This window comes from Chiloscyllium punctatum, chromosome 17 (genome assembly GCF_047496795.1).
Source record: "Chiloscyllium punctatum isolate Juve2018m chromosome 17, sChiPun1.3, whole genome shotgun sequence".
Lineage (NCBI taxonomy): Eukaryota > Metazoa > Chordata > Chondrichthyes > Orectolobiformes > Hemiscylliidae > Chiloscyllium > Chiloscyllium punctatum.
Genome location: NC_092755.1, coordinates 14,252,991 through 14,325,079, shown reverse-complemented (window position 1 = coordinate 14,325,079; position 72,089 = coordinate 14,252,991). Strand labels below are relative to the sequence as shown.

General features: G+C 43.2%; 2 long non-coding RNA genes across 4 annotated transcripts in view; one reads left to right on the top strand and one right to left on the bottom strand.

Moving 5' to 3' along the window:
* Window positions 1-672, bottom strand: part of LOC140487666 (uncharacterized) — an 8,481-nt gene extending 7,809 nt beyond the window's left edge. The window contains exon 1 of the long non-coding RNA XR_011962850.1: window positions 568-672. This is a non-coding gene — a long non-coding RNA (uncharacterized lncRNA). The remainder of the gene's footprint in view (window positions 1-567) is intronic.
* A 16,886-nt stretch (window positions 673-17,558) lies between these two features.
* Window positions 17,559-70,066, top strand: LOC140487743 (uncharacterized). Of its 3 annotated transcripts, XR_011962919.1 has the most exons (9): window positions 17,559-17,644; window positions 21,377-21,459; window positions 24,571-24,657; window positions 39,664-39,769; window positions 58,974-59,131; window positions 66,634-66,703; window positions 67,801-67,886; window positions 68,585-68,645; window positions 68,919-70,066. It is a non-coding gene; the product is annotated as an uncharacterized lncRNA (long non-coding RNA). The 3 variants fall into 3 exon arrangements; XR_011962920.1 differs by lacking the exon at window positions 58,974-59,131; XR_011962921.1 differs by lacking the exon at window positions 58,974-59,131 and having other exon boundaries at window positions 39,664-39,819.
* Window positions 70,067-72,089: the final 2,023 nt, after the last annotated feature.

Genomic DNA, 72,089 nt, shown 5'->3' with positions numbered 1-72,089 from the left:
GATCCCACCATTGCAATGATTGAACGTGGAGTAAATGCTTCAAAAACGATGTAATGAAAAACCTGTAAATGAGTATTAAACAATTGCTGATGTTAAGAAAAAGTCATTGGGTACATTCGTGTCTTTAGTGAAGTAATCTAAGATGGGACTGGGATATCACAGGTATTACAGAAACAACAGCTGAGGGAGGGACAGGACAGGCAGCTCAATGTTCCAGGGGACAGATGCTGCAGGAAGGACAGAAGGGGAGCTGAGAGAGGAGGAGAGCTGCTGGTTCTGATGGGGTGAAACATCCCAGCAGGACTGAGAGAGGATATTCCTGCAGGACCGCCCAGTGAAGCTGTGTTCGTGGAATTAATCAATAACAATGGGTCTTCCCTTTCCTCTGATTGTTCTACAGACCCCGAGAGCCCCGCCCACCTGCACCTTGACCTCCTCAAGATGGCGGCCCTGAGCGCTCCATCTTCCCTCAAACAAATGGCGGCCGTGACCCTATGCCACTTCCCTGATGAGAGACCGCCGCCTCCTTACCCGGGCCTAGAGGGTCTTTTTAGAGTTATTGTTAACCTGTATCCAGGACTTGTGAAATCTCTCCGCTCCTTTCTCCCAGCGAGGCTCCCGCACACCGGCATGAAGCCGATCGCAGCCGCTGCCGCAGAAAGCAGCTCTATGTCTCTCTCTCTCTCTGCAATGATCATTGTGACACTGCGCATGCTCCACATAGAAACCAAACTGCGCGTGCGTCTGCGATTACCGGTGAGTTTATAGAGAATATTCATATCTGCACAGGATCATGGATGAAGTATTAGTCATTAACAATTGCTCTGTCGAGTTACAGTCATTGAGATTATTAGTATGCAAATAGAGTGTTCGGTTCAACTTAACCACACTAGCCAGGTATGTAAATTACCAATCGTTCCGGGAGTTTGAAAATAAATTTCTTACTCGAGTTGTGTAAACCAACCTGTGAATTATTCACGCCGACCAGTGTATTATTCTCAGCTCGTCTCCCTACACCCATGTGTTTATCTAAGGATTGTTTAAATCTCCCTAATGTACGTTATCAGATTTACATCTCAACTATTTCTTAAAAATCTCACATTGATTCGTGGGAGAGGCTTAATGCTCCACTATGTAGTGAGAATGATCAATCCTGAAGCGTTCACTCTCCGAGAATGCTTTGGCCCCGCTCCTCACTCACTCTGGTTAGACGACCGGCCGCTGCTCGGTCCTGCTGTTCAGCCCCTTCCTCCGAATTGCGGAGTTGATACAGGCGCGACTCCAGCAGGCTAAGGGACAAGGGAAGTTACTTTCGATGCCTTGTGATGTGGTGAAAATATCCCGAATCTTGGATCGAGAGGCCTGAGTTCATTTCACAGCTTGTACAGGTGTGTGTAACAACAACTTTATTAAGAAAAAAACAAGGGAAGGCAGGAACAGAGTAAAAACAATAGAACATGTAAACAATGTGGTGGGGCTGCCAATGCTCTGGTGATTTTAGTCTTTACCATGTGTTTCAGGGCCCCAGGGCATCCCAGTACAGACTGTGCCACTCCTCCTTGTGCACAGCCAGATACCACGATTGCGGGGCAAAGTGATGTGGTGGGGTACAGATAGTGGTGCTGGAAGGGCACAGCAGTTCAGGCAGTATCCGAGGAGCAGTAAAATCGACGTTTCGGGCAAAAGGCTTTAATCAGGAATAAAAGCAGAGAGCCTGAAGTGTGGAGAGAAAAGCTGGAGGAGGGTGGGGGTGGGGAGAAAGTAGCATAGAGTACAATAGGTGAGTTTGGGAGAGGGGATGAAGGTGATAGGTCGGGGGCGGTAGGAGGATGGAGTGGATAGGTGAAAAAGAAGATAGGCAGGTAGGACAAGTCACGGGGACAGTGCTGAGCTGGAAGTTTGGAACTGGGATGAGGTGGGGGAAGGGGTAATGAGGAAACTGTTGAAGTCCACATTGATGCCCTGGGGTAGAGGTGTTGCGAGGCAGAAGATGAGGCGTTCGTCCTCCAGGTGTCTGGTGGTGAGGGAGCGGTGGTGAAGGATTCCCAGGACCTCTATGTCCTCGGCAGAGCGGGAGGGAAAGTTAAAACGTTGGGCCACAGGGCGGTGGAGTTGATTGGTGCGGATGTCCCGGAGACGTACCCTAAAGCACTCTGCTAGGAGATATCAGTCTCCCCAATGTAGAGGAGACCGCATCGGGAGCAACGGATACAATAAATGATATTAGTGGATGTGCAGGTAAAACTTTGATGGATGTGGAAGGTTCCTTTAGGGCCTTGGATAGAGGTGAGGGAGGAGGTGTGAGCGCAGGTTTTACAGTTCCTACAGTGGCAGGGGAAAGTGCCAGGATGGGAGGGTGGGTTGTTGGGGGCGTGGACCTGACCAGGTAGTCACGGAAGGAACGGTCTTTGCGGAAGGCAGAAAGGGGTGGGGAGGGAAATATATCCATGGTGGTGGGGTCTGTTTGGAGGTGGCAGAAATGTCGGCGGATGATTTGGTTTATGCGAAGGTTAGTGGGGTGGAAGGTGAGCACCAGGGGTGTTCTGTCCTTGTTACTGTTGGAGTGGTGGGGTCTGAGTGCAGAGGTACGGGATGTGGACGAGATGCATTGGAGGGCATCTTTTAACCACGTGAGAAGGGAAATTGCGGTCCCTAAAGAAGGTGTTCTGTGGTGAAACTGATCCTCCTGGGAGCAGATACGGCGGAGGCGGAGGAATTGGGAATACGGGATGGCATTTTTGCAAGAGGTAGGGTAGGAAGAGGTGTAATCCAGGCAGCTGTGGGAGACGGTGGGTTTGTAAAAAATGTCAATGTCAAGTCAGTCGTCATTAATGGAGATGGAGAGGTCCAGGAAGGGGAGGGTGGTGTCAGAGATGGTCCAGGTAAATTTAAGGTCAGGGTGGAATGTGTTGGTGAAGTTGATGAATTGCTCAACCTCCTCGCGGGAGCACGACGTTGCGCCAATGCAGTCATCAATGTAGCGGAGGAAGAGGTGGGGAGTGGTGCCAGTGTAATTACGGAAGATCAACTGTTCTACATAGCCAACAAAGAGACAGGCATAGCTCGAGCCCATACGTGTGCCCATGGCTACCCTTTGGTCTGGAGGAAGTGGGAGGATTCGAAGGAGAAATTGTTAAGGGTGAGGACCAGTTCGGCCAAACGAATGAGAGTGTCAGTGGAAGGGTACTGTTGGGTATGTCTGGAGAGGAAAAAACCGAGGGCTTGGAGGCCCTGGTCATGGCAGATGGAGGTGTAGAGGGATTCGATATCCATGGTGAAGATGAGGTGTTGGGGGCCGGGGAAACGGAAGTCTTGGAGGAGGTGGCGGGCGTGGGTGGTGTCTCTAACGTATGTGGGGAGTTCCTGGACTGGGGGGATAGGACAGTGTCGTGGTAGGTAGAGATGAGTTCAGTGGGGCAGGAGCATGCTGATACAATGGGTCGGCTAGGGTGGTCAGGCTTGTGGATCTTGGGAAGGAGGTAGAACCGGGCAGTGCGGGGTTCCTGGACTATGAGGTTGGAAGCTGTGGGTGGGAGATCTCCTGAGGTGATGAGGTTCTCTAATGTCTGGGAGATGGTTTGGTGATGGGGGTGGGGTCATGGTCGAGGGGGCAGTAGGAAGAAGTGTCTTCGAGTTGGCGTTTGGCTCCAGTAGTGTAGAGGTCAGTGTGCCAGACTACCACTGCGCCCCCTTTATCTGCTGGCGAAATGGTGAGGTTGGGATTGAAGCAGAGGGATTGGAGGGCTGCGCATTGTGAGGGGGAGGGGTGTAGACAGGTTGAGGTGGTTAATGTCCCGGCGGCAGTTGGAAATGAAGAGGTCGAGGGTAGGTAATAAGCCAGCGCGGGGTGTCCAGGTGGATGCAGTGTGTTGGAGGTGGGCGAAGGGGTCCTCGGAAGGTGGGCGGGAGTCCTGATTGTGAAAGTAAGCTTGGAGACGGAGGCAACGGAAGAATTGTTCGACGTCATGGCGTGTATTAAATTCATTGATGCGTGGACGGAGGGGGATGAAGGTGAGGTCTTTGCTGAGAACTGATCGTTCATCCTCAGTGAGGGGAAGGTCTGGAGGGATGGTGAAAACTCGGCAGGGCTGGGAGCTGGTGTGGGTGTGGAGCTGGGAGTGGGGGCGGAGCCTGTAACTGGAGTGGGGAGAATGGAGGTGGAGTCATGAGCAGGGTTCCACCCCCATTCCGCCCACGCTGGCATCATCATCCTAGGAAAAATACCTCCATTGTCTACCTTTCTAATCCTCTGATCATCTTGTATGTCTCTATCAAATCCCCTCTAGCCTTATTCTTGCCAATGAGAAGAGTTTAAAGTCTCTCAGCCTTTCCTCACAAGACCTTCTCTCCAGACCAGGCAATGTTCTGGTAAATCTCCTCTGCACCTTTTCCAATGTTTCCAGATCCTTCCGGAAATATGGGCACCAGAACTGAACACAATATTCCAAGTATGACTGCACCAGTGTTTTGTATAGTTGCAGTATGGTATTTCAACTTTGGAACTCAATCCCTCCACGAATGAAACATAACACACCGTTTGCCTTCTTAACAGCACTATCAACCTGGGTGGCAACTTTCAGGGATCTATGTACATGGACTTAAAGATCCCTCTGCACGCCACACTACCAAGAGTTTTTTCCATTGACCCAGTATTCAGCCTTCCTGTTATTCTTCTCAAAGTGCATCACCTCACATTTAGTTGCATCGAACTCTATTTGCCACCTCTCAGCCCAATTCTGCAGTTTATCCAAGTCCCCTTGCAACCTGTAACATTCTTCCACACTGTCCACTACTACACTGACTTTAGTGTCGTCTGCAAATTTCCGAATCCATTCACCTATACATGCAGTGGTCCCAAAACAGATCCTGGTGTCTCATGACTAGTAACTGGACTCATCACATTCGCCTCATACGCGAAAGGTCCCCAGTTTGAAACTGGGCAGAAACTGCTTTGTTCTTCAACTGCAGCCTTTTACATGGACAAGAACGGAGTTTTCTTGCTTGCTTTCCCATCTGCAAATCTGCCTTCGAATTTGCTTGAACAAATCTGCTCTCGTCGTGAGGCTTGTTTCTATGCATCTGCATTTTCTCCAACAGCGTACCATGTGGAACCTTGTCAAAGGCTTTACTTTTGTCCATGTATACCACGTCAAATGCCCTACCCTCATCTACAAGCTTGGTGACCTTCTCAAAAAACTTAATGAGGTTTGTGAGACGTGACCTGCCCTTGACAAAACCAAGTTGACTATCTGAAATCAAATTGATGTTTGCCAGATGATTTTAAATCTTATCTCTTATTATCCTTTCCTAAACCTTTCCTACAACAGAAGTAAGGCTCACTGGTCTATAATTAACTGGATCATCTCTACTGCCCTTCTTGAACAAGGACACAACATTTGCAATCTTCCAGTGCTCTGGTACCAAATCTGCAGACAATGACAACTCAAATATCCAAGCCAAAGGCTATGCTACCTTCTCCGTAGCTTCGCAGAGAATCCTCGGACTTGGCTATTTTCACACCTTCCAGCATTGATAATATCTGTTCATAACTAACCTTGGTAATTTCTAGTCTAATATCTCATACCTCATTCTCCTCCTCTACAATATTCTCCTTTTCCTGAGTGAAAACCAATGAGAAATGTTCATTTAGCATCTTTCTGATCTCCACAGGGTCAACACTCATCTTCCCATTCTGTCTGTGATTGGCCCTATTCCTACCCTCATCATCTTTTTATTCCTCACATACCTATAGAAAGCTTTAAGGTTCTCCTTTATTCTATTTGTTAAATATCGCTTGTGTTGTCTCTTTGCTCTTCTTAACTCTCTCTTTAAATCCTCCTTGGCTGATCTGTAATTCTCCATCGCCTCATCTGAACCATCTTGCCTCATCAACACCTAAGCCTCCTTCTTCTTCGTAACAAAAGATGCAGTTTCCGCAGTAAACCAAGGTTCCCTTACCTTATCACGTCCTCCTGCCTGATAGGGACATACCTATCAAGGACACGCAATATCTGTTCCTTAAACCAGCTCCACATTTCCATTGTCTGAATCCCCTGCATTTTGCTACCCCATTCTGTGCATCTAATTCTTGCCTAATAGCATTATAATTGCCCTTGCCCCATCAATAACTCTTGAACATGGCATGTACTTGTTCCTTTCCATCGCTAAACTAAACTTCACTGAATTATGGTCACTCTTTCCAAAGTGCTCACCTACAACTAAATCAAACACCTAGTCTGGTTCATTACCAAGGACCAGATCCAATGTGGCCTCCCCTCTTGTCAGCCCTTCAACATACTGTGTCAGGAAACCCTCCTGTACACATTGGATAAAAACCGATTCATCCAACGTATTAGAGTTATAGCATTTCCAGTCAATTTTGGGGAAGTTAAAGTCCCCCGTAATGACCACCCTGTTACTTTCACTCCTATCCAGAATAATTTTGCTAATCCTCTCTTTCACCTCCCTGGAACTCTGCGGAGGCCTATAAAAAAAAACTCCAAGCAGTGTGACCTCTCCTCTTCTGTTTCTAACCTCAGCCCACACTACCTCAGGAGACTAGTCCTCATCAAAAGTTCTCTCAGCCACCGTTATACTCTCCTTGACTAACGTGACATACATGGACCCATTGCAGAGCTTCAAACTCCATGAGGCAGCCATACTCTCTGACAGACAGAGTCAGTCTGGAACCTTCTCTGTCCTTAAGACCTTATGCACTGCCTGCGCTCCTCCATTTCCCCTTTGCACGTTCCCTTTCCAACCCACCCCACCTGCACCACTCCACGAATGGTGCTATCGAGGGCAGAGGTCTGTGGAATACCCTCCCTAACCTTCTCTATCCTCCTTTAAGATGTATTTTAACATTATTCTCTTTAATTAACATTTTGATCATCCATGAAGCACCTTAGGAGATTTGCTATTGTAAAAGATTCCATACAATGCAAGTAGTTGTTGTTATTGCTGTACATTAGGAGAAACAGGAATGATGCATTCAAAATTCTAACAAGAACATCACTGACAGATGTGGTGTGTAGGCCACCAAATAATAACATCACATTGGGATGGGCAATTAACAAAGAAATAACTATTGCCTGTAAAAATGGAATGGCTATTATCATGGGTAATTTTAATCTACATGTAGTTTGGTCGAACCAGCTCAGTCAGGGGAGCCTTGAGTTTATTAAGTGTATCCATGATAGTTTTCTTGAACAGTATGAAATGGAACTGACAAGGGAGCAATCTATCCAGCATCTGGTTCTGTGCAATGAGACAGGAATAATTAATGACCTCAGAGTTAGGGATCCTCTTGAAAGAAGTGATCACTGTATGGTTGAATTTAGAATACATATGGAGAGTGTGAAGATAAAATCTAATACCTGGGTCCCGTGCTTCAACACAGGGAACTACAATAGAATAAGGGAGAACCTGGATAAAGTAGACTGGAAACAAAGATGTTATGGTAGGACAGTTGATGAGCAGTGGAAGATTTTCAAAGGCACTTTACAAAGTGCTCAACAATGGCATATTCCAGTGAAAAGGAAGGACTTTAAGAAAAGACATACTCTGCGATGGGTATCTAAGGAAAGCGATCAAATTGAAAGAGAAGGCATGCAAAGTGGCCAAAAACAGCCTGAAACTACAACTGGGAAAACTTTAAAGGTCAACAGAAAGCTACAAAAGAGCGATAAAGAAACGTAAGATAGAACATGAGAAAAATAAAGTAGCACAGACCAGAAAGACAGATAGCAAATTTTTATATGAATAAAAGAGTGGCTAAAGTAAATGTTGGTCCTTTGGAAAATGAGAAGGAACATTTAATTATGGGATATCACAGTGAAGGAAACTAATATCTTGCCAATAATTAGCAAAGAGACAAAGATAGGTGAGGATTTGGAAACCATCATTATTACGGAACAGCTAGTGTTGGACTGTTGGAGTTAATTGAGCTAATGACAGAAAAGTCTTCTGACCCTGATGGAATGCATCCCAGGATACTAAAGGAGATGCCAGCAGAAATAACAAATACACTGGCAGTAATTTTCTAAAATTCACTGGAATCTGTGGCAGTCCCAGCAGATTGGAAAGCAGCAAAAGTGATGCCACATTTTTGAAAAGGAGGTGGACAAAAGGTTGGGAATTATACACAAGGTAGCTTATTTTGTGTAGTGGGAAAGATGCTTGGGTCTATTATCAAGGAAGAAATAGCAGGGAATCTCGATAGAAATTGTCCCATTGGACAGACAGAGCATGGGTTCATGTAGGGCAGGTCTTGCTTCACAAATCTTTTAGAATTCTATGAAGCCATCTCGAGCAAGTTGGACAATGGGGACCCAGTGGATGCGGTGTACCCGGATTTCCAAAAGGCCTTCAACAAGGTGCAGTGCAAGAGGTTGTTGTATAATATAAAGGTGTATGGCGTTAGAAGTAGAGTATTAGCATGGATAGAAAATTGGTTGACTAACAGGAAGCAAAGTGTGGGGATAAATTAGTACTATTCTGGCTGGCAATCAGTGACTAATAGTGTGCCTCAGGGATCAGTGTTGGAACTGCGATTATTTAGAATTGATACAGATGATTTGGAGTTGGTGACCACGTGTAGGGTGTCAAAGTTTGCATATGACACTAAGATGAGTCACAGAACAAAGTGTGTGGAGGACTGGGAAACTTTGCAGAGGAACATAGATACATTGAGTGAGTGGGCAATGGTCTGGCATTTGGAATAGAATGTTCATAAATGTAAAGTCCTACTGTTTGGTTGGAGTAACATTAAAAAGAGATTATTACTTGAATTTTAAAAAGTTGCATCATTTGCTATGCAGGGGCACCTGAGTATCCTTGTGCATGAAGGTTGGTTACCTGGTACAACAATCAATTCAGAAAGCAAATGGAATTTTGGCCTTCAGTGCTGAAGGGATTGTGTTTAAAAGCAGAGGTTATGTTCCAGCTGTATTGGGTGCTGGTGAGGCCACACCTGGAGTACTGCATGCAGTTTCTGTCTCCTTACTTGCTCAAGGATATACCGGCACTAGAGGGGGTGCAGAAGAGGTTAAGTAGGTTTATTCCAGAGTTGAGGGGTTGGCTTAACAGAGACTGAGTAGGTTGGGATTATATTCATTGGAAATCAGAAGAATGGGAAACATATAAAATAATGAATGGAATGGATAAAACAGAAGTAGAGAGAATGTTTCCACTGGCAGATGAAGCCAGGACAAGAGGGCATCACCTCAAGATTACAGGCAGCAAATTTAGGACTGAATTGGGAAGGAACTTCTTGACCTTGATGGAATTCATTGCCCAGGGAAGTAGTTGATGCTTGTTCAATAAACGGCTTTAAAGCTAAGGTAACTTTTTTAAAAAAGAAATAACTAATTAATTAAGGAATATGGTGAGAACGTTGGTAAATGGTTCTGTGCCCACGAAATGATCAGCCATGATCTTAATGAATGGCAGAGCAAGCTCAAAGGGCAGGACGGCCTTCTCCTGTTCCGAGTTCTTTTGTTGTTATATATTAAATTCCGCCCGCACTCTTGACTTTCAGGTGCTGGTGTTGGATTAGGATGGACAAAATTAAAATTCACAGAACACCAGGTTATAGTCCATCAGGTTTATTTGGAAGCACTCGCTTTGCAGCTTCTTCATCAGGTGGTTGTGTGATTTTTAACTTTGTGTCTCACTCTTGTAACTGATAAACAGCAACAAAAGCCACGAAGCAGTGGGCATGCTCCAGGCACCAATGGGGCCTGAGTAGTTGATGTCAGCGGAAGACCAATAGAAAGGCAGGGGCACAGCTGGACCTGGTGGGGCATTTGGTCCTCTGGCCAATCAGAGTAAATGAGGGACGGGACTAGACTAGACAACGTGATCATCCTCACGGTGGGCGTGGGTGGGTGGAGTGCTGTTGGTAAGGAAAGAAATAAACAGTAGGAAGTTGGACAGAAATGGTGTTGGTATGGGCTGAGAGGTTTTACAAACATTTGGTGCACATCGGAAAATATAAATTTGAAACTTACAGTCCTGTTTTTGCAGTAAACTGGAAAATAACCTCATCATGTGATCGCCGCCATCTTTATTCGGGTCAAAGATTCACTGGACACGTGTGCGGCCGCCAGCTTTGTCGGGGGCAAAGTTCAGAGGTGTGTATGTGCAGCCCTCCCTGGTAGAGAGTCAAAGGGCAGGATTTACACAGAGCACATTCAAACCCAGAGAAATTGATTTTTTTTTTTCTGGATTTGTTTCTTCATCCATTTAAATGATTTGGATGTGAATAGAGCCGGTACAGTTTGTAAGTTTGCAGATGACACCAAAATTGGAGGTATTGTGGACAGTGATAAATGTTGTCTCAGAATACAATGGGATATTGATCAGATGGGCCAATGGGCTACGGAGTGGCAGATAGGGTTTAATTTAGATAAATGTGAGGTGCTTCACTTTAGAAAAGCAAATCAGAGCAGGACTCACACTGAATTGTAAGGTCTTGGAGAGTCTTATTGAACAAAGAGACCTTGGAGTGCATGTTCATAATTCCTTGAAAATAGAGTCACAGGTATATAGGATAGTGAAGACATTGTTTGGGATTCTTCCCTTCGTTGGTCAGAGCATTGAGTGAAGGAGCTATCCAGGACATTGGTTAGGCCACTTTTGGAACATTGTGTGCAATTCTGGTCTCCATCTTATCAGAAAGATGCACCGAAACATGGAAGGTTTGAGAATTGATTTTTTTAAGGATGTTGCCAGGGTTGGAGGATTTGAGTTGCAGGGAGAGGCATGATAGTCTGGGGCCATTTTTTCTGGAGTGTCAGAGGCTGAGGTGTGATGTTGAAGAGATTTATAAAATCGTGAGGGGCATGGATAGCGTAAATAGACAAGGGTTGGTGGAGCCCAGAACAAGAGGATTTAGGTTTAGGGTGAGAAGGGAAAATTCAAAAGGAGCCTAAAGGGCAACCAGAATTGTAACTTTTAAAAGGCATTTGAATAGGAAGGATTCAGAGGGATATCGGTCAAGTGCTGGCAAATGGGAATAGTTTAGGTCAGAATATCTGGTTTGCATAGATGGGTTGGACTGAAGAGTCTGTTTTTGTGCTAGACATCTCTGACTGTGGGATCATAAAAGTGAACACTGCTCTGATTCACCTCTGGGCTCCTTGATGTCCACTTGTTCGTTATCTAGCTTCCTCAGTCTCACATGAGTGTATTTTTGCCATGTTTAGTATTTTACTACTACATTCACAGACCTTTTTGTAAATGGATTGTCCACTGCTGCCCGACTCCTGACCTTATGCTGCTCCATTGTCAGGTTATTTTTTCCACAATATCTTTGACAGTCAAGAATTCTTTTTTCCAATAGTGAGTGGATTTTCCTTCCATTTCTGACGGTCAAATTCTGCACCATTTTCATTCCCTATAATTCATATTGCACTCCCTGAAACATTATGTGTATTTCTCCTTCCACAGATACCAGTGATCATTGCCAAAGCCCTGTTGCCTGTGGAGAGGGTGATGTTTGACTTCCTTGCACAGCTGCAGTTTGAATGGTGAAAGCGCTCCCACAACGTGGTTGGGTAAGAGATATTACAGATTATTCACTCAGCGATAGTGAAAAGTAAAAGATATCTGGACAAGTCAACATGTTTTTAATTTCACAGAAAAATATTGAGAACTTTTGACATAAGGCCACAGCTGGAGAATATTTTGTCCAGTGACCAAAACCATTGCCAAATAAGCAATTTTTCAGGAATGCCTTAAAAGAAGAAAACAGATCTTAGAGGGTGGGAATTCCAGACCGTGTTGCCTTGGAATCTATAGAAACAGTCACACAGCTGAACTCAAAAATAAACACATCATTGGGAGTCTACACTAAAATGAGTTATTGAGATATGAAAAGGTGTGTGGTGCAGGAAGATAGGAATTAAGTCAAGTGTGTGAAAGTAAATTGTTGTTGCTTATAAATGGGAGCCTTTTGATGGATCAGCAAGTTCTGGTACAAGTGAGCAATTGGGCGGTAGAGTTTTCAATATTCTGAAGATTATAGGGAGGGTGATTGTGGGATCCTGGCCAGGAGTGGGTTTAGATAATGAAATCTAGAGTTAATAAAATGAATGAATCAGAGTTTCAGTAAATGAGCTGAGACTGTGGTGAGGTCAGGTGATATCACTGAAGTCGAAATAGTGGTCTTGGAGTGGGACTGGGCAGTCACCCTCACCTCACCTCTGGAATTCAGCTGTTTGTCAGTTTGTGAATCAAGTCTGCAACAAGATCAGGAACTGAGTGGCCCTGGCAAAACCCAAACTGGGTGTCACAGAAGGTTATTGCTGAGCAGCTGCTTGACAGCACTGTTGATGACACCTTCCATCACTTCACTGCTGAGCGAGTGTCGACTGATAGAGGGAAATTGGCTGAGTTGGCTCTGTCCTGCGTTTTTGTGTTGAACATCCTTGAGAAATGTTCCACAATGTCAGTAGGTGCCAGTGCTGGACTTGTCTTGGTGGGCAGCAATTTCTGGAGCACAGCCATCAGTATTATTGCCACAATGTTGGTAGGGCCGACAGCCTTTACACTACTTCTCCATTTCTTGATCTGATTTGAAATAAGTTTTCAACCAAGTTGATTCACGTCTGTGATGTCCAGGACCAATGTAGAAGGCTCATCCACTTGGCACTGCTGGCTGAAGATTGCTGCAAATGCTGTAGTCTTGTCTGTTGCATGGATGTGTGAGACCCCTCCATCAGTAAAGTTGGGGATATCTGTGATGCTTCCTGCATTAAGTTGTTTAATTGCCCATCACCATTCCTGTCTAGGTGTGGCAGAACTGCAGAGCTCAGATCTGATCTATTGGTTGTTGGATCACATAGTTCTATTTGGTATTGCTTGTGCTGTTTGGCATGCAGGTTGGGTAGCTTCACCAGGTTGGCACCACATTTTTAGGTATGCCTGGTATTGCTCCTGGCATGCCCTACGGGACTCTCCATTGAACTAGGGTTGATTCCCCTGATTTGATGTTAATGGTTGAGTGGGGGATATACCAGGCCATGAGATTTCAGATTGGGCTGGAATACAGTTCTGCTGCTGCTGTTCGCCCACAGTGAGACAGAAGTTGCAGGGTCAAGAGGGCTGATTGTGTTGTTGTATTTTCCAGTGCATTGGTAGATGTAATGTGGTCCATCCAGGTTCATTCCTTTGTTGAGACTGTGCAGTGATTAATACAATGAGTGATTTGATGGGCCACTGTCAGGAATGCAACTTTTAAAAAAAGGTTCTGTGATTTATACATGAAAGAAGTGAAACTATCATGGTATTCGAACAGATGAAAGACTCAACAGACAATCAAGGTATTTTTCAATGGATAATTTCAGTTACATCACACTAAATTTTTGCTATAAATTCTGTGCCTTAGAATTGTGCCCTCCACAATCACCTGACGAAGGAGCGGTGCTCCGAAAGCTAGTGTGCTTCCAATTAAACCTGTTGGACTATAACCTGGTGTTGTGTGATTATTAACTGAGAATATTACAGCACTACGAACAGGGCTGCATGTAAACAGGCTCAGTCCAGTTAATCAATACATTCAGAAGGATTTCCTCCAAGTTTGATGACAAAATATTCGTCAAAACCGTCAACGTCAACCTACAATGTTGTTATTAAAAGTTCAGGCTGACACAAAGCTCCCCACCCCACTGCAATGTGGTAACTGGGCCCGGCCCAGGAATTGGAACTGGGACATTTGTGGACTGTGATCTCAAAGGAAGCGAGCAAACACAATTCTGACAGATTAGTCCTCAAAGATGGGTAGCAAGTTTGAGACAAGGCAGGTGGTATGCGCCTTGCACTTAGCTTAATTGCATTTCTTATTTACAGTTGTGTTTTGCAAAGTATAAAGAACTATGTGTTTTTTTTCATGGTTGGGGAGTTTTATTCTAGTTGATCACAGTTGCTGCCTCTCGCTACCCAAGTCAAATCATAGGATCAATAACAAAACAATAAACTGCAGGTGCTGGAGATCTGAACCCCAGAAAAAAGTGCTGGAGAAACTCAGCAGTTCTGAGGGCATCGGTGAAGAGAAAAATAATGTTACATTTCAATTTCAGTGACTCTTTGTCAGAATAGACAAATGGTCATGAGACTTCGAGCTTACAATGTTTAATTCCCCTCCAGAGATGCTGCTGGACCTGCAGTTCTCCAGCACTGTGCTTTCTATAGTGAACTTTATTTACAAAACAGATCGGAAAAATACTAATCTCCAAAAGTGAAAGGTTCATTGCAAACATGAGCATAGTTTCCACACTTGAGTTACACAAGCATGCCTCAGTTTAAAAACAAGATTTAACTCAAAGTAACATTCCATCTCAAAATTATCCAAGTTACACCAGTAATAAAGCTCATCCACCCAATGAGGCACTTCAGCCCAACATCCTACAGTGTTGTACACAGCCACCTTTACCAGAGAATGATCACATGTCACAAAATTGAAGGCCAAGAGCATGTCTCTTTAAAGGAGCTAAAGTCAAACTCAATTTTTTGAAGGATTTTTATTAAACCTGATTGAACATTTAAATCTCAGAGCATATCTTTGCTTTTTTAAACAAAGTGTGTGGGAAACATCCCACATCTTACTAAAGGTTCAGTTCGGTCTGATACATAGAGCCAAAGGTCAAACAAACATCACACTTTCCATTCACTTCTACAAAGGGCTGACATCACATTTCTTCAGGATTTAAAGTATTTTACAAATTGTATGTAAAATCATTTGTCACATTATAGAACTGGACAATAAATGTCATTGTATACAATAAGAGTGAAGCCTGTGACAGTAGATTTATCTTTGGGGGGGCAGTGTGTGTGCTTTCTCAATTCTGGGAGCACTTTGGGAGACTGCTCCCAGATGGTGATAGTGAGCATATCTGGAATGCACTGTTTAGATTTGGGAATCCTTGGCAAACAATCTGTGGTTTCACTAATAATTGGCTTACGTTGTTGGTGTACAGTAAGCAATTCATAAAGTTACTTATGTATTGTTGTTGACTACCCGAATGGAATTCAAATCTGTCAGGTTGCCTTCAATAGTGTAAATGCATCTATTGTAAATATTTGGAATATTCCAGAACTGCCCAGTGCTTGGCAAATTCAGGGGGGACAAAAAATCACATTTCGTAATTTGAAATTAAGAATCCAAGAGGACGTAACCACTAAAGTATTCAATTCAAATAGTTAAATGGAGTGCTCACATTTAAAATACCTGTTATCCATAGGAATGGATGGACTGACAGAATTGAGATCAGATTCCTAGCTGGGGCATGTGAAATGTGCTTTGATAAAGTCACCTGCATTTACCAACAATAATTTGGCAAGCTCGGAAATTTAAAAAACAATACGAGCTTCATTGCTGATCCAGTCGGGTCCCAAGCTCTGTGAAAAAAAACAATGATCAGGTTTATTGCATACACTCTGAAACACGTGTTCCTTCTACAGATCCTGCAAGTTTCCCCAATGAGCAAAGCAAGTCAGGCAGCATCCGAGAAGCAGGAGAGTTGATGTTTCGGGCATAAGTCCTTCATCAGGAATCACCGGTTTCAGAAAGATTACTGGCAGAGACTTATGCCATTACCTATGTAGAAGGGTCAGAGCATGTCACTATTAGATTAGAGACTAATTTCAGATTTGGTACCATTCAGTGCAACATTTCAGTATGATATTTACATATGTACCTTAAAGAGAAGTTGTCTAAAATTACAATCTCTAGAATAATTATAGAATTAAACCTGGAAATAAAGCTGGTGAACAAGAAGGGCAAAGTGAAGTCCCATCAGTATCACCTTGGGCAGTGTCAAGTAAGAATTTGACAACAGAGTTGCCACTTTGGTGTAACCTGCAGTCTGGCCAAATTGCAGCAAAAATCTGTTCAATTTTATCTGCAAACTATTGAATGCAAAATCCTCCTTGCACAATAATGAGGCAGAATTTTGGGATGTCATTTTTAAAATATATTATTTTCATAGTTACTCACAATTAAGAGTGATCACTTCGTGCTCTCTGCATAACACAGTACGAAAAGGAATTTACAAAAAAAAAACATTATAACCCAAATTCAGTCATTAATTCATTGATATTGCATTGGTCCAGCATTTATAAATAATCAATTGTTAAAATTAAATACAGATACATTTACTAACTATATTGGAGTACAGTCAAGTTTCTTACGGAACAGTGACAGGATTGGACAGAGTCCGCATGGATTTAAGAGAGGGGAATCATTCTTAGCAAATGTACTGAAAGAATCTACAGAGTCGAATATTAAAGGAAGAAATTGCAGGACATATAGAAAAGCTTATCATTAAACATGGTAGACTGGGTTTTGTGAAAGAGAAACTATATTTGACAAATTTACGACAGTTCCTTGAGGAGATAACAAGCAGGGCTGATAAAGGGCAATCCAATGATGTTCTGTATTTGGATTTTAAAAATGTAAATGATAAGGTGCTACCTAAAAGTTAATTGTACAATTTAGGAGCTCATGCTATCGGGGTAATGTATTAGCATGGACTGAGGATTGGTTCACCACACTGGCTGTTGCTGAGTCCTCACTTGGAGTACTGTATACAATGTATGCTCCCATGTTTAATAAAGGATAAACTAACATCGGAGACCATTCCAAAAAGATTCACTTAGCTGCTTTGAGGACAAAAGGGTTGACCTATCAAGAATAGATAAGCAGGGGTGATCTTATGAAAACAAGATTCTGAGGAGCTTGACAGAGTAGATGTTGACGAGATCTTCTAGCACCAGTGAAGTCTCAAACCAGGGGACATTACATAAGGGAACATTCATTTTAGAAAAAGTAAAGATTTTTTTCTCTGAGAATGGCTAGAATTTTCTCGCCCAAACAATTGTGAAAGTTAAATGTGGGAGGGGAATGGTTGGGTTCCTCTTCGGAGGGTTGTTCTGGCTTGTTGGGCTGAAGGGCCTGTTTCCACATAGAATCACAGATTCCCTACTATCTCAAATTATTTTAAAAGAGGGCAGATAGATTTTTGAAATATTGAGCAGTTGAGGGCTATGCGGATCAAGCATAAAAAAGGTGTTGAGGTCTGGGTTGGCCAAGCCATGATCTGATAGAACAAGCTGAAGGCGATGAATGCCCTACTCCTGCTCCGATTCCTTGAGGCTCCTTTTCATGTTGTTTTGTTTCCAAAGACGAGCGTGATACAATGTGCTAAAGATCTCAGATGTTGTGAAAAGCAGTGAAAATGTGGTGTTTATGTACTGATTCAGATGGCATTGATTCATCAATCACAGCTTTCCAGTCATGAGTAGGAAGGCAATTCCCTCCATGAATAAAGGAAATCTACTGCAGAGCTCACACAAAGGGAATTCTTACCCTCAGTAAACTCTCCCATCACATTACCCAACATTTCATCTAAAGCAGGATGCACTGCGCATGCTCTAGCCAACAAAGTGACCCGCGGGTGATTGATGTCAGCACCGGACCAATGATAGGTCGGTGGGCGGATCTGGAGGACCGAGCGGGATGTTGGTCCTCCAACCAATCAAAATAAATCAAGGGCCGAGCTAAACTAAACCATGTGATCACTCTTGCGCGCGGCGCAGAGTTGATGTAATGAATGTTCGGGAAGTGATGGAGAGAAAGAGTACGGTAAGGAAAGAAATAAACAGGGAAACGGGAGAAAACCTGTGTTGCTATGAGCGGAGAGGTTTTACAAACAAATTGTGCTCGTCGTAAAACACATTTGAACGTCCCAGTCCCGTGTTTGCAGTAAATGGGGAATTGCCTCAGCGGCTGCAGGCCTGAGTGAGCGCCGCCATCTTTATTCGGGACAAAGATTCACTGGACACGTGCGGAGCCGCCATCTTTGTAGGGGGCAAGGTGCAGCCAGGCGCATGTGCAGGATTTCTCTCGTATAGAGTCATTGGGATCATAGCAGCCAATACTGCTCTGATTCATCTCTGGGCTCCCTCATGACCACTTTGTCAATATACAGCTTCCTCAGTCTCGAAAGTAATTTATAGACAAAGGGCGGCCCAGCCCCTGACCATGTACTGCTCTATTATCAGATGACATTTTTCTTGAATATTTTTGACAGTCAAGAATTCTTTTTTCCAACAAGCAAGTGTATTTTCCTTCCATTTCTGACTATCAAATTCTGTACCCCCCTGTAATCCATTTTGCACTCCCTGAAACATCAACTGTGTTTCTCCTTCCACAGATACCAGTGATTAATGCCAAAGCCCTGTTGCCTGTGGAGAGGGTGATGCTTGACTTTCTTGTACAGCTGCAGTTTGTGTGCTGAAGGTGCTCCTACAATGTGGTTGGATAAGAGACATGACAGAGTATTCATTCAGCAACAGTGATGGTTTGAAAATAATGTCCAAATCAACAACAGTTTGTATTTCTATTATCATGCTTATAATTTCACAAAAATACTATTGAGAACTTTAGACATAAGGCCAGAGATGGAGATATTAGGTCAGGTGACCAAAAGCACTGCCAAAAAGCAGGTTTTGAGGGATGTCTTAAAGGTGGAAAGCAGGTCTGTGAGGTTTTGACTGTGAATTTCAGACCATGCTGCTTCAGCATGTGTAGAAACAGCCGCGCCACACAGGTGAACTAATGAATTAACAAATGGTTGGGAGTCTCTTAAGAAAATGGGTTGTCGAAGTCTCAAAGTGTGTGTGGTGCAGGGAGCTAGGGATTATCACAGCCAGGAATTAAATCAAGTGTGAGAATTTTAAATTGAGGGATATTGGCCAGGTGCTGGCAGGTGAGACTAGATTGGGTTGGGGTATCTGGTCGGCATGGACGGGTTGGACCGAAGGGTCTGTTTCCTTGCTGTACATCTCTATGGCTGTATGTTAATTATAATTAGGAGTCTTTTGATGAATCAACAAGCAGAGATTTCGACTTTCTTGAGATTACAGGGAGGTTGAATGTGGGAAGCTGGCCCTGAGTGTGTTTGGAAAATGAAGTCGGGAGATAACACACAATGGATGAGAGTTTCAGTATATGAGTTGAGATGAGGGTGGAATCAGCTAGAATTAGTGATCTTGGAGTGGGACTGAGTTGTCACACTCACCTCACCTCTGGGATTCAGCTGGTTATCAGGTTGTGAATCCGAGCGGTGTAACAATCGGGAGCTGAGTGGCCCTGGTGGTGCCTAAAATGAGTGTCACTCAGCTGGCTGTTACTCAGCAGCTGCTGCTTGGTAGCCCTATTGATGACATCTTCCATCACTTTACTGCTGATCGAGTGTGGACTGATAGAGGGAAATTGGCTGGGTTGGATTGCCCTGTGTTTTTGTGTTGAACATCCCTGGGCAATGTTTCACATTGTCGGTAGATGCCAGCGCTGGAGCGGTACTTGGGTTGGTGGGGGGCAAGTTCTGGCGCACAAGATATCAGTATTATTGCCAGAATATTTGCAGGGCACGTAGCCTTTGCACGACTTAACCATTTCTTGATGTTATTCAAACTGAATCGAACTGGCTTAAAACTCACATCTGTGATGTTAGAAACCACTGGAGAAGGCTAAGATGGATCATCCCACTTTACACTTCTGGCTGCAAATGCTGTTGTCTTATCTGGTGCATGGATGTGTGAGGCCCCTTCATCAGTAAGGGTGGGGATATCTGTGATGCTTCCTCCAGTGAGTTGTTTAATTGTCCATCACCGTTCACAACTGGGTGTAGCAGAACTGCAGAGCTCCGATCTGTTCCATTGGATGTCGGATCACTTAGCTCTGTTGATTGCTGCTGATGCTGTTTGATATGCAGGTAGTTCTGTTTGATAGCTTCACCAAGTTGGCACTTCATTTTTAAGTCTGCCTGGTGCTGCACATGGCATGCCCTCCTTTACAGCCCATTGTGATGGGTGAAAGCAGGATTTACAAACCCATGAGACTACAGATTGTTCTGGAGTACAGTTCTGCTGCTGTTGATGTCCCACAGTGCCTCAGAGATACCCAGTTTGAGATCCTACATCTCTTCGAAGTCTATCCCATTTAGAACGGTGATAGTGTCACTCAACACAATGGAGGTGTTTCTCAATTTTAAGGCAAGACTTTGTCTCCAAAAGGAATGTGTGATGGTCACTCTTACCGATACTGTCATGGCCAGATGTATCTGCAGCTGGTCAATTCATAACAATGAGATCAAGTATGGTTTTCCCTCTTGTTGGTTCCCTCACCACCTGCTGCAGATTCAGTTGAGCAGCTATATCCTTTAGAACCTGACCAGCTCAGTCAGTAATTGTGTTGCAGAGTAAGTCTCGATAGTGGACATTGAAATCCTGTACCCAGAGTACGTTTGACATCATTTTAGTTCCTCAGTGCTTCCTCCAAGTGTTGTTCAACATGAAGGAGAACTGATCCATCAGCCAAGGGAGGACTGTACGTGGTAATCAGCAGGAGCCATGAGACCTACTGGTCTCCGGAGCCAACGCTGAGTACTCCCAGGGCAAATCCTCCCTGTCTGTGCCACCACCTCTGCCTGGTCTGCCCTGCCAGTGGGACAGGACATATCCAGAGATTTCAGGAGAAAGTGAAGACTGCAGATGCTTGCGATCAGAGTCAAGGGTCTGGTGCTGGAAAAGCACAGCAGGTCAGGCTGATGAAGGGCTTAGTCTTGAAACGTCGATTCTCCTGCTCCTCGGATGCTGCCTGACTGTTGTGCTTTTCCAGCACCACACTCTCTAGGGCGGCACGGTGGCACAGTGGTTAGCACTGCTGCCTCACAGCGCCAGAGACCCGGGTTCAATTCCCACCTCAGGTGACTGTCTGTGTGGAGTTTGCACGTTCTCCCCGTGTCTGCGTGGGTTTCCTCCGGGTGCTCCGGTTTCCTCCCACAGTCCAAAGATGTGCAGGTCAGGTGAATTGGCCATGCTAAATTGCCCGTAGTGTTAGGTAAGGGGTAGATGTAGGCGTATGGGTGGGTTATGCTTCGGTGGGGCAGTGTGGACTTGTTGGGCCGAAGGGCCTGTTTCCACACTGTAAGTAATCTAATCTAATCTAGGGATGGTGATGGTGGTGTCTGGTCATTGTTTGTAAGGGATGATTCCGTGAGTATGACTATGTCAGGCTGTTCCTTGACTAGTCTGTGAGACAGCTCTGCACATTTTGGCACCAAAAACCATATGTTAGTGAGGAGGACGTTGCACCATCGAGAGGGCTGATTCTGTGGTTGTAATTTCTGGTGCCTTGTTAGTTGCCAACTGGTCCATCCAGTTTCATTCCTGTGTTGAGACTTCGCAGTGATTAATACAGTGAGTAGCTGGCTGGGCCACTGTCAGGTTGGCAGGATTTTTTTTTGCCATTGACAATGGTTTCATGGAGATCAGGAGATTCCTAATACGTTGTTTTTTTTCTTGAATTCAGATTCCACCATCTGCCAAGATGGGATTCGAACCAGGACTTCAGCCGTTTGTTTTAATATTCTGGAATAAAGCTAAATACATCAGGTTTGTTCACTCATTTTAAATATCACTAATCCTGGTTTTGTTTCTTTGTAAAACACTGTCCATCGTCCTGTCTCCTCCATCCTCCCCTCCAACAACGAGTGAGGAGCACATGGAGTTTCTGTCACTAAGACTGAGATAATCCGATCTGCTGCTTCCCTCCCTCCCACTAGCCCACTGAGCCAAACTGCCTCACGTAGTGTTCCTGGTTTTCGTCCTAAACCTACATCTTTCTCCAGTGTCTTCTCAAGCCTTATCAGAGCTCCCCTTGACCCTTTACCCTAATCTCTCTAAACTCACTTTCCAACTCTCTTTCCTCCGCTGCCGCCTCATCACTCCCCCTCGCCAATTCATAGATATTGTTCCTTGTTCTGTCTGTTGGTCTTTTTTTGGTTATGTCCTTCTCTCCCATTCTGTGAAAAACTAATATTTGACCTCACCATTGTTGGAAAATCCTGCTCCATATCCACTCTCCTTTTCCTTTCTGAATTCCTTGCATTTGGTGTCCCTCAACGATCTATCCTTTGTCTCTCCTGTATCTCACGTACATAGTGCCAGGAGGTGATATCATCCAAAAACACTGTGTTCGGTTTCACATGTACACTGACGATGCCCAGCTCTCCCTCCCCATCATCCCTCTCCATTACTCCACTGTTACTCAGTTATCAAACTGTTTGTCACATTCCCACTACTCGATTAGCTGCAGTTTCCTCCAATGAAACATTGTCATGGTTAAACCCATTGCCTTACCTTTATCTTTGTGCTGAGCCCCTCCCTCTCACTGGGAACTCTGAGGCAGAACGACACTCTTCACAATATTGCTGTTATATCTGACCCCAAGGTGACCTTCTGATCAGACATCCACACAATCACAACACCAGGAATTCCAATCTCTTAAACGTTGCTTTTCTCCACCTCACCCCAGTTCCATTGCTACTGAAACCCCTTACCTGCGTCTGTGTCACCTTAAACTTGAATCCAAAACAGAATCCTTGATTCCGTGACTTAGAATCTGGTTTCAGACTCCCCTCTCAGTATTTACCCTCAGAAACATCCTCTCAGTATTTATCCTGTCAAACCCCTTAAGAATCCCATCTGTCTCACTGAGATCACCTCTCTTTCTCCAAAATCCAGTGAGTAGAGTCCCAATCTTTTCAGCCTTTATTTAAAAGATAATCACTCCAAACCAGGGATCATCTCATTGAATCTTCCCTGAAATGCCTCCAATGAAGTGACACATTTCCTTCTCTAAAGGGACCAAAACTGCTCTCATTACTGCAGATATGGTGGTCTCACCAGCACTTCACACGTTACTCTCCGGTAAAGACCCCAAACTCTAATACTGAAAACCTTTGAAACAAAACATTCGATTCCCCTTCCTGATTCCCTGTTGTAACTGTGTGGCAGCTTTCTGTGTTTCCTGAACAATTACCCCCGGTCCCTTTGTGGTGCAGTTTTCTACAGTTTCCACCATTTAAATAGTACTTTGTTCTTTTATTATCTCCTCCAAAATGAGCAACTTCCCATTTTCCCAAGTTACACCCCATCTGGCAACTTGTTGCCCCCTTCTCCTGTGCATCTCTCTCTTTTCATAATCCTCTTAGACCTTTACAGTTATGCCTTTTCTAGGAGATATCCCCCCTTCCCATTCTTTCAAACATTTACTGGGAGCACTGGGCAGTGGGAAGCAGACAGAGTTGCTATCTTTTTAGGGATACGCTTTGGAGTGATTGAGAGGATCTTCCTACCCATTGGTCAGGATGGAGACAACTTGCCCATCGTTAGGCATTAGCCTTTCACACCCGTGTCTTATTGATGAGGCAGAGCGGCAGCACGGAATGAAAGAAAAGAAAGTAATTCTTGTTCCCCATATCTCACTGACGCTTGGATCATTTTCTCCAATGTGTCAAAGAACTGCTGTGTTCAGTCACATAAGATCTCAAGTTGGAATCTCCTAGAAACCCACAGATTTCCCTTGGAGTTGACTGTTGATGTCCTCAAGGGTAATATGTACAGTAATCCTGGGCCACGAGGAGGGGATGGTGTGAGTTTCTAACTTGAACTGATAGTGACAGATTTTATAAACTTGTATTAGTAATCTCAGTAAATATTCTGCTAAACTCTGATTGAATTACTCAGTGTATCAGGATCTGGATATTCGCATTGTGTGTGTGAGTATTGTGTTCCAGATCAATCCCATTTGCTGCTTAAAAATTCTCCTTTGAATCATCGCATTCTCTCAAAAGGTCTCCCCAAACCTTCAATGTGTCATGTAATCCTTTTATGATGACCTGATGAGTGTAAGGTTTATTATTCGAATGTGTAATTTTTGTATAAGGATGTCTCAGAGAGGGAGCAGAATATTCTTAAAGGGGAGAATAACCATTTTGAGGGGAGGCTGTTGTTTATTGGTATCAATGACATGGGAATAGAAGAGTTCACATTATTGGATCATTGGAATCTCTTGTGGGGTAGAATCGACCTCCATCAGAAGGATGGATTGTACTGGCACTGGAAGGGAACAGTTGCTAGTGCTATTCAGGAGGCATTAAACCAGTGAAGGAATGTGGGTAAACCCAGAGAGAGAGTGAGGGAAGAGCTCAGTCTGACGTCGGTACAGTTCAGATGTCAAACAGTCAAGGCAGACAAGGGCAAGGCACAGAATGAGCAGTTACCCTGCATTTGTTTCAATGCAGGAGGCCCGATAGGTCGGGCAGAGGAGCTCAGGGTATGGTTTTGAACATCGCACTGGGATATTATAGCAATTACAGAGGCATGACTTAATGATGGATAGGACCAGCAGCTTAATGTATAGATGCAATAGCAAAGATAGAAAGGGGGCAACAGAGCAGGGGGAGAGGTATATTTGATTAGGGCTAACATCACAGCTGGGCTTCAAGAGGGTATTCCTGGGAGTACATCCAGGCAGGTTATACAGGTGGAACTGAGAAATAAGAAAGGGATGATCTCCTTATTGGGATGGTATTATTGACCACCCCCCACTTCCCCAATAGTCAGCAGGGAGTTGAGAAGCAAATTTACTAAGAGATCACTTATCTGTAAAAATAGTATGGTTGTGTACAAGACTTGATCTTCTTTGTTATTCATTCACAGGATGAGGGTATCACTGGCTGGGCCCAAAGGGCAGTAAAGAGTCAACCACATTGCTGTGGGTCTGGAGTCACATGTAGGCCAGACCAGGTAAGGATGGCAGATTCCTTCCCTGAAGGATATTAGCGAATCTGGTGAGGTTTTATTTCGCAATAATCAACAATGGATTCATGGTCTTTAATAGATTCTTAATTCCAAATTTTTATTGAATTCACATTCCACTGTCTGCCGTGATGGGATCCAAACCCTGGGCCCCAGAACGTTATCTGGGTGTCTGGATTATCCATCTAGTGATAATCTCACTAGGCCATTTGGTAGGGTGAGTGACTGAGGTATCCGTGGGGCAGCACATCAGCACCAAAGATCCCACGGTCTCTGCGGAAGATAGAAAGGGCTGGGAGGGAGATATATCCCTAGTGGTGGGGTCTGACTGTAGGTAGCGGACATAGCAGAGGTTAATGGAGATTAGTGGGTGGTGGGTGGCAGGTGAGGAGCGGGGGATTCTATTCTTATTGTGGTTGGAGGGGTGGGGGGAAGGCGGAGGTACAGGAAGTGGAAGATATGCGTTGGAGTGCATTGTTGATCAAGTAAGAGGGAAATGCAGTCCTTGAAAGAGGAAACCTTTCTGGGATGACCTGGAGTGGAATTGCTTCTTCTGGGAGCAGATATGGCAGAGGCGGAGGAATTGGGAGTACAGGATCACGTTTTTACAGGAATATACTCGAGGGTAATCAGGAGAGCAAAAAGGGGACTTGAAATATCTCTAGGAAATAGTTTAAGGAGAATCCAAAGAGATTCTACAAATACATTAAGGATAAAATAATAACCAGACAGAGAGTAGGACCCTTAAAGATCAACAAGGCCATCTATGGAACAACAGGAGGTGGGAGAAATACTATGCTATTCTATTCTAGAGAGTTTGGAGAAATAAATAGTGATAACTTGAAAAGTGTCTATATTACAGAGGAGGAAGTACTGGATGTCTTAAACAGTAGCAAGGTGGATAAATCCCTGGGACCTGATCAGGTGTATCCCAGAAATTTGTGGAAAGCTAGGAAGGTGATGGCAGTGCCCCTCCCTGAGGTATTTATATAATTTTTTGTGACAGGTGAGGTGTTGGAAGATTAGTGCCATTATTTTAAAAAAGTGGTACGGAAAGGCCAGGGAACAAGAGAACAGTCAACCTAACGTCAGTGGTAGGTAAGTTGTTGGAAGGGATTCTGAGGGACAGGATTTACATGTATTTGGAAAGACAAGGATTGATTAGGGATAGTTAACATGGCTTTGTGTGTGGGAAATTCTCTCTCTCTAATTTGATTGAGTTTTTTTGAAGATGTGACAAAGATGATTGATGAAGGCAGACTGGACGTTGTCTATATGGACACTGAACGATGTTCCACAACGCAGACTGGTTAGCAAGGTTAGATAACATGAAATGTTGGGAGAACTAGCCATTTGGATACAAAACTGGCTTGAAGATAGGAGGCAGAGGTTGGTGATGGAGGGTTGCTTTGCAGACTGGAGGCCTGTGAGCAGCATTGTCCTGCTGGAATGGATATTGGATCCTTAAATACATGACTTGGATATGAATATATGAGATATGGTCAGTGGGTTTACAGAAGACACCAAAATTGGAGGTGTAGTGGACAATGAAGAAGGTTAGTTCAGAATGCAACAGTATCTTGACCAGATGGGCCATTGGAGTGAGGAATGGCAGACTGGGTTCAATTTAGACAAATGTAAGCTGTTGGATTTTGGAAAGGCAAATCAGAGCAGGACTTATACACTTAATGGTAAAGTCCTTGGGAATGTTGCTGAACATAGAGACCATGGAGTGCAGGTTCATTGTTCCTTGAAAGTAGAGTCGCAGGTAGGCAGACTAGTGAAGGTGGTCTTTGGTATGCTTATATTTATTGGTCAATGCACTGAGTACAGAAGCTGGGACGTCAAATTGTGGTTGGACAGGACATTGATTGAGCCATTTCAGGAATTCTGTTTTAAGTTTGAAATTCCCTGTTCTGGAAAGGATATTGTGAATCTTGAAAGAGTTCAGACAAGATTTACAAAGACTTTGCTAGGGTTGGAGGATTTGGGCTACAGGGAGAGGCTGAATAGGTCAGGGTTAATTTCCCTGGAGAGTCAAAGACTGAGAGGTGACTTCATGGAGATTTATAAAATCATGAGTGGCATGGATAAGGTGAGCAGCCAGGGTCTTTTCATCCCAGTTTGGTGGGTTCAAAACAAGATCACATGGGCTTAAGTTGAGAGGGCAAAGATTAAAAACGGATCTAAGGGGCAAAGTTTTCAAGCTGTGTGTGGTGTATGTGTGGAATGAGCTGCCAGATGAAGTAGTAGAGGCTGATACAATTACAACATTTGAAAGGCATCCGATTGGGTACGTGAATAGGAAGAGTTTCCAATGATACGGACCAATAGCTGGCAAATGGGGCTCTGTTTGTTGAGGATTCCTAGTTGGCATGGACAAATTGGACCAAAGGTCTGTTTCTGTGCTGTACATCTCTATGACACTAATAAATGAAAATAAGATGTGTTCCTCTTTTGTGGAGAGCTAGCAGAAGCACAGATAATTGTCCTTGGAGCTGAGAAGGTGAAGCAGTGATCTTGACCAGGTGCAAATTTGTTTCTAGGATATCTAATCTGCAGAGCGAGGGGAATTGTTAACAATGTCACAATTTTAGTAACTATTTTCAAGTAATTGGCAAATAATATGTGAATATGTGAACTTTTTTTATTCAGTAAGTTCTGAGTATCTGGAACAGTCTGAATGACAGCTGGACACAGACTCAGCAGTTATTCATAAACAGATTTGGAATTTTACTTTTTAAGGGAAGATTTGGTGGGCTATGGGCAAATGGGAAGGGAATTGGGACAGATTTGCAGCATCTCCAGAGGGAGAGGGTACATCCCAAATGGGCTGAATTGCCCCAGGCTCTGTGCTCTATCATACTGCCCCATTAACTGTGAATGCTGAAGCTCATCCCAGGGCAGAGAGAGGGAGGATCCCACCACTCACCTCACAATGGGCCTCGATGATTGATGTCAGCGCAGGCCAATAGGGGGCAGAGGGCAGTACTGGAGGACCAGGTCGTACCAGTTTGTCCTCCAACCAATCTGAGTGAATGAGGGCATCCTCAAGGCTGGAACTAAAGAAAGGCACATATCACAGAGATCTGAGAAACTGGAGGACATGAGATAGGGAGCGTTCTGTGGCTGGTGAGGAATTATATAAATCAGGAAGAGTTGTGAGGCTGGATGAGGTGACAGTGATTGGGAGAGTTGTGAGGATGGAGGATTTAAAGTGAGTGAGGATTAGAGTCATAATGTTATACAGCAAGGAAACAGGCCCTGTGTCCAACCAGTCCATGCCAACCATAATTCCAAACTGAACTAATTGTACCTGCCTCCGCTTGGTCCACATCCATCCAAATATTTCCTATTTATGTACTTATCTGAAAGTCTTTTAAATATTGTAATGGTATTCACAGCTACCACTTTCTCTGGAAGTTCATTCCACGTGTGTAATTTTTTTTTAAAACCCTAATGTCTTTCCTCAAATCTTTCTAATTTCTTCTCAAAATGAATGCACCCGAGTTTTGAATCCCCCTCTCTCCCGGCTATTCACCTTATCTACACACTTTCTGATTTTATAAACCTCTAATAAGATCACCCCTCAACCTCGTGCACGTCAGTGCAAAAAATTCCCAGCCTATCCAGCCTCTCCTTAGAACACATTCCCTCCATTCATGGCAACATGCTGGTAAATCTCTTCTGAACCTGCTCCAATTTAATGATATCCTTCCTATAACAGCACAACCCGAACTGGACAGAGTATTCCAGAAGAGGCCTCCCCAACGTCCTGTACATCCTCAACATAACGTCCCAACTCCTGTATTCAGAGGTCTGAGCAATGATTGTAAGTTTGCTAAGCACCTTCTTAACCACCCTGTCTACATGTAACATACACTTCAAAGACCTGAAGCCCTCGATCTCTTTGTTCCCATATCTCTACTCAAGGCCCTACTTTTATTGAGTGTAAGTCCTGCCCTCGTTTGTTTTGTCAGGATGTTATATTTTGCATTTATTCCAATCCAAAAAATTTTTGAGTATAAAGGCAGTAGGAGTATAATTAATAGGGAAATCAGGAGGCAAAAAAGGGACGTGAGATTGCTTTGGCGAATAGGGTTAAGGATAATCCAAAGGGCTTTTGGAAATACATGAGGAGCAAAAGGCTAACTAGGGAGAAAATAGAGACCCTCAAAGATCAGCAAGGCAGCCATTGTGTGGAGATGCAGGCGATGGGCGGTATAGGGAAACAAGTATTTTTCATCAGTGTTTACTGTGAAGAAGTACATGGGAGATATAGAATGTGGGGAAATAAATGGTGACATCTTGAAAAATGTCCATATTACAGAGGAGGAGAAGGTGCTCAATGAGTGGCTAAGGAGCTGGTGCAGGGGAAAAGGATTCACGTTTTTTGGGTCGTTGTGATCTCCTCTGGAGTAGAGTTGACCTGCATAAGAAGGATGGATTGTACCTGAATTGGAAGGTGTCTAATATCTAGGCAGGGAGACTGGCTGGTGATACTCGGGAGGCATTAAACCAGTAAGGGAGTGGGTATAAACCCAAGAAGATAGAGAGGAAAGAGATATGTCTGAGGCTGGTACAGTTCAGAAGTCAAATAGTCAAGGCAGGAAAGGGCAAGGCACAGAATGAAGTCGGACTGAGCAGTTGCACTGCATTTACTTCAATAGAAGAGGCCTGACAGGGAAGGCAGATGAGCTCAGGGTATGGTTTTGAACATGGCACTGGGATATTATAGCAATTACAGAGGCATCACTCAGGGATGGATAGGACTGGCAGCTTAATGTTCCAGGGTATAGATGCTTTCGGGAGAATAGAGAGGGGGACAAGAGAGGAGGGGGAGTGGCATTTTTGATTCAGGATAGCGTTATGTTTTTGCTAAGGGAGGATATTCCTGGGAGTACGCCCAGTCAAGTTATTTAGGTGGAACTGGGAAATAAGAAAGGGATGATCACCTTATTGGGGTTTTCTGCATGGATTTTGTCTGGGTCCTTTGGTTTCCTTCCACAGTCCAAAGATTAGATTAGATTACTTACAGTGTGGAAACAGGCCCTTCGGCCCAACAAGTCCACACCGACCCGCCGAAGCGCAACCCGCCCATACTCCTAACCTAACACTACGGACAATTTAGCATGGCCAATTCACCTGACCTGAATATCTTTGGACTGTGGGAGGAAACCGGAGCACCCGGAGGAAACCCACGCAGACATGGGGAGAGTGACTCCACACAGTCAGTCACCTGAGTCGGGAATTGAATCCGCGTCTCTGGCGCTGTGAGGCAGCAGTGCTAACCACTGTGCTACTGTGCCGCCCAAATAATTTACTAGATCTAAAAGTTAAGGTTCTGAATTGGACAAAGGCCAATTTTAATGGCCCAAGGCAAGAACTTTCATCTGGCCCCTCAAGCCTGCTCTGCCATTCAATAAGATCAGGGCTGATCTTTTCATGGCCTCAGCTCCACATTCCTGATCTCTCACCATAACCCTTAATTGCTTTCCTGTTCACAAATCTACATTTTGCCTGCTTCTATCTTATCTACTCCCTTCATAATTTTATTTTTTCCTCTCCAACCTCTCATTCTAAATTACAATGACTATAGAACCAATTTTCTCAATCTCTCCACACAGGCCAACCCTCTCAACTCCCAACTCAAACTAGTGAACCTCCTCTGTACTCCCTCCAGTGCCAGTACATCCTTGCTAATGTAAGGACATCAAACCTGTACACAGTACTCCAGGTGTGGCCTCACCCCACCCTGTACAGCTGCTGCATAACCATCCCTCTAGCAATGAAGGACAATATTCCCTTCACTGCCATAATTACCTGCTGCACCTGCAAACCGACTTCCTGTGATTCATGTACAAGGACACCCAGCTCCCTCTGCACTGCAGCCTGCTGCATGTTTTCACCATTTCATCATCCAGTTTGCTGTTCGTACGACCAGAATGGATGACCTCACATATCCCAACATTGAACTCCATCTGCCAGACCCTTACCCACTCACATAACCTATCTGTGTCCCTGTGCAGACTGACAGTGGCCTCTGCAGACATTGCTCTACCTCATCTTTGTATCAAATGTGAACTCTGTCGCCATACACTTGGTCCTCAACTCCAAAACATTTGTGTAAATTGCAAACAGTTGTAGTGCCAACACTAATCCCAACACCCATTTATCCCCACTCTTTATTTTTTGTTGGTTAACCGATTCTGTATCAATGATAATATATTACCCATAATGCTGTGCATCTTTACCTTATTCAGCAATCTTTTGTGTGGCAACTTATCAAATACCTTCTGGAAATCCAGGTACACCACATCTACTCAGTCCACCTTGTCCAACGCACTCGTTGTATCCTCAAATAATTCCAGGAAATCAATTAAAGTGACCTGCCTTTCATGAATCCATGCTGTGTTTGCTAAATGAGACAATTTCTACCCAGATATCTCACCACTACTTTTTTGAAAGGTTCAAGCATTTTCTCCAGTACAGAAGTTAAGCTAATGGGTCCTTTTTGAAAAATAGTGGCTCCACATTTGCAGCTTCCAGTCTGTCAAAACCATCCCAGAATCCAACAAAGTTTAGTGAATTTTCATGAGTCTATTTGTTATCCCACCCCCCCAACCACCACCCCACCATCTCCTTTAGTCCCTGGGATGCAATCCATCAGGGCCAGGAGACCCATCGACCTTTAGGATGTTTTCTTTCCCAACATTACCTCTTTACTGGGAATGATTGCTTCTCTGTCCTCATCTGCCATTGCCTCCATAGGCCTGCAACAACGAGAGTACACAGACAGTATGTTCCTGTTAAGGCCAAGGATGGTAGGTGTAGAGAATGCTGTCTGTCGAAAGAAATTGAGGGCCTGGTCAAGAAAATGAAGGAGGAATATGGCAGGTACAGAGAGCTGTGTTTGTGTGAATCCCTAGAGGAGTATAGGGGCAGTAGGAGTATACTCGAGGTAAACCATGAGGGCAAAAAGGGGACATGAGATAGCTTTAGGATATAGGTTTAAGGAGAATCCAAAGTGATTGTACAAATACACTAAGGACAAACGAGTAACCAGACAGAGATTAGGTACCCGCGAAAATCAAGGCTGTCTGTGGAACCGCAGGAGGTGAGAGAGATTCTGTATGAGTGGAGAGGTTTTACAAACAAAATGTGCACATCGGAAAACACAAATTTGAACATCACACTCTCGTGTTTTCAGTAAACGGGGAATTTCCTCAGTGTGGCTGCAGGCATGAGTGCGCGCCGCCATCTTTATTTGGGGCAAGAATTCACTGGACACGTGCGGAGCCGCCAGCTTTGTAGGGGGCAAGGTGCAGCCAGGCGCATGTGCAGCCTTTCTCTGGGACAGAGTCATTGGGCAGGATTTACACAGAGCACATTCAAACTCAGAGAAATGGATGTTTATTTCTGGATTTGTTTCGTCATTCATTTAAATTATTTGGTATCGTAAACGAGTTTGCAGGTCATACAAAATTGGAGATATTGTGGATAATGAAGAAGGTTACCTCAGATTACAATGAGGTATTGGTCAGATGGGGTATAATTTAGTTAAAAAATGTGAGGTGCTGCATTCTGGAAAAGCAAATCAGAGCAGGACTTATACAGTGAATGACAAGGCCCTGGAAATGTTTGTGGACCAAAGAGACCTTGGACTGCAGGTTCATAGTCCTTGCAAGTCAAGGATAGGATGATGAAGAAGGTATTTAGTATATATTTTCCTTTATTGGTTCGAGCATTGAGTATAGGATGTGGGAGGTCATGTTGCTGTACAGGACCTTCATTAGGCCACGTTTGGAATAATATGTGCAGTTCTGGCCTGCCTCCGATCAGAAGGGTGCTGTGAAACTTGAAAGGTTTCAAAAAAGACTCTCAAGGATGTTGTTAGGGTTGGAGGATTTGAGCTACAGGGTGCGGCGTAAAAGGCTGGGGCTGGTTTTCCCTGGAGTGCCATAGGCTGAGTGGTGATGTTATGGAGGGGCATGGATAGAGTAAATGAACAATGTGTTTTCCCTGGAGTGGTGGTGTCCAGAAGTAGAGGACGTTGCTTTAGGGAGAACAGATAAAATTTCAAAGGGGCCTAAAGGACAACTCTTTTATGCAGTGGATGGAATGAGCTGCCAGAGGAAGTGGTGGAGGCTAGTCCAATTAAAACATGTTAAAGGCATCTAAATAGACACATGATATGATTAGGAAGCATTTACAGGGATATGGGCCAAGTGCTGGCAAATGGGAATAGATTAGGTTTGGATCCCTGGTTGGCATGGATGAGTAAGACCGAAGGGTCTGTGTCGGTGCTGTACATCTCGATGACTGTGGGATCATAACAGCTTATTCTGCTCTGCTTCATCTCTGGGCTCCCTCATGACCACTTTGTCAATATCTAGCTTCCTCAGTCTCGAACAATGGGTGTATTTTGGTCTGTTTAGTATTTTAGTATAACTTCTACAGACATTTTTGTAAGTTAGTTTTTCACTGCTGCCCAGCCCCTGACCATGTACTGCTTATTAATTTTGTTTCTGGAAAATCTTTGACAGTCAAGAATTCTTTTTCCAACAAGCAAGTGTATTTTCCCTTCCATTTCTAACTATCAAATTCTGCACCATTTTCATTCCTTGTAATCCATTTTGCACTCCCTGAAACATCAACTGTGTTTCTCCTTCCACAGATACCAGTGATTAATGCCAAAGCCCTGTTGCTTGTGGAGAGGGTGATGTTTGACTTTCTTGTCCAGCTGCAGTTTGTGTAGTGAAGGTGCTCCTACAATGTGGTTGGATAAGAGACATTACAGAGTATTCATTCAGCGACAGAGATGATTTGAAGATAATGTCCAAATCAAGAACAGCTTGTAGGTTAATAATCCTGCTTATAATTTTTTAAAATATTATTGGGAACCTTAGACATAAGGCCAGAGAAGGATGATATTAGGTCATTATTAAGTAATGAATTAACAGGTCATTGGGAGTCTTGAACAGAATGGGTTGTTGAGGTCTCAAAGGGTGTGAGATGCAGCGACCTAGGGATGATCACAACCAGGAATTAAATCAAGAGTGAGAATTTTAAATTGAGGGATGTGGGCCGGATGCTGGCAGGTGAGACTAGATTGGGTTGGGATATCTGGTCGGCATGGACGGGTTGGATTGAAGGTTCTGTTTCCATGCTGTACGTCTCTGTAGCTCTATGTTGTTGATTATGAGCCTTTTTATTGATCAACAAGTTTTGGTACGAGGGAGTACTTGGGCAGCAGAGATTTAGTTTTTCTTGAGATTACAGGGAGATTGAATGTGGGAATCAGGCCAGGAGTGTGTTTGGATAATGAAGTCTGGAGATAACACAAGATGGATGAAAGTGTATGAGCTGAGACATGGGTGGAATCAGCTAGAATTAGTGGCCTTGGAGTGGGACTGGGCTGTCACCCTCACCTCGCCTCTGGGATTCAGTTGATTGTCAGATAGTGAATCAGGGCGGTAACACAATCGGGAGCTGAGTGGTCCTGGTGGAGCCTAAAATGAGTGTCACTCAGCTGGCTGTTGCTGAGCAGCTGCTGCTTGGAGCCCTATTGATGATATCTTCCATCACTTTACTGCTGATCGAGTGTGGACTGAGAGAGGGAAATTGGCTGGGTTGGATTGCCCTGTGTTTTTGTGTTGAACATCCCTGGGCAATGTTCCACATTGTCGGTAGATGCCAGTGTTGGAGCGGTACTTGGGTTGGTGTGTGGCAAGTTCTGGAGCACAAGATATCAGTATTATTGCCAGAATATTGGCAGGGCACGTAGCCTTTGCACGACTTAACCATTTCTTGATGTTATTCAAACTGAATCGAACTGGCTTAAAACTCACATCTGTGATGTTAGAAACCACTGGAGAAGGCTAAGATGGATCATCCCACTTTGCACTTCTGGCTGCAGATTGCTGCAAATGCTGTCATCTTATCTGGTGCATGGGTGTGTGAGGCCCCTCCATCAGTAAGGGTGGGGATATCTGTGATGCTTCCTCCAGTGAGTTGTCTAATTGTCCATCACCGTTCACAACTGGGTGTGGCAGAACTGCAGAGTTCCGATCTGTTCCATTGGATGTAGGATCACTTAGCTCTGTTGCTTGCTGCTGATGCTGTTTGATATGCAGGTAGTTCTGTTTGGTAGCTTCACCAGGTTGGCACTTCATTTTTAAGTCTGCCTGGTGCTGCTCATGGCATGCCCTCCTTTCCTGTCCATTGTGATGGGTGAGAGCGGGATTTACAAACCCATGAGATTGCAGATTGTGCTGGAGTACAGTTCTGCTGCTGTTGATGTCCCACAGTGCCTCATAGATACCCAGTTTGAGATCCTCCATCTCTTCAAATCTGTCCCATTTAGAACGGTGATAGTGTCACTCAACACAATGGCGGTTTTTCTCAACTTTAAGCCAAGACTTTGTCTCCAAAAGGAATGTGTGATGGTCGCTCGTACTGATACTGTCATGGACAGATGGATCTGCAGCTGGTCAACTCATAACAATGAGATCAAGTATGTTTTACACTCTTGTTGGTTCCCTCCCCACCCGCTGCAGATTCAGTTGAGCAGCTATATCCTTTAGGACCTGACCAGCTTAGTCAGTAATTCTATTGCAGACCTAGTCTCGATTGTGGATATAGAAACCCTGTACCCAGAGTAAGTTTGACACCATTTTATTGCCTCAGTGCTTCCTTCAAATGTTGTTCAACATGAAGGAGAAGTGATTCATCCTCCAAGGGTGGATGGGACGTGGTAATCAGCAGGAGCTGTGAGACTTCCTGGTCTCCAGAGTCAACGCTGAGTTCTCCCAGGGCAAATCCTCCCTGTCTGAGCCACCACTGTGCCACCACATCTGCCTGATCTGTCCTGCTGGTGGGACAGGCCTTATCCAGAGATTTCAGGAGAAAGTGAAGACTGCAGATGTTGGAGATCAGAGTCAAGAGTCTGGTGCTGGAAAAGCACAGCAGGTCAGGGTGATGAAGGGCTTAGGCTCGAAATATCGATTCTCCTTCTCCTCGGATGCTGCCTGACCTGTTGTGCTTTTCCATCAGCACAATCTCAATATCTTGGGAAGGGGGTGGTGATGATGGTGTCTGGTCATTGTCTGTAAGGGTTGATTTCATGTGAATGAGTATGTCGGGCTGTTCCTTGATTGGTCTGTGAGACAGCTCTGCACATTCTGGCCCCAAAATCCAGATGTTAGTCTGGAGGACATTGCACCATCGAGAGGGCTGATTCTGTGGTTGTATTAAATGGTGCCTTCTTAGATGCCGAGTGGTCCATCCAGTTTCATTCCTTTGTTGAAACTTTGCAGTAATTAATACAGTGAGTAGCTGGCTGGGCCACTGTCAGATTGGCAGGGTTGTTTTCGCCATTGACAATGGTTCCATGGAGATCAGGAGATTCCTAATTCCAGTTATTTTTTTCTTGAATTCAGACTCCACCATCTGCCAAGATGGGATTCGAACCAGGACTTCAGTCGTTTGTTTTAATATTTTGGATAAAAGTTAAATACATTAGGTTTGTTCACTCACTTTAAATATCACTAACCCTGGTTTTGTTTCTTTGTGAAACACTGTCCATCATCCTGTCTCCTCCATCCTTCTCTCCAGCAAGAAGAGTTTGGAGCACATGGAGTTTCTCTGTCACTAAGACTGAGATAATCCGATCTGCTGCTTCCCTCCCTTCCACGAGCCCGCCGAGCCAAACTGCCTCACGTGGTGTTCCTGGTTTTTGTCCTAAATTGACATCTTCCTCGAGTCTCTTGTCAAGCCTTATCAGAGCTCACCTTGACCCTTTACCCTAATCTCACTAAACCATAGACTTTCCAACTCTCTTTCCTCCTCCTCACCGATTCACAGATATTGTTCCTTGTTCTGTCTTTTCTGGTTCTGTCCTTCTCTCCCAAAATCCTGCTCCATCTTCACTCTCCCATTCCTTTCTGAATTCCTTGCATTTGGTGTCCTTGGTCCCTTCTGTATCTCACGTACATACTGCCAGGAGGTGACATTGTGCAAAAGCACCATGTTGGGTTTCACATGTACACTGACGATGCCCAGCTCTCCCTCCCCATTATCCCTCTCCACTACTCCACTGTTACTCAGTTATCAAACTGCTTACCACATTCCCACTACTCGATTAGGTGCAGTTTCCTCCAATGAAACATTGTAGTGGTTAAACCTGTTGCCTGACAAATTCCTTTCCCTTACTGCTGAGCCTCTCCCTCTCACTAGGAACTATGCAGCAGAACTACACTCTTCACAGTATTGCAGTTATATCTGATGCGAAGCTGACATGGATAAGGTGAGCAGTCAGGGACTTTTTCCCAAGTTCGGTGGGTCCAGAACTAGAGAGTACAGGCTTAAGGTGAGAGGGAAAAGATTTAAAAGGGATCTAAGGGGCATCTTGTTCATGTTGAGGGCACTGCAAGTATGGAATGAACTGCCAGAGGAAGGGGTGGAGGCTAGTACAATTGCAGCATTTAAAAGGCATCTGATTAGGTACTTGAAGAGGAAGGATTTAGAGGGATAAGGGTGAACTGCTGGCAAATGGGACTCCATTAATGCTCTCCGTTATTGGTCAGTGCATTGAATACAGAAGCTGGGACGCCATATTGTGGCTGGACTGGACGTTGATTAAGCCACTTCTGGAATTCTGTTTTCAGTTTGAATTACTCTGTTCTGGGAAGGATGTTGTGAAACTTGAAAAGGTTTGGACAAGATTTACAAAAACGTTGTCAGGATTGGAGGATTTGGCCTACAGGGAGAGGCTGAATAGGCTGGGGCTATTTTCTCTGGAGACTCAAAGACTGAGAGGTGACTTCATGGAGATTTATAAAATCACGAGTGGCATTTATAAAATCACGGGGTCCTATTTCCTCAGGTTTAGGTGGGTCCAAAACTAGAGCACCTGGGTTTAAGTTGAGAGGGCAAACATTTAAAAGGGATCTAAATGGCAACATTTTCAAGCTGAGTGTGGTGTGTGTATGGGAGGGGCTACCAGATGAAGTTGTGGAGGCTGATAAAATCACAACATTTAAAAGGCTTCCAATTGGGTACATGAATAGGAAGGGTTTTGATGGATGCAGGCCAATAGCTGGTAAATGGGAATCCATTAGTTTAGGATTCCTCATTGGCACGGACGAATTGGACCGAAGGTCTGTTTCTTTGATCTTAATAAATTAAGATGCATTCCTGTCTTTTGTGGAGATCTAGCTGAAGCACAGATAATTATCCTTGGGGCTAAGAAGGTGAAGCAGTGATTTCGACCTGGTGCAGATTTGGTTCAAAGGTCTTGAATTTGCAGAGAGAGAGAGAGGAATTGTTAACACTGTCACAATTTTTAGGAACTAGTTTCAAGTAATTGGCAAATAATACAAGGTGAAAATGTGAATACTATTTTCCTCAGTAAGTGCTGAGCATCTGGAACAGTCTGAGTGCCACAGATTCAGCAGGTATTCTGAAACAGACTGGGAATTTTACTTTTTAAGGAAAGATTTGGGGGGCGTGGGCACACGGGAGGGGACTTGGGACAGACTTGCAGCATCTCCAGAGGGAGAGAGTACAGCCCCGATGGGCTGAATAGCCCCCAGGCCCTGTGCTCTTTGATACTGTCCCATTCACTGTGAATGATGAAGCTCATCCCAGGGCAGAGAGAGGGATTAGACCTCCACTCTCATCACAATGGGGCCCGGCTGATTGATGGCAGCTCCAGACCAGTGGGAGGAGAGTCTGTGGTTCTGCAGCCAATGGGATTGAATGAGGGGTGTGGCCAGCAAGATGACACCTGTCCATGAGCTGTGCAGGTGCAGTGTCACTGTTTGGGGTTGGGAGAGACAGCAGAGACTGGGACAGAGGCTGTTGGACCTGAATTACAAACTCCTTGTAAATTAAAACCAAAAGAACTGCGGAAGATGTAAATCAGAAACAACAACCAGGAGGTTCTGGAAAAACTTAGCAGGTCTGGCAGCATCTGTGATGAGAAATCAGAGTTAATGTTTAAGATCCGGTGTCCCTTCCACAGAACAGATGTAACTGAGGAAAAAAAGAGTCAGTTTATGTGCAGAAGTTAGTGTGGGGGAAGATAAAAGGAGTAAAGGATAGGTGGGGATAGAGTGAGAAGAACAGTTGGATAAAGGAGTGGATAACGTTCTGGCTGGGGGGAGGGTGATTAGCTGTTAATGGAGACTGTTAGTGGCTAACCATAGGTAGTGTGTAATGGCAGGCTGTGAGAACAAGACCTGGTGTGTGGAGTAGGGGGCTATGACATGAGGTTGTTAACTTATGGTTAGCCACTAACTATCTCCAGTATAAGCTGTTCCCCACCTATATCACTCCACGATTGGAGCTGCCGAGGACATAAACCTTTGGAATATCCTCCCTAACTCCCTCTCTCCACTTTAAAAATGTATCTAAAAATCGTTCTCTTTAATCAACGTTTCTATCATTCGTGAAGCATTTGAGGAGATTTGTCAATGTGAAAGGCTCCATACAATGCAGGTAGTTGTTGTTATTGTCTGACATCAGGAGAAACAGGGATGAGCCCTCTCTCTCTCTCTCTGAGACCTGATGAACAGCAAAATCAGGAAGCACTGAGCATGCTCCAGCCCACAATGGGCCTCGAATTATTGATGGCAGCGCAGGACCAATAAGAGTGGGGGAATGGGGGCTAGAGGTGCTAGTTGGTCCTTCAACCAATCGGAGTGAATGAGGGGCGGGACAATACTCAACCACGTGATAAACTTCACTGACAGCACAGTGTTGTTGTGACCAAGGCATTGGAAATGTGTGAAGGTGAAGGGCAGGGGAAAGGAAAGACATATTGACCAGGAAGAGAAGGAAATTTTCACGGTATGGAATGAGAGGTTTTACAGAATTTAGTGCACATTGTAAAACACAAATTTGAAAATCCCAAATTCTGCACCATTTTCCCTCCCTATAATGCGCTTTTCCACTCCCTGAAATATCAACTGTGTGTTTCTCCCTCCACAGATACCAGTGATCAGTGCCAAAGCCCCATTGCCTGTGGAGAAGGTGATGTTTGACTTCCTGTACAGCTGCAGTTCGTGTGGTGAAGGTGTTCCCACAATGTGGTTGAGTAAGAGCTGTTATAGATTATTCACTCAGCGACAGTGAAGAGTTGACAATGTATGTGCAAATCACCAACAGTTTTTTTTTAATCATGTTTATAATTCTACAGAAATACTATTGAGAACTTCTGACATAAGGCCACAGATGGGGATATTAGGTCAGGTGATCAAAAGGATTGCCAAATAAGCAGGTTTTCAGGAATACCTTAAAGGAGGAAAGCAGGTCTGAGAGGGTTAGGGTGGGAATTCCAGACCGTGTTGCCTTGGCAACAGTAGAAACGGCCAGAAAGGTGAAGCAATGAATTAACATATCGTTGGGAGTCTGAAAGAAAATGAGTTGTCGGGGTCTCACATGTTGTGTGCTGCAGGGAGACAGGGATGTTCACAACCAGGAATTACATCAAGGGTGAGAATTTTAAATTGTTGCTTGTTAATAGGAGCCTTTTGATGGATCAACAAGTTTTGGTACAAGTGAGTACTTGGGCAGTAGGGTTTTAGATACTCTTGAGATTACATGTAAGTTGAATGTGGGAGGCTGGCCAGGAGTGTGTTTGGATAATGAAGTCTGGAGATAACACAGGGATGGACGAGTATTTCAGTAAATGAGCTGAGACTAGGGTGGAGTTGGGTGATGTCACTGATGTAGAAATAGTGCTTTTGGAGTTGGGCTGCTCCTCATCACTCCCCCTCCCCAATTCACAGATATTGTTCCTTGTTCTACCTGTCTGTCTTTTCTGGTTATGTCCTTCTCTCCCATTCTGCTACAAACTAATATTTGACCCCACCGTTGTTGGAATAACCTACTCCATCCCGACTCTCCCTTTCCTTTCTGACTTCCTTGTATTTGGTGTCCCTTAAGGATCTCTCCTCGGTCCCTCCTGTTTCTCACCTACACACTGCCAGGAAGTGATATCGTCCAAAAGCACCATGTTATATTTCACATGTACACCGACAATGCCCAGCTCTCCCTCCCCATCATCCCTCTCCATTACTCAGTTATCAAACTGCTCATCACGCTCCCACTACGCGATTGGCTGCAATTTCCTGCAACGGAACTTTGGAATGGTTAAACCCATTGCCTTCAGTTGCTATTACAAATTACTTTTCCTGACTGCTGAGCCCCTCCCTCACCCTGGGAACTACCTGAGGCAGAACCACACTCTTGACAATATTGCTCTCATATCTGAAGGTCAGATATGGGCGGCATGGTGGCACAGTGGTTAGCACTGCTGCCTCACAGCGCCAGAGGCCCGGGTTCATTTCCCGCCTCAGGCGACTAACTGTGTGGAGTTTGCACGTCCTCCCCGTGTCTGCGTGGGTTTCCTCCGGGTGCTCCGGTTTCCTCCCACAGTCCAAAGATGTGCACGTCAGGTGAATTGGCCATGCTAAATTGCCCGTAGTGTTAGGTAAGGGGTAAATATAGGGGTATGGGTGGGTTGCGCTTTGGAGGGGCGGTGTGGACTTGTTGGGCCGAAGGGTCTGTTTCCACACTGTAAGTAATCTAATCTAATCAAGGAGACTTTCTGATCAGACATCGACACAATCACAAACACCAGGAATTCCAATCTCTTAAAATGTTGCTTGTCTCCACCTCACCCCAGCTCCATTGCTACTCAAACCCCTGACCCCTGTCGGTGTTGCATTAAACTTGGCGAGTCCAAAACAGAACCCGTGATTCCGTGACTGACCCAGAATCTGGTTCCAGACTCCCTCATGTTGGGAAACATCCTCTCAGTATTTACCCTGTCAAACTCCTTAAGAATCCTACATGTTACAATGAGATCCCCTCTCATTCTTCCCAAATCCAGTGAGTAGAGTCCCAACTTCTTCAGCCTTTTCTTAAAAGATAATCCCTGCAAACCAGGGTTCATCCCAGTCAATCTTCTGTGAAATGCCTCTGATGGAATGATGTATTTCCTTAAATAAAGGGACCAAAACTTCTGTCATTACTCCAGATGTGGTCTGACTCACACTTTATAAAGTTCCTCTCAGGTATATACTCCAAACAACTCCCTTTAAACTTGCACAGATATTGTTGGAAATGCTCAGTAGGTCATGCAGCATCTGTGAAGAAAAATCAGTTAAAGTTTCGGGTCTGGTCACCCTTCCTCAGATACGTTAACTCTAATTTATTTTCACAGATGCTGCTCGACTTGAATTAGATTAGATTAGATTACTTACAGTGTGGAAGTCCACACCGCCCCGCCGAAGCATAACCCACCCACACCCCTACATCTACATCTACATCTACCCCTTACCTAACACTATGGGCAATTTAGCATGGCCAATTCACCTGACCTGCACATCTTTGGACTGTGGGAGGAAACCGGAGCACCCGGAGGAAACCCACGCAGACACGGGGAGAACGGGCAAACTCCACACAGTCAGTCGCCTGAGGCGAGAATTGAACCCGGGTCTCCGGCGCTGTGAGGCAGCAGTGCTAACCACTGTGCCACCGTGCCGCCCTCTAACTTGTTGAGCTTTTCCAGAAACTTCTGTTTCTCTTCCTAGTTTACAGGATCTTCATATCGGTTCGGTTTTCATATCCTTTAAACTTGCCATCTCTCTTCTAGAATTTGTCATTTCCACCTCGGGGGAAAAAAGAATCCCATTTGTTTGGTCTCCCCTACCCCGGGAAAAAAGAAACCATGACTCGTCACCCTATCATTGTTCCTCGTAATTTTATAAAGTTTGATAAAGCCACCTAAAGTGTCCAGTGCTGCAGGGAAATAGCCTCCGCCTATTCAGCCACTCCCTATGGTTCAAATGTTCCAATACTGGCAACACCCTGGAAAAACTTTTCTGAACTCTTGCAAGTTTCCCAACATCTTTCCTATAGCAGGGAGACTGGAATTGAAAGCAGTCTGGGGATTTCAAAAGTGTCCAAGCCAATAAACCGTGCAACCGAAACATGATCTCCCAACTCCTATACTCAATGCACTGCCCAATAACAGCTAGCATTCCGCACACCACCTTCACCGACCTGTCTACCTTCAACCACACTTTCAAGGAACTATCAACCCACACTGCACGGTCTGTCTGTCTGTCAACACTTCCAAGGAACTTGTCATTAAGAGGTTGAGTCCTATTCTGGTAACATCTTTCTGAAATCAGGGAGACCACAATTGAATGTAATATTCTAAAACTGGCCTCCCCAATGCCCTACTCAGCCACAACGTGACCTCCTAATCCCTATACTCAGTGACAGAATCCCTACAGTGTGGAAGCAGGCCTTTCGGCCCATGAGACCATCCCAACCATCGGAACAGCATTTCACCCTAACTCTGTAACCTACCATTACCCAAAGCTAATCCAGCTAACCTGCATGTCTTTGGATTTGTGGGAGGAAATTAAGAGCACCCAGAGGAAGCCCACGCAGACACACAGGGAGAATGTGTAAACACCACACAGACAGTGGAATCGAACCAGAGTCCATTTATTGATCAGCACATTCCATTCAGTGTTAGTGTCCCAAATGCCACATTCAGCACCTGATCTCCCTGAAACTCTACTTTCCAAGAACTATGCAGTTGTTCTGAGCCCTTCAGAGGGAATTAAGGTGAGGAGGAGAAAACTGGAACAGAATTGAGTTTTAGATCTATAAAATAACTCTCCATCATCCCCCTCTGTTCCCGCTGTCTCCCCCCGCTCTGTCTGCTTCCCCCCTCCCGTCTCCCCCCACTCTGTCTGTCCCCCCTCCCCTCTGTCAGCCTGTTGTTCCCCAACCTCCCCTCTGTCAGCCTGTCCCCATTCGCCTGTCTCCCCCCACTCCCCACCCCATCGGCCTGTCCCCACTACACCCCCCCCCCCTCCTGTCGGCCTGTTCCCCTCCCCCCTCTGTCGGACTGTTCCCCCCCCCCCAGTCTCTTCCCCACCACCTTTGTTGGTCGTCTGCCCCACCCCCCCTACCCCGGTCTGTTCCCCCGTTCTGTCAGTCGCACCTCCCCCCTCTGTTCCCCTCCTCTCTTTCCCCACCCATTTCGGTCCTACCCCTCTCTATCCACCCACCCCCTATCTGCCTACCCTCCCTCCCAGTCCCCTAGTTCTGTACTCCCCCACTGCAGGGCAAATATCTTGTCTATTTACCCTATCCATGCCCAGTCTGATTTTAAAAATCTCTTTCAGGTCACCATTCAGCCTCGGACGCTCCAGGGAAAACAGCCTATCCAACCCTGGCAACATGCTATAATTCTTTTCTGATCTCTTTAAAGTTTAAGAACATCCATCTGATAGGAAGGAGAACAGAATTCTATGGAATATTGATTCAGCAACTTTTGCAATGTCCTGTACAGCCGCACTATGACCTCCCAACCCCTATACTCAATGCTCTGACCAGGAAAGACGAGCAGACCAACTGTGGCCTTCACTATCCTATCTACTTGCTACTCTACTGTCAAGGAACTATGAACCTGCACTCCCCAGGAACTTACTATTAACTGTCTAAGTCCTGCTAAAGTTTGGTTTTCCAAAATGCAGCAGCTTGCATTTTTCTAAAGTGAACTCCTCAGCCCATTCACCCATCTGATCCAGATCCTCTTGTACTCTGAGGTAATCTTTTTCACTGTCCACTACACCTCCCATTTTGGTGTCATCAGCAAACTTACTGACAATACCTCTTATATTAACATGCAAATCATGGATATAAATGGCGAAAAGTAGTGGATCCAGCACCGATCCTTGTGAGACTCCACTGGTCACAGGCCTCCAGCCTGAAAAGCACCCTCTGCTTTCTACCTTCGAGCCAGTCCTGTACTCCATGCGATCTAACCTTGCTGACCAGTCTCCCATGAGGAACCTTGTCAAACACGTTACTGATGTCCATGTAGATCATGTCCATGCTCTGACCTCAGCAATCCTCTTTGTTACTACTTCAAAAAAACTGAGTCAAATTCATGAGATATGATTTCCCATGCACAAAGCTGTTATTAGTATCCAGGATTTAACTCTGTACATTGGGGTTTGCGTTGCCCAGTTATAGGTGTTAATATTCTGGATGAAGTTCAAGCACACCAGCATTTTGTCAGTGAGTCTGTATTGAGTCTTGTTAATGTCACCAACACAGGTGAGTTCCTTTTGAAAGGCAGTCCCTGTATCCCTTGCCCACCAGGAAATAGTGTAAGTGTCCTTACCTCTGGACGAGGAGGATCAGGCTCAGAGTTGAGTAACAGCATCTTTGAAGAGGCTGATTAGTAAACCTGCCCAAGCCACCAGGCCATACTGTCTCCCAGCTGTCCCTGCCTGAGCCTCCAAACAGAACCTTCCTGTAGTTTCTCTCCTGTCAAACTCTCCCATTACTCAGTTTGTCCAGGGTCCCCTCCTGCTGCTGCACTGATCCTGTCCCTCACTGACCTGTCCATCCCCCAGTGTTCTCCACATTCATTCACTATTCACAATCCCATTGTCCCTGTCCTCCAGCCCCGCCCCTCCCGTCGATAGAGACGGCTCCGTGCTTCGCATTGCTGCCTCGCAGCACCAGGTACCCGGGTTCGATTCCAGCCACGGGCAACTGTCTGTGTGGAGTTTGCACATTCTCCCCGTGTCTGAGCGGGTTTCCTCCGGGTGCTCTGGTTTCCTCCCACAGTCCAAAGATGTGCAGGGCAGGTGAATTGGCCATTCTAAATTGCCAATGTATTAGTTACATTAGTTAGGGGGAATAGGTCTGTGTAAGTTACTGTTTGGAGGGTCAGTACGGACTTGTTTGGCCGAAGGGCCTGTTTCCATACTGTAGGGATCCTGATATATTGGGCAGCAACTGCTGTCAATCACCCGGACTCCTGTATGATCGGGAGCACGTGCTGAAGGAGGGGAGACCAGTGCACGGGCGCAGTGCTGACCAATTGTGGGACTATGTGCATTATAGGTCCGTGCCTGGGAAGGAGGCTGTGGGTGTGAGGGATTAATCTATCATTAGCAGCTTCATCCCTCTGGGAGCAGGACCCAGAGGAATGGCCCTTCTCTTGCTACCCTGACATGTGATCAGACTATCAGTGGGGCAGCGTTTTTCAGAAAGTTATAAGAACTGTTTTGTGAAGATTCAGGGTTGTTATGGAAAGGGACAAGGATGGGCCTGCAATTAGAATTCTAATTTGGCTCATTTTAGTAAGATGGGTCTTGGCCAGAGTGTGCAGGAAGCAGTGTATGCAGGATGGTTCTCATCAGGAGCAAGGAAACTGAGTTCGAAGAGAGAGTGTGTGAGAACTGGGTGTGGAGGAAAGGAGTGGGGGGATTGGTTTGGATTTCAGTTCACAGAAGAGAGAAATTGTGAGACTGAGGTTTAACGCTTTGGTGGAACAAGGAAACTACAGTTTAATACTGCAATTGTCTTATGAATTTCCATCCTGTATTAACAGTGGTAATTTGTGTGCTCTGTTGTATGGTACTGAAAGGGTAGATTTGCGGATGAGAAATTCAAATTGAACTTCATGTTCAGATGTGACAGCTACTTGATCCGTGCCGATCTGAATATCATTGGCCTTTTCATCTGGAAGGAAAGGTGTGTATTCTGTCCGTGGGCGAATATTTCAAATCTCAGTGTGACTGGAAAAAAATACCGAGACACAGCCAAGTCCATGTCAGCATGGTGAGTGTGGAGAGAGATTTCATTTGCTTTTGCAAGTCTGGAAAATCATGGCACATTTCCCAGGAACAATTAAGCCACAACTTTGCTTTGTAGAAGGACAAGTCTTTAATTAACCATACAACCAGAAAGACACAAGGATACCTGCACCATGGGGAACACTATGAAAACGGGATTGTTGTAAAGGAGTTCATTCTCGATCATGGATTGTAATCCATTGGCATTGTCCCATCGGTTCCAGCCCCGCGGGGAAACACTGGAAATATGAGGAATGTAATGGAGGTTTCAGTTATTAAACTGTAAAAAGTGCAGAACAATTTACAAGGATGTTGCCAGGGCTCAGGGGTCTGAGTTATAGGGAGAGGTTGGACAAGTGAGGATTTTATGTTTAGAGCAGAGGAAACTGAGGGGGTTCTTTTCTAGAAGTGTATAAGATCATGAGAGGCATGGATAAGGTGAATGCACTCAGTCTTTTTCCCAGGAACTCGAGGATTGGACGGCTTGATTGGATCAGTTTAAGGTTAGAGGAGAAAGAATAAAAGGGAAGCTGAGGGGCAACTGTTTTACACAGAGGGTGGTATGTATATGGAAGGAGCTGCCAGTGGAAGTGGTTCAGGCAGGAACACTCACAACAGGTAAAAGACATTTGGACAAATACATGGATCGGAAGGGGTCAGAAGCAAATGGGCCAAGTGCAGGGAAATGGGGTTAGCGTGGATGGACATTCTGGTCGGCATGGGCCAGTTTGGGCCAAAAGGCCTGTCTCTGCTGTCAGACTCTATGACTCTAAGTGCATTTGCTATTTCTCCTACTAACTCTGTTGGTATCCTGGGATGTATTCTATCAGGGCAATGAGACTTGTGTACCTTTATCTCCATTAACTTGCCCAGCTCTAACTCTTTCACGATAATGGTTATTATCTTGGTCCTCACCTTCCTTAGTCTCCTTATCAATTACTGCCATACTCTTCGTATCCTCCACTGTGAAGACTGACTGCTGTGTGCTCATATTCCTGAACCCTGCAGGATAGGAATAAATCGGCACTGAACTCTGAGAGGTCTTCTTTGAGTCTTTATTGATGAGACATGGCAGTTACATGGATAGTGTACATTCAAAACACCTCCAGGAAGCATCAGGTAACTCCCCGCCTGTCCAATGTGCCGCTCCCACTCTTATACCTTTATGGTTTGGAACTTTGAATATAGACTGTCTCTCAGTATTATCTCCATGGCAACGCTAGTTAGAAAGTCTAATTCAGTTCAGCACTTTGTAGTTAAACCACGCACCCCTCCTCCCACGGCCCTGTGACTCCCTCAAGTATCTGACAGGCGCGTCATTTCAGTGGGGTATCTATCAGGATTCTGATATGGAGGAGCCGGTGCTGGGGTGGACAAAGTTAAAAACCACACATCACCAGGTTATAGTCCAACAGGATTATTTGGAAGTACAAGATTTTGGAGTGTGCTGTGATTTTTTAACTTGCTCAGGATTATCTCTATGGTAACAGTTAAGTGCTTCAACAATCAGAGGCCATATGTTCCCCAAACAATATGTTCCCCTCTAGCAGTATAAACTGTTATTCCAGCCCTGGGGATAGCTATTAATCAGTTTTCTCCCCCAATCCCATCTCGCTTTCTGTTGATCTTTAAAGTTTTTCTAATCTCCTTGGTCTTCGCCAATTTGTATGCATTCTATTTCAGTTTGATAGACTCCCTTATTTCCTGAGCCACCCACGGCAGATTATTCCTTTTCCTACAGTCCTTCCTTTTCCCTGATATATACTTTTGCTGAGCACTTCAAAAAATTTCTTTGATATTCCCACACTGTCTGTCAACTTTCCCACCAAAAAGTCTTTGTTTCAAGTCTACATTAGCCAACTCCTGCCTCATGCTATTGTAGTCTCCTTTTGTTTAAGCACTGGATCTTTGGATTGGATTTAATCTTCCAACTTTCCATCTTTGTTCTAAGGTCAACCAGACTTATCAGAATTCTTTTATCAGATTACGAGGGGAGACGATGTTTCCTGGGTGTTTTGGTTTTCATTGTCAGTGACCTTGGCTTTGTAATAAACTACAGGATCGATATTTACAACAGCATACTCTGGACACTGCGAATGTACGACGCAATCTAAAACCATAAATCACTGTCTCCCCTCAGTTTAAAATTGCAAAATCATTATCTCCTTCACGCTTCCTCACGATCTAAGATTGGAAAGCTAATCCACCTGACTATCTGTCATTTTCCAAGAATCTCCTTTGGTGAAGGTGGTGATTTTTGGATTCAGCTTTCCAGTTATTACCGCCTCTCCAAGGACACCCTGCTTTATCCTCAATCATAGAATAGCCTTTAACCTCAATCATAGAATAGAATCCCAACAGTGTGGCAGGAGAGGTGTGGCCCATCAAACCCCACCAACCATCCAAAGAGTATCCCACCTGGAGCACCCCATCCTTGTAACACTGCATTTCCCATGGCTGATCCACTGAGTCTGCACAATCATGGAGACTGTGGACAAGTCCACACCAACCCGCCGAAGCGCAACCTACCCATACCCCTACATTTACCCCTTACCTAACACTACGGGCACACACAGAAACACAAAAGGCAGCATGTGTACCTGAGTTGAATGAATCTGGACTTAGGAAAATGTGACAACAATCATAACTAGTTAGAATTACAGAATCCCTTAGGTGCACAAAGAGACTATTCGGTCCGTCGAGTCTGCAATGACCTGCTGTCCCACCCTACCTCCATAACCCCACGTTTAGCATGGCTAACCCAACACACCTTACCTCCACACTACAGGCCATGTTAGCACGGCCAATCCATCAAACTGGCATATCTGTGGGAGGGTCCCATATTATGTCTAAGTGCTCAGGATTGTGGATGAAGGCTCACAAATACTTGAGTCTGACGCAAATCATACATTTTTTTTTAAAATAAAATCTGGGGGAAATTGCAGCCAGACAAATTTCCAATTATCTCATGAAGAGAATTCAAAACTCGTGCCCGTGACCCAGGGTGCGCAGTGAAGTCACAGAGATCTGGGAACCATCAGAAATGTAACAGGTTGTGAGCAAGGTGGGGGTGAGACAAGGACAAAAAGACAGTCTGTCACACGGGGGAAGGCAGGAGAGATTAAATTGCAGAAATGGTAGTCCCTCAAGGCCATGGGGAATGGAGTTAGGGCTGGGAAAGAAACCAGGAAACAAGGTCAAAGAAATACATTGAAAAAACAGATTATAACAACATAGAGGGCAGAGTACACAGTCTGAAATTGTTGCTCTCATTGGTGAGTACGGAACACTGTAAAGCCTGGGTCATTCTATTCAGCCAACACATGCAGGATAGGCCAAGTGGCCTCGATCTGTGCTGTAACTTTCTGATAAATTTATTCTGACATTTGGAATTCAGGTTGGATGATGTTCATAAATTCTCAAATTGGACTGGACTTTAATATTCTGGAGAAATGTTAAATCAATCACAATGATCCCATTCTGCAGACTTTAGTCCGCAGCCCTGCATGTTCCAGCATCTCAGTTACATCCATGTCCTTTTATTCTAATGTGATGCTGGTTACTGCCTCTGCCACCCCATCAATGAGTTCCTGCTCCCCACCATCTCCGAGTGAAATGAATTCTCCCCTCCCCTTCTTTCTGGGAATTAGTTTCAATCTAAAACCTCCAGTTTCTGACCTCTCAGTTAATGAATAGCTCCTTCCTATCCACTCGATCTGGATTCCTCAGCATTTTATCACTTCAATTAAATCTCAGCTCATCCTCCTTGGAAATCATCCACAGCCTATCCAACCTTTCTTCAGAGCAGAAATTTCCCAATTGTAGAAACATTCTGATCAATCTCCTCTGTATCCTCTCTGGTGTGATCACATCAACCCTGGAATAAAGGGATCAGAAATGTGTGCAGTACTTTAACCGCAGTCAAACGAGTGTTCCTGACATTTCCCATGTCACCTCTGTGTTCTTGTGGTTGTCACTCACACAAGAAGTGCCCTGGTTTTCCCACATGGAACTGGATGTGCACTCCATGGGGCTGGGATTCCCTACCATGTGTTTATTTGTTAACTAATCCTAAATTAACTTCAGATTAAAACAAGATTATCAGCTACCCACCAATCAACTTCTTCCATTATACTCAAGTCACCTTACTTTTTAAAATCTCTTTAAAATTATTACTATCTAAACACAACAGGCTTTAAGTTGCTGATCAAGTATTCAGATGTCTCCACTGTTACAGTCACTTGAAGATTATCTTTACATTCAGCTATATTTGGTGAATTGAACACTGATTGTAAATATATGAACATCAAACGGACTTGAGTTTTATGATAATTAATCCAGTCTGACATTCTTGTTGGTTAATATCTTGAAGAGAACTGTCCTCAGAACTCCAGCTGTGCTCTGACTTCATTCACAACTGGATGTGGCCGGACTGCAGATCTTAGATCTGTTCTGTTGTTTCCTGGATTGCTTCACTCTGTCTATCACTTGCTGCTTATGCTGTTAGGCATACAAGTAGTCCTCTTTGGGAACTTCATCAGGTTAACACCTCATTTTTAGGTATTCATGCTGATGTTACTGACATGCCCTCCTGAATTCTCTCAGTTGAATGAGGATTGATACTCTGGTTTGATGGTAAGAGGTAAGTTGGGGGATATGCTTGGCCGTGATTCTGTAAGTTTTGTTGGAGTACAATTCGACTGCTGCTGTTGGAAGGAAAGAGCTAAACTCTTACACTGTTGGCCCCATATACTACATGCAGTTTCATGAACACTGATACGCCAAGACATGAAATATGCGCAACACTGTACAATGATGCAGGATCACAACTGCAGTAAGGGGAGTTTAAGATCCAACTTGACATAGGAGTAGGGAAAGAAGCAGCTGATCAGATTGTCTCACTCATAATCATAAAGAGACTCTGAGATTATTGTACTGTTGGAGGTGAGGGCGGAGGAGATTGGGGAGAAGGAGAGTTCTTCTGCAAAAACTGAGAGTTGTGAGATAGAATTGATTGCCATGCATTTAACAGAAAGCTAATCGAAACTGGTTTTATCCCCAAAAGATAACAAGACTGATGATGCTTCTAATCATCATCAGAAACAAACCCCAGAATACATGGTTCGGAGATGGATGTCAACAGCCAATCAACATCCAACTCCTGCAATCATTGAGCAAACGTATGTGTGATTACCCAGTTCTGATGAACCAGACAATCACTGTTCACTCTGTGCAGTTGGACAGCGATGTGGGGAAGTATTGGCCGAGTGGTATTGTCGTGAGACAGTTACTATAAAACCCCAGATAGTGTTCTGGAGACCTGGGTTCAAAGCCTGCTGCAGCAGATGGGGATTTGAATTCAATAAAAAAAACGTATGAATTCAGAGTCGAATGATGACCATTAATCGATTGACAGAAAAACCCATCTGGTTCAGTAATGCCCTTTCAGGAAGGAAGCTGCCATCCTTACCTGGTCTGGCCCACATTGTGACCTCAGACCCACAGCAATGTGGTCGACTCTTCCCTGCCCTCTGGGCAATTAGGGATGGGCAGTAAATGCTGCCGGGCCAGCGACACCCTCATCCTGTGAATGAATAAAGGAAAATAAAAATCTGTACCCAGTGTGAATCTGTGCATGTTCAACAATGTCGTGAACTTTTCCAAAGCTAAGATCTGTATGTCCACAACTTTATGAGCTGCCAAAATCATTTTTCGTTACTTGGTGTGAAAAAGAGAAAAAAAATCCTTCAACTGTGGCTATCAGTAAATTAACTGGTGTCTCAGCAGGATGGATACCTGAGTGAATCCCATCTCCCCTCCCCCCCCCCCCCAACACACAGCAGGTGAACAGCTCTCCAGTCTGACTGGTTTGGCCAGTTTCCAGGTGGGATGGGTAACGAATTCCCTTCTGGCATTCCCCACATTTCCAGAGTCGATCCCTAGTGTGGCTGCACTGGTGTTTTGCCATTTCAGATAAATGCTGGCAGACTGTTACACACACCATTCGCCTGCCCCCCCCCCCCCCCCACCCCCACCAATGAACCCAGTATAAAACAGTAAACGTTATCTCCTGCTGTGGAGGGACAGCCTGTATTGGTCTGAGTAGGAACACTGAGCAGATTTACCGAAATGACAACTTAATCGGTGACCAGAGCAAGTTAAGCAAGTCCAAATAAAATGCATTATAGCACAGAAAGAGGCCCATCAAATCCAAGCTGGGTCTCCGTAGCAGAATCCAATATTCTCATTCCCCCTACGTACCCCAAACTCTGCAAGTTTATTTCCCTCAGAACTGGTCTAATTGTTTTTATCAATCATTGATCTTCTCTCCTTGCACCACCATAATAGGCAACATGTTCTGCATATTTCCAGCCAATACAGTCAGCAGAAACACTTGCTCATCTCCCGCTGTCTCAAAACCTTACATCTGACCTTAACTCTTGTGCCATCACCTATCGAATGCAGATATTTTTGTCTTCTATGTCTAGGTCTGTTATAATCTTATACAGCTCTATCAAAAATATATCCAACTTCTTCACTTCAAAGAAAATCGCAATTTCTTCAAATCAATCCAGTGACTGCATTTTCTTCATCAGTGAACCACTCCAGTAAGTCTGTACATCACAGTCTGAAAATCACTCATATCCTTCATTGTTGATGCCGATTTTGTTCCTCAAATCCAGACGATGCAAGTTTTCTGCACAACAGCAGTAGATTTATTATCGGACAGCCGGCGAGAGTTTCAAAGTGTCTCTAAAGTAGCTGAGTGTCTACTTGGAGAGACTCTTCTTCACAAATCTCTGCCTTACCCACAGAGACAGTATATTTAATAGGAATTAGACAAAGGCATATCAGTGCAGAACAGGCCCTTCGGCCCTCAATATTGCGCCGACCTGTGGAACTTTCTCAACTCGTCCCCCTGCACTACCCCAAAATCATCCATGAGCTTATCTAAGGATTGTTTAAAACTCCCTAATGTGGCTGAGTTGATTACCTTAGCTGGTAGGGCATTCCACACACTTACCACACTCTCTGTGTAAAGAGTTTGCCTCTGACATCTGTCTTAAATCTATCACCCCTCAATTTGTAATTGTGCCCTCTTGTGCAAGCTGTCGTCAATATCCTAAGAGAAAGACTATCACTGTCTACCATATCTAATCTTCTGATCATCTTGTATGTCTCTATCAAATCCCCCCCTTAGCCGCCTTCTTTCCAATGAGAACAGATCCAAGTCTCTCAGCCGTTCCTCATAAGAACTTCCCTCCACACCAGGCATGATCCTGATAAATCTCCTCTGCACCTTTTCCAATGCTTCCACATCCTTTTTGTAATGGGGCGACCAGAACTGTACACAATATTAAAACTGTGGCCACACCAGCATTTTGTATAGTTGCAGCATTATATTGCGGTTGCAGAACTCAATCCTTCTACCAATGAAACCTAACATGCCGTATGCCGCCTTAACATCACTATCCACCTTGGTGGCAACTTTCAGGGATCTATGTACATGGACTCCAACATCCCTCTGCACACCCACACTACCAAGAATCTTTCCATTGACCCAGTACTCTGCGTTCCTGTTATTCTTCTCAAAGTGCATCACCTCACATTTAGCTGCATTGAACTCCACTTGCACCTCTCAGCCCAATTCTGCAGTTTATTTAAATCCCCCTGCAACCTGTAACATTCTTCCAAACTGTTTACTACTCCACAGACTTTAGTGTCGTCTGCAAATTTACTAATCCATCCACCTATGCCTGCGTCTAAGTCATTTATAAAAATGACAAACAGCAGTGGTCCCAAAACAGATCCTTGTGGAACACCACAAGTAACTGGGCTCCAGACTGAATATTTTCCATCACCCACCACTCGCTGCCTTCTTTCAGAAAGCCAGTTTCTAATCCAAACTGCTAAATCACCCTCAACTCCATGCCTCTGCATTTTCTCCATCAGCCTACCACGTGGAACCTTATCAAAGGCTTTACTGAAGTCCATGTATACCACGTCAACTGCCCTAGTCTCATCTAAATGCTTGGTCACCTTCTCAAAAAACTCAATGAGGTTTGTGAGACACGACCTGCCCTTGACGAAACCATGTTGACTATATAAAATCAAATTGTTGCTTGTTTGATGATTCTAACTGTTATCTCTTATAATCCTTTCCAAAATCTTTCCTACAATGGAAATAAGGCTCACTGGTCTATAATTACCTGGGTCATCTCTGCTGCCCTTCTTGAACAAGGGCACAACATTTGCAATCCTCCAGTCCTCGGGTACTAAACCCATCGACAATTATGACTCAAATATCAAAGCCAAAGGCTCTGCTATCTCCTCCTTAGCTTCCCAGAGAATCCACGGAAAAACCCCATTCGACCTGGGAACTTATCTACTTTCACTCCTTCTAGAATTGATAACACCTGTGCGTAACTAACTTCAATCCTTTCTAGTCTAATATCTCGCACCTCATTTTTGTCCTCTACAATATTCTCCTTTTCCTGTGTAAACACTGATGAGAAATATCCATTTAGCAATTCTCCGATCTCTGCAGGGTCCACACTCAACTTCCCACTTCTGTCTTTGATTAGCCTTAGTCCTACCATAATCACCCTTTTATTCTTCACAGGCCTATAGAAAATTTCAAGGTTATCCTTTATTCTGTTTGCAAAAGACTGCTCGTGTCCTCCCTTTGCTTTTCTTAACTCTCTCTTTAAATCCTTCCTAGCTGATCTGTAACTCTCTATTGCTTCATCTGTACCATTTTGCCTCATCAACACATAAGCCTCTTTCTTCTTAACAAGAGATACAATTTCTGAAGTAAACCATGGTTTACAAACTCTGTCTGTGCCAGTTGGGTCACCCCACAGCCATTGACTTTCCAAAGACACAATCCAAGATTTTCTAACCTCTCCCAATCCAGGCAACATCCTGGTAAACCTGTTTCCACCTTCCCAAAAGCCTTCACATTCTTCCTATAATGTGGTGATCAAAACGGCACACAATACCCCAAAGGTGGCCTGATTATAGTTTTATATTCACTCCCCTGACAGAAGAAGGCAAGCCTGCCATTCACCACCTTCACCACTTTCAGGGATCTTTCAGCTTGCAACTGAAGATCCCTCTGTATATCAGAGCTGCTCAGGACCCTTCTGTTTATTGAAAACATTCCTCTTGCTTTGTGTCTTCCAAAACACATCACCTCACACTTGTCTGAATTAAAATATATCTGCAATTTCTCCACAAAACTTTCTGACTCATCTCTTTCTTGCTGTATCCTTTGACATCATTCTTCACGATTCACAACTTCAACAGTTTGTGCCACCTACAAACTTGCTCATTAAAACGTTTACATTTTCAAACTTTTCATTTATGTACATTACAAGCAACAGATGTTCCAGTTCTGATCCTTGTGGAACAGCACTAGCCACAGACCTCCAGCCAGCAACATACCCCTGCACAACTGTTGCTGGGAGAAATGTCAAAGAGGAGCCTTGAGTTCTGTGTTGAGCAGCATGACCAACGTTTATTCAGAGCTCCTTACTAATACATGATGGGAGAGGCCCCTCTCTGTCTCCCCCAAGTAAGTCCAGCATTTTGATGTGTTTACTTCATATGTTCCAATAATATTTTTCCCCCTGACCTGAACTCCAGGGTTTGGAATGTCAGCTCGGATATTTCCATGTTTCCTTTCCCAGTCTCTGATTCTCTCAGCTCATGCAGCTGCTTTGCCAGTTCTTTCACAAATAGTTTAACCCTATCCTTGTCATTGCACATCTCCAGCCCTCCCACTACCACAAATCTCCGGCCCTCCCACTACCATACCCTGTGGCATCTGCATAGTCCATCCAGTCACTAATTCAAAGGGGGACAGTCCCGTCCGCTTTGCTGGGGTTGTCCTCAGTTTCATTAGGCTGGTGGGGAGTACTCTAACCCATCGCTGTCCTGTCTCTGAGAGAGCCTTAGTCAGACTAGCTTTCAGTATCTGCGTCATTCCTTCTACTGTCCCAGAGCTCTGGGGGTGTTATGGGGGATGGGATTTCTGTTCAGTACCAAACAGGGCACATAGCTCTTTAGCTATGTTCCCTGAATATTTGTCCCTTGGTCAGAATCTGCAGGGGAATGCTTCCACCCACTGAGTAAACCTATTTATTAAAACCCAGCAGTACTTCCTTCCCTGGGATTGGAATGGGTGTGTGTATAAAATCCATTTGTAATTGTTCCCATGGGCCCCTGGGTCCCTGCTGCTGCCTCCATTTTATTGCTTTCCCTGGCTCACACTGTGAACAGACTACGCACCTTCGACAAAACCTTGCTGTATTTCTCCCTGTTCCAGGCAAGGATTGTAGTGGATCATCTGATATTGCATTTTATCCTCCCCAATATGGGCCAGCCCATGATATGTTTTAATAATGTTTGTCTTACACAGTGTAGTGGCACTGCTGGATCATCCAGACTCTGTTGTGTCCTATTACTGCCCCACCCTTTTCCCATTCCTGTTTCTCCTGTTGTGGGACTGTTTCTGGGAATATCTGTAAACCTTCCTCTCTCACTTCTGTAGCTACGGCCATTGCCATCTCCTCAAATGTCTGCACTGTTTCAGTCAGTATTTCACATATAAGATTATTAAAGGATTAGACACTCTGGAGGCAGGAAGCATGTTTCCGCTGATGGGTGAGTCCTGAACCAGAGGACACAGTTTACAAATAAGGGGTAGGCCACTTAGAACAGAGTTGAGGAGAAACTTCTTCACCCAGAGAATGGTGGGTGTATGGAATGCTCTGCCCCAGAAGGCTGTGGAGGCCAAGTCTCTGGATGCTTTCAAGAAAGAATTGGATAGAGTTATTAAGGATAGTGGAATCAAGGGTTGTGGGAATAAGGCAGGAGCAGGATACTGATTAAGGATGATCAGCCATCATCATAATGAATGGTGGTGCTGTTTCGAAGGGCAGAAGGGCCTACTCCTGCACCTATTGTCTATTGTCTATTCACCTGCCTTACCCACAAACTCACTGCTCCGTTGGTGTGGGGTTTCTACTTCCCTGTGAGCTCTAATCTTCATTATTGCTGCTTCACTGGGAAAGTTAGCTGCTCCCACTAACTCTCTGACCTGTCCTTCATGCTCTATGTGCCCACAGACAGGGTGATGTACCCTCACCGAGCCCAGGCTATCACTTGGTCATGAACTATACCAAAGGCATGCTGTCTGTGTACATGCTGACTGCCTGACACCTGGCTAATGTCCGCACTTCTGTCAGGGCTCGTGATGGTTCTGCCATTTCTGGGTAATTCTCCACAAAAGTCCTCCAATAATTAAACAATCCTAAAGTTTGCCTTACCCCCTTCACGGTGTGCGGGTGGATAGTTTTGTCGACACAGTCCCAGCTTGTCTCCCACATTCACCTCCACATCCTCATGATCACCTCAGATTCTCCTGTCTGTGTCCTTGCAGCAAGTTGTGTAAGACACCTACTTCAGTTTTAACCTGATCGATATTATGTTCAGGAAGATCATTTCAAAATGTGGTTCACTGCTTTTAAGCCTCCCCGTGACTTCACCCTGTCCTCCCAGCGTAGTTCCACCCCTCCCTGAGGTATCTGCATTTATCCAATTCCAGCTGTGTGAGTGTTTATTCTCCTCCCTGTTGGTGGCTTTAGTTTCTGCTGCCTTGAACCTAAACTTGGTCATTCTCTTCCCCCATTCCCTTCAATTCTCCTCCATTCTATCAGCTCTCCTTAATTTCTACCTGTTTGATCAAGGATTTGGTTTCCACCCTTAAAACTGTCCCTTTGTAGATCGGTAACAGCCCCGTGGTATCGTTGCCGATCTGTTAATCCAGAGACCCAGGTAATATTCTGTGGACCCTGATTCAAATCCCATTACAGCAGATGTGGAATTTGATTTCAAGACAAATCTAGAATTATAAGCCTATTGATGAAATTATTCTCAATTGTGGGGTTGTATCTGCGAAGGTCTTTAAACTTTCCTTACTCACTTCTGCAGTTACTGCCACTGCCTCTTCCCCAAATGTCTGCCCTGTTTCAGTCAGTATTTCACTCGTCTTACCCACATACTTACTGCCCCGTTGGTGTGGGGTTTCTACTTCCCTGTGATCTCTAATCTTCATTATTGCTGCTTCACTGGGAAAGTTAGCTGCTCCCACTAACTCTCTGACCTGTCCTTCAGATCTATGTGCCCACAGACAGGGTGATGTACCCTCACCGAGCACAGGCCAACACATGGTCATGAACTATACCAAAGGCATGCTGTCTGTCTGTGTACATGCTGACTGCCTGACACCTGGCTAATGTCCGTGCTTCTGTCAGGGCTTGTGATGGTTCTGCCAATTCTGGAGAATTCTCCACAAAATTCCCACAGTAATTAAACAATCCTAAAGTTTGCCTTACCCCCTTCACGGTGTGGGGGTGAATAGTTTTGAAATCATGGTCTATTGTTCTGCTGGGATTGTCCCCTCTCCCTTCCTGATTTGATCTCCCTGATGTGATGTCCCAGGTACATCTCTCCCTACCTTCCCACTCTCTGTGGGTTAATTTTAAGCCCGGCCTGCCTGACCTGACCCTGTATTCTGTTTAATATCTGGATATGTTCTTCTCACCAACTCAGGTAATGAGGTGTTGGTAAGATCAATGTGACCAACTCCATCAGCCATATATCGGTGGGATATAGTGGAATATTGTGGGATCCCTGAGGTAACTGGATCCAGATGTACTGCTTTCCTCAGCCAGTAAACGCCAGCTTATTCTGGGATTCCAGGTGCACAGGTATGGACCATAACCCATTCACAATATCAAGGGCTGAGACTATATCCTTTTGCGATTTCAATCCATTAAATACAGTGGTGTGGTTCGCTAATGTAAGATACTCTTTAGTGGCGGATTTACTGAGGGAGGTATACTCAATAATGAGGTGGGATGAGCTGTCCGGCTTCTGTGAGTTAGTCTGGGATAGTGTCGGTCTGACTATTCACTGCTTCTGTCGATCTGTTACTGTCACAATTACTGCCTCCTGGCCCCAGCTTTGATGGGATTCTGTTTGTGTGGGGAGTGAGAGGGCCCTCGATCTTTACAGGATCTGCAGGTAATAACCCACATTCCGGTTTAAGTTACCCACACTGCTGTTTGGGTCCTAGCTATACCTCCCCAGATTCCCTGACTGTTCCAGTCTCCCTACAAGGTACCTACTCTGGAGATGTCGCCTCTCCTTTGATTCCTGTCCTGGGCCTGACCAGGTTGTTCCCATATTACAGTTTGTGTCTCTGCATCAATAGTTGGTCCTAACTGTTCGAAACTGACAACTCCCAGAATGGTCCCTTCCTCAGTTTCCCACCCCCATATTTGAATATATTTTGCCATATCCGTGATCTGCGTCGGGAGAGGTTCATTTCATCCAGCTTCCTCAATTCCCTCTCCAACTGCTCTCATTTTAGTAATTGAGGGGTGTGGGGCAAATGCGTGTCGGTAACTGATATAGATGCTCCTTTTATGAATATTTATTCTGCTGATTCCCAAACACAGCGTCAATGAATATTCATATTCCATAAGTGAACAGATGCGCACACACAATGTGAACATCTATCTCGCTCTCTCTGCCTTCGTTCCTTGGCTATGTGCCCTTTCCTGCTTCCCTTGTAACATTGTGAGTCTGGTTACCCTCCGTGTACTGCAGCTGTTCCCCTGTGTTTCTGTGTTTGCCTCAGCTCCCATGGCCCAATTCAGAAAGTAGTTAGAATTATCTCCCACTGGGAGTCCCATGTTTATAATTACAGTTAAATGGGGTCCCAGTTTAAAAACAACAAACTGATATCATCATCACAGGTTGGGGTTTGGTAATCCCCCGTGGTCCTTACACACCTCAGGCTTCCTCTCTGTGTGATCCTCGATATTACCCTTGGGTCCCTGAGTCACCAAGGTTATTTTAGCCCGTAAAGCCTGTCCCCTCCCCAGTGTGTCCCTGTAATATCTGTAAGTGCCTGGAGACACTGGTCGGCTGTGCACTGGGGGGAACCGGCTCACACCCCCATATTCTCATTGCAGGGACAGGTTCTGATATACACGTCAGGGTATCTTGGCCTGAGAGATTTTGGCCTGACACCATCATCGGTGATACTGTACATCAACTAATTCATCCATATTCTCCCAATAACGCCCATTACTGCCATTTCTCTATCAGGCTGGGTGTTAACACACCAACATCTGTCATTCAGCAGGTGAACTGTTCATGTTTGGTTTCTGTCAGTTCCCTTTGTTGCTCCCTACTGTCTGTCCAAGTTGACCTTTGATGCCCAGTGGTGCCATGGACCTGGCCTTCTGGGCATTACAGGGTGGTGGGTGATCGCACCCATTGCCGTCCCTCTGTCCATACATGGGCACTTCACCATCTAACCCATTCCAGTCAGTGTCACCATCCTCACTGCCTTCTGAGGACAGCGGGGCACTGGGTACCTCCCCCCCCCACTGTAACTACCACCTGGCCCTTTGGCTTTAAGGCCTCACGTCTGAGAGCCACCACCTTCACTTGTTCCTGTTTCCCATAATAATGTAACACATCCTGTCATTCCTGGAATAAAACAGATCAAAATGTAAATTTGGTTTTACTTAAAATAAGAATAGTTTGACATTCACTCGACATATCTATAGAGGTGAGAATTGTACTGTGATTATTTAAGTGAATTTAATGTGTGATCATACAGTGAAAATAAACCTGATAATCAACGACAATGAATGAACCCATAATATGTGATTATTTGTTCCAGTTCTTCCATTGAAAATTCAATTTTATTTTAATGCTTCTCACCCATTACACCATAAGCATTCTTATTAGGGAATAAAGTAATGGAAGATATCAGAGAAAATAAATAGACTTTAATTTTAGCTTCACTGCAATAATGAACCAAAACAAAAGTTGGAAATATGGGTAAACTACATAACAAAGTTTCCAGTGTCATTATTGACGTGAAAACTATTTTAGTTTGCAAGTTGTTTTGCACTAAGAATAATTGGAAATGAATGGTGATTATGAATTGACCATTTAAAATATATTTTAAAGAGAATAGTCAGATATATTTTTTGGACGAAATTAGGAAAGTAAATAAATATGTATACATTGGTATTAATAGTTTTAAAATGTTTAGAAGTTGACTGGGATTATTTGATTGAGAGAGGCTGCATGATTATAAAAACGAATTCACCTTTTTCATTGCATTGTTGGTTTCACTAGAATCTGTTGTGGTCTAAGCTCTTGTTGTGTGCAATGGACTATCACTAATAGCTTAATTAACCTGCGAGTCTCAGATTAGGTTTCCTTTGTCTGTAATTCAGTCTGTAAGTGCGCGACACACCTGCTTTTCTGAGGGATAACAGAGATTCCTTTCAAAGGAAGTAAGTGGCAGTTCTCACTGAGAATGGTGTCTACCACACACCATCAGCAGGGAAGGGTTTTTCTCACAAATTCCAATCTCTATCAATAAATCTGATGGTACCTGTGTTTGTCAGTTTGTGGAGGATTCAGCCCCTTTGTTCTGAGCTGTTTTTATACAAGCAGTTGGTTCATTCTGTCTTTGCCAAGAATATTGTTTACTTTCCCCTTTTACTGTGATTCTGCAGGTTAGAATAGTCTGAGAGTCAATAATGTTCAATAACTGAACATTGAAATGTTTAGACTCTAACAGAGCAGTTGCCTTGTTTTCAGGTAATTATTCACTTTCCATTTCCTGGTTGTGTTGAATGTTACAGAAACAGGCTCTGAGCAATGTTTCCATTCACTTGTGTTGGAGTCACTGACAGCCACATGGTCAGTCAGTTTCAGGCTGATGGATCAGTTTCTCTGTCCTATTAGATGGTGGTCACTTGCTCAGTTTCGGATGGCTCACCTCAGCGTCTGTCCGTCTGCTGCTGAAACCCTGCATCCAGCATTTGTTCCCTCTCACCATGACTAATCCAATACAGTCCCAGCTTGTCTCCCACATTCACCTCCACATCCTCATGATCACCTCAGATTCTACTGTCTGTGTCCTTGCAGCAAGTTGTGTAAGACACCTACTTCAGATTTAACCTGATCTGTATTATGTTCAGAAAGATCATTTCAAAATGTGGTTCACTGCTTCTTCAGGACCTACCTGAAGAAGGGCTTATACCCGAAACGTCGATTCACCTGCTCCTTTTATGCTGCCTGACCTGTGCTTTTCCAGCAAGACATTTTCAGTTGTAATTGTAGAAACCAGTTAATTACAAGTTACTGACAAAATATTTTAAGAGAAGCTGCTATTGATGGTGGAAATGCTGCTGGTTGATATAAAAGAGGGCTAGGGTGAATACTGTACTCAGTTTTGATGAGAAAGTTGAGCAATGTAAGATTATTTTATCTTTGTTAATAAGAAGAGGCAGAGATTGTAGCTAGGACATCCACAGTCATCCACCCTCACCACCACTGATGCTCAGTAGCAGCAGTGCCAATCAAGCGGGCTGCTTTATTCCGGATGGTATCAAGTTTCTTGAGTGTTGTTAGGGCTGCGCTCATCCAGGCAAGTGGGGAGTATTCCATCACACTCCTGACTTGTGCCTGGTAGCGTTTGGACAGGATTTCAGGAGCCAGGAGTTGAATTACTCTTGTAGCCACTGTGTTTATGTGGTGAGACCAATTCAGTTCCTGATCAATGATTATCCCCAGGATAATGTTGATAGTGGGTGTTCAGTCATGGTAACACCATCGAATGTCAAGGGATGGTGGTTAGGTTATGTCTTATATGTGATAGCCTGCATTTGTGTGGCATGTATGTTACTTGCCACCTGTAAGCCCAAGCCTGGATATTGTCCAGATCTTGTTGTACTTGGACTTGGACTGCTTCAGTACCTGAGAAGTAAATTATTTATTAACACTAAATAGTCACGAGATTATGCAATTTCCTTTTTCGATCAAATGTCGTGGACAGTATCTTGTGGTCACTCTCATATTCACTTTCATTTTCTTTCTATTTTCTTCTTAATTCAGACACAAATGTTTGAACATCGATCAGTATAAAATTACGTAAATTAAAATCACGTCACATGTTTCTACAAGTAAACTAATTGAATGAAATACATTACTTCTGTATTGTCTGCATTTTGACAAAAAAGAATTCTCTTCAATAACTATTGAATGGCTCATTTATTGTCCTCAATCCGTCAATCTAGGTATTATATTTCAGTCTTCAGTTTACCGACCTTAATTTACATCTAATCAACATCAGAGCAAAGTGTTTTTAAAATATTGAGTCAATTTATTTGTTCAGAATACAACATTTATTAGGAATTCACTATTAGTGGGCAGCACGGTGGCACAGTGGTTAGCACTGCTGCCTCACAGCGCCAGAGACCCGGGTTCAATTCCCGCTTCAGGCAACTGACTGTGTGGAGTTTGCACATTCTCCCCGTGTCTGCGTGGGTTTCCTCCGGGTGCTCCAGTTTCCTCCCACAGTCCAAAGATGTGCAGGGGAGGTGAATTGGCCATGCTAAATTGTCCGTAGTGTTAGGTAAGGGGTAGATGTAGGGGTATGGATGGGTTGCGCTTCGGCGGGGCGGTGTGGACTTGTTGGGCCGAAGGGCCTGTTTCCACACTGTAAGTAATCTAAACTATCCTTATAATAATTGCAGAATAATTTGTTTGTCTTTCTAACGTGTATCGCCAGATCCATATATTATTTTAATCCATATTTTAATTTAATCCATTGAAACAATGCTATTGCTTTCAGGTCAACTATCCCACAATGGAACCAATCATTTTGCATGCAACACGCTTTGTAAACTGACTTTTGCTCATTTGAATAATCACAGTAATCTCAGCCTTATGAATTCAGAAAACTGTAACGACTTTTCACTGCAATAATTCCTGTTCATGTCTGCACATTGCACAGTCATGTCGCAAAATTAAATTTCTCCTTCTTACAAGTGTACTCATAGATTTTCGAAAATCTAAGTGTTGCTAATATCTAATTAATGTTCAGTTCAGTAGGGGGTATAAATGTGTAATAATGGCTCAGTACATGAAGTAATGTGAAGATATTGCAATGTACAAACTCACAATGATTGTGAATATCAATTTTTATTTTAACCATGGAAACACAGTTGAAGTGATTAAATTATATTTCACTTCAATGCTCACATTCATTGTATTTCTAATCACAATAAGAGCAAACTATTTCATGTGACAAAATTATTTAAAATTCATGTCACTTTTTAATGGATGCAAAATAGAATTAACACCCGTTTGTTCTTTCCTTTACCAATCACAGTGAAGTTTGAATTGTAGAATGCTAGACTGATACAGCACGGAAACAGACCATTCAGCCTAACTTGGCATTCCGGCCAGGTTTCCTAAACTAAACTAGTCCCATTTCACTGTGTTTGTCCCATACCTCTTTGGACGTTTTCTATCCAATAAACTGTCCAAAAGTCTTTTAGATGTTGTAATTGTACCAGCCACTGCCCTTCCTCTCACAGCTCATCCCAAGATGTGAAACACACTGTGTGGAAAAGTTGCCCCTCAGACCCCTTTTAAATCTTTCCCCCTCACCTTAAATATTATTTACACCGTAGAATCTTTAAGACTGCAAAGTTATTAAAAGTTGAGAGGTATTTAGAAGCAGCGTAATAACATTCATACTTTAATCAGTGATGTGAAGGAAATAAATTCAAGATGTTGTGATCATTATAATGAACAACAGTTACAAGTTGAGACAATGTCGGTTGAAAAGCAATTCAATCGACACTTAGATATTTTCTAATCAACTTTGAGGTGTTTTGACACATCTCTGTCGAAGGTGGGAATTGTACTGATGGCTCCTGGTCTACTAGTACACACATTACCAGAGCCCTCCATAATATTCCCATGCAGGAAGGGCAGGACTATAATCACATACTTACTGTGTTTATTCACAGGGAAAACTGCTCAGATATTTATTGTTATAATTGGACTAGGATTGTATTAGACAGTTCCAGTGTGTAATGGACCGATAAAAAGAACTAGTAATTTCTAATAATGATGGAACGAAGCAACAATGGTCTTAAATAAACATAAATCTCATGATAATCAAGTAAGTCAATTTGTTTGAAGCAGTTATTCATCTGCATAAATTAAAATTAACCTGCTTTTTAATGCACATGAATTGGAAATAAAGTATTGGTCATTCAATGTGACTACTCAGCGAAAAACAACTTCCCTCATTTTCAAAAAAATGTGATTTCTAAGAATTCAAGATTTATTGTAAAAGCATAGAACAAACATTTGTTAATTCTGGTTTATTTATACAAGGAACACGTGAAATTTAAATAATGCTTAACATGAAAAATACTTAGCTCTTATTGTAATAATCAGAAATGTAGCAATGTTAGAATTGAAGTGAAATACAATCAATACAAGAATGTAAACAAAACTGTGGATGCTGGAAATCACAAACAAGCTCAGTAATTGCTGGAAAATAACTCAGCAGGTCTGGCAGCATCTGTGGTGAGAGTTGGGCCCAGTGACCTTTCTTCAGACTGCACTTTTTCTTACAACCAATTCAATCCAGCTAAAATTCCACACTTAAAATTATTTTTGCTAAGATTAAGAGATTGTAGAGTGCAATATTGTTTGTATCAGTTGATGTACTGAGACATAGTTCCACATATACAGCTGGAGATATTGGATTTCAACAATGATTACCAGTTAGGTTTTGGTAATAATTAGTTTTAAAATGGCTGATAACAAATTTAAGAATGATGAGAAAACTCTTATTGCAATGTAATTGTGCAATATGTTGGAAAAAAAATGAAATATTTATGTAAAAAATAGTTAGCAATCTCTTAATTGATAAGACTGATTAATGATCCTTCCATTAATACCAGGATTCAAATGAAAGAGAATGAGAGAGTTAGAATGAGTGTTGGGTGAGGGAACTTTGGTTGATTGCAGGTGTGTTGACCTGAAAAGAATGTCAATATTTCATTATGATACTGGCTCTAATAAATAATGGATTAAACGAAAATGTTAATCTCATGATCGTGTGATAATTGAAATAACAATTAAATAATATTTAATGTGAGAACGCAACACTTAAAATGATACAATATTTTCAAAGCAGTTTGTACTGGATATTCATTAAGATCAATAAACTCAATTAAAATATTGGGTTAATTTTTTTTTTAAATCACACTTTAGAAGATTATTCATCAGAATTATTCTGTCATTGAAAAAACCTCATTTCTTCAAGAATTCTGCATTTCCCTTATTTTCTGTCTTTTTTCCACAGGGATCTGCACTGGAACCCTTCTGTTTGCGATGCAATTATATAGAAGTGACATGGATTAAAATCTAATTGGGTGAGTTAATAAGTTTGCAGATGATATAACGTTCAGTGCAGTTGGGGACAATGTAGAGTGTTGTCAAATAATGCAGCAGGAAAAAGATAAATTGCAGATATGGGCAGAGTAATTAAAGGTGAAGTTTAATCCATACAAGTGTGAGGTGTTTCACTTTGGAAGCTCAAATGTTAAAAAAAAAGTAGATAGTTAATGGCAGGACCCTGACAGCTTTATTATTCAAAGGGATCTTGGCGTTTAAGACCATGGCTCCCTGAAAGTGACCATGCAAGTAATTAGGTGGTTAGGAAGGCAAATGGCATGCTTGCCTTTATTGGTCAGGGAACTGGTTACAAGAGTCAGGAAGTCATGTTGTAACACTTTAACACTTTGGTTAAGGCATACTTAAAGTATTGTATTCACTTTTGTTCGCCATGTTCCAGGAAGGGTATGGAGGCTTTGGAGAGGGTACAGAGGGCGTTTACCAGGATGCTGCCTGGATTTGGAGAGGCGAGAAAAACTCAGATTGCTTTTTTGTGAAGTGGCGGAGACTGGGGGTAGACTTGATGGAAGTCTGTACAATCATTAGATACATAGATAGGGTTGACGGTCAGAAAGTTTTTCCCAGAGTTGACGCGTCAAAAACTATGTGACATGTGTTTAAGGTCAGGAGGGAAAGTTCAAGGGGAATGTAAGGGGCAATTTGTTTTGTACACAGGGAGTGATTGGTGTCTGGAATGAACTTCCAGGGTTGGTGGTAGAAGCAGATACATTAAGGCTCTTTAATGTTCATTTCGATAATTTGGAAGGATATAGACCAAGTGTAGGCAGAAGGGATGAGTTTCTTTTGCATTATGTTCAACACAATGTTATGGGCCAAATGGCCCATTCTTGTGCTGTACAGATCTTTGAGAGAAAACTAATGTCTAACTCATATGACATTTAATCTAATCAATATTTAGCCACTGGTGTCAGAAATAGGAAGGAAATAAGTAGATAACGAACTTGACTATAATCTAAAAATATAGTCAATTAAATTTACAGAGGTAATTTTTTGATATTTGTTCTGAATTATCAGATTAGCAACTTTGATGGAGATGTGTTTAAAATGTTTGCAGTTATTGATGTTCTGACCCAACATTACCCATGTTAAACTGAAGATTGGACCAGAAACCTGTTAGAAAACTTGAAAATATTCAGTAAGGTGAGATGCACATCATAATTTCTTACTGCCTATACTACAATAACAAAATCTTTCAGGTCTACACCAAAAAGCATTGATTTGCAGCCAATGCTCATTATAAATATCTGAATGCTACTCGTTTCAACAATCAAAGTAATTTCAGCCTCATCGATGAAGAGATATCTTAGACATTTCACTAATAATTACTGTTTATGTTGACACATTGCTCGTTCAAACATTAATGAGATTTCTCATTAATATTCAGTTCAATGATAGCATATTAATAATTTAGTTATTGTTAATATCTAATAATTGATCAATCCAGTAAGGGATATAACAGTGGAATTATGGCTCAGTACATTAACTGATGGAAAGAGATTGTTGTGTTCACTCTCCCAATTATTGTGAATATCGATGTGTATTTTGATTTGATTTGATTTTTCTTCAACATGAAGATTTATTGTATTTCTGATCACAGTAATAGTTAAATATTTTAAAGCTAAAAAAAATTCAAATTTGTGACTTTTTTGTCAACAAGAAAAAAGAATTTACATGCGTATGTTCTTTTCTTTATCAGAGTAAATTTTGAATTGTTGGAAGTTTTACATGTGTGTAAAGAAGGGGAGCTGCCTGCAGCTGAATAGTCACATTGAATGATTTTTTTTTTGTTTTGCGATTACATCCTGCTGCTAATCATTCTAGTTATCTTTTCATTTCAGGAAAAACTGCTTTAAACATATTCCGCAGTTGTATTTTGCATGAATTTACAATAAGCGCATGGTATGTGTATTTATCTTTCTTTCAATTGCCATTATTTTAATTTTTAAGTAAGAGCATATGTGCTTAGTACCATATCACAGCAAACCCGTTTGGAAATATTGAATCACTTAATGTGTCAGTGTTCTAAAATAGATTACCAATTCATTGTTAGTCCAACAATCACACAGTAATTTAATTTAGGTTTTCTAACAAATATCGTGAGATTCACATTTCAATTTAAATCATTATTTCGTAGTGCCAATTTTACAAAGAAAAAATTATTTTTTATTCCAGGTCAACACAACCACAAACCAAGCAATGATTCCTCATCCAACACTGACAGGAAATATCTGATATCTTCTCATTTGAATGTTCACAGAAATCATTGGATTCATATTCAGCCTTACAAATGAAGATACGTCTGATTGTTTTAGACTACAATTCGACATGTTGCGGATTGTAATATGACATTTGTAATCATTTTAAGTTTACAGTGACTAGTTTTAACACTAATTGTTACTTCTATCTAATATGTAATCATTGATCAAATCAGTATAGTCGGCTTTAAGTGTGGAATTAAGTCTCAGTGACGTAAGCATATTGCATGGTACTGTTTCCTAATGGTTGCGAATGTTGATTTTTATTTTAATGCTGAAATCCTTGTTGATTTGCTGCTGTAGGGAAGCCCCGAGCAGCCTGCCTTGGAATTAAAACACAAAATGGTGGAGGGGAGATAAATAAGACGAACAGTCTGTTTCAGTCTTAAGTTTAAAAAAAGAACATTTTGTACAATCCTACTCCAAGTCCATAAGTATGCTATTCCAGACAGTCATATTCCAGATAGTGATAAGGGAATGCAGGCACACAGAAAAATGACCAACCCTGACTTTCATTAATGAAAGAATAATTGTCCCAGTGAATGAATAAACACCAACTGCAGGAAAGAGCCCAGCTAACTTCCACAGCGGCTGTCAGGGAAACAGACAGGGTTTGATTGTCAGAAATAGTTACTATTTTAAAGTTACTCAGAACATTTAAAAAGTTTCTAATTACATATTCTTGAGAATCGTGAATAAGGCATAGTGAGAGGCCCAAAGGACTGCAGCAATTAATTTTGTAATGTGAGGAAATAAAATGCACAGAGATCCCAAGGCCTGGAGATTATAGCACCTGTCAAACACCATTAAGCAATAGGAAGCTGGGGATATCCATAGCGATGTTCATCCAAGATAAGGTGTTCTACAGGATCGGGTGTCTGTATCATGAGGGAAGGACCGTAACCACATTGCATGTGGACATTGTAATACAGAAGGTGTGTAAAAATACTGTTTTTTACTGTACACGTTACAGTGTGTCATGGACCTCCCTTCCTAGATTGGCCTCGGGGGATGATCCCTGTATTAACTGATTGCAGCATGAGTAAACATCTTCCACTTGCCTGAGTTCGGCCTATCTCCTCAGTCTTCATTCCCTGTCAGGGGAAATCACTCCTACAGCTGTGGTGACATTTAAATTCAATACAAACACTTATTATCTGTGAAATTATTCCTTGCAGAGCGATATCATTTTCATGTTAATTTTTTAAATTTTTGTTTTCAAGAAAACAATGGAGGAACATCCATTTGTTATTTAGTTCAACTTATACTAAATTTTAAATTATTGAAAGGACTACACATGGGGGTGGCGGGGGGAAGAACAATTATTCAGCTCAAATGTCACATTAAGTGACAATTTCCGTTTTTCAAATCATGTGACCTCCAAAATGATATTTATTTTAATTTCATTTTGAGGTAGTTTTATTTTCTTCCAACATTAGTTGTCAATGAACAATAATCACACAATTATTAGTTTTTTGCTACAAAATGACTTCCTGTACCAAATGTCATTAACTCGATGTTTAGTTCATAATAATACTCACTTTCAAATCCTCATTATTTTCTTCCTAGTTCTGACATTTATCTAAACATTTATCATGATAAAAATTACATTAATAAAATAGACATGAACCGACCAAAAAAAAGTTGAAAGATGTTCAATTGTTGCTGAGATTTTTTAATTATTAAAGCCACGTTTTATATTTTAATTTTCAGTTTATTAATCTTAATGAATATACAATCGACATCAGAGCAAAGTGCATTCAAATATTAAGTCAATTTATCTATCAGGATTTTAGAAACAATTATCAATTACAATAATTACGCAATACTTTAACTTAGGCTTTATAACAAGTACAATGCGCTTTTAATATCTTCCATATTTCTTAGTGTGAGTGCTACAACATTAAAACTTGTTTGATAAGGCCAATATACCCACAAAAGACCAATAATTGCCATTGCAACTTCATTTGTAAATATCTGACTTTTGCTCATTTGAAAGATCACAATCTTCTCAGCCATTGAAATTCAGAGAACACCAGTTAATTTACACTGCAATATTTCTCTTCGTTTCTTAACATTACTCAGTGGAATAGTAAGAGGAGATACCTCATTATCCTTAAATTCATTAATAAAATATTTCAAATCGATTTGTTGCCAAAACCTAATAATTGTTCAATTCGGTAAGGGGTGTACATGTGGAACTATGTTTTCATATAATAACTAATGCAAGGACATTGCAATGCACAATCACTCAATCGTTCTGAATATTGCTTTTCATTTTAAACTTGGAAACACTTTTGAAGTGATTTGATTGGAAATCACTTCAATGTTAACATTTATTGTGTTTTTAATCACAATAACAATTGAATATTTTTCACGTGCAAAATCATTGAAATCCCCATGAATTTTTTGAAGCACACAAAAAAGGGTTGGCATCTCTCTTCATTAAACAACCACAGGAAATGGTGACTTCTTAGAAATCGTATATTTCAGAAAGAATGAAACTTGTCTTCAGCTGAATAGGCACATTGATTGACCAATTCATCATTTTGTTCCAATTTACGTGTAGATCAAAAACATTGTAATTTGCATTTCAGAAAATGTGGAACTTATGAACATATAGAATAATTATATTCATTTTTATTTATAATGCACAGCAATCACAATTCTGTCAAGTTGTCATTCCACAAGTGATCATAAAAATCATGTTAAATTAAGACATTTATTAACTCCCATCATTATTGTAAATTACTACTGAATTTTCAGAAGATTGCACACAGTATCCAACCATTTAATTCCAATCAAGTTATCACAATAAGTATCTGATTAGTTTTCAGCCCTGCGCAGCCTGCTTGGGAATGTTATGAAGGAATCTTGTGCAACTCTGGTCGTGTCTCTGTTACCAGACCAGAGGATACAATTTCAATTCCCACCTTGCACAGAGCTGTGCCAGAGCAGCTCTGAATGTTGAGAAGAAAATATCTAAGAATCGAATGAATTGCCTTTCTATTCAACATTAGATATGTTTTCATTTGTTGTTCATTCCAATAATCACTGTATCTGCTATATATTTTCTTCAGTCCGCTAA